The 72089-nt window shown below is 37.9% G+C and overlaps 1 protein-coding gene, 2 long non-coding RNA genes and 1 other non-coding gene across 9 annotated transcripts; 1 reads left to right on the top strand and 3 right to left on the bottom strand.

The window, feature by feature from the left end:
- Positions 1-35585: 35585 nt before the first annotated feature.
- Positions 35586-36205, top strand: LOC110911776 (the record flags this gene model as incomplete). The annotated part of the gene is made up of 2 exons (XR_002577352.2): positions 35586-35820; positions 35906-36205. It is a non-coding gene; the product is annotated as a kelch repeat-containing protein At3g27220 (transcript).
- A 5026-nt stretch (positions 36206-41231) lies between these two features.
- LOC110909731 lies at positions 41232-44801 on the bottom strand. 6 transcript variants are annotated; one of them, XR_004866242.1, is made up of 5 exons: positions 44355-44801; positions 44006-44171; positions 43782-43867; positions 41826-43699; positions 41232-41605 (listed from the first exon to the last, which is right to left on the bottom strand). It is a non-coding gene; the product is annotated as an uncharacterized LOC110909731 (long non-coding RNA). The 6 variants fall into 6 exon arrangements; XR_004866244.1 differs by having other exon boundaries at positions 44076-44171; XR_002575572.2 differs by lacking the exon at positions 44006-44171 and having other exon boundaries at positions 41826-42116; positions 42304-43699.
- Positions 44802-46482: 1681 nt separating this feature from the next.
- On the bottom strand, positions 46483-54915 carry LOC110909730. The gene is made up of 2 exons (XR_002575571.2): positions 54679-54915; positions 46483-46746 (listed from the first exon to the last, which is right to left on the bottom strand). It is a non-coding gene; the product is annotated as an uncharacterized LOC110909730 (long non-coding RNA).
- A 6609-nt stretch (positions 54916-61524) lies between these two features.
- LOC110913799 (proline-rich protein 36-like) lies at positions 61525-63057 on the bottom strand. Its single transcript, XM_022158618.1, has 2 exons — positions 62365-63057; positions 61525-62205 (listed from the first exon to the last, which is right to left on the bottom strand). The coding sequence occupies exons 1-2, from the start codon at positions 63055-63057 to the stop codon at positions 61525-61527; spliced, it is 1374 nt and encodes a 457-aa protein (XP_022014310.1).
- Between the last annotated feature and the right edge of the window lie 9032 nt (positions 63058-72089).

Below are 72089 nucleotides of genomic sequence, written 5' to 3'. Positions count from 1 at the left end.
TTGGTACGTGCGTGACTACACATATTTTTACAATGAAATTACACACGAATTGGTTTTAAATTTATAAAAGTGATTATTAGTTTTACATCAAAACACACACGAAAGGGCAAGTGTACCCCGTCATATATGTAGTAAAGTATCGGTAAGAACCAAGTATCGATCCATGGAAATGGACGGAGAAATAATACTAGACCTTTGCCACTAAATTGCCGGTAAAAACATAAATGGTATTGGTTTTAATTAAACTAAAGTAAGCATAAATAAAAACTTATAAAACATAGTAGATTATATATAAATAGCCTTGCTTAATACACACCCACAACATGTTAACTAAGTCAGTTTTGGCACTAGAAGCATTCGGTCAATTTTCCATTTCGAGACAATTAGTATCCCTTTCGGGAATCCTAACATGACAACCATTCGGAAAGTTAAAACGATAAACACACTTTAACCACCTAAAATTGTTCTTTAACGTGCAATTGATAAATGTCTATGAAAATCTCCTAAAAATAAGTTAGTCATCCGTTAGGAGTTTTCTAACCTCACTTAATCAAGGAAAGCAACACCGATAAACACAATGCAACCACCGAGACAAGCATAAACTAGATTAAATCACAACCGAGTTCATTTTACAAATCTTGCACATAAATTCACCAAGATAGCAATTTTGGCCGAAACTACTAACTAAGCTAACAAATCATGGCAAGAATTCATAACAACACCATCTAACCCGTTAGAGTCCTTCCGTGAAGGCAAGCTTTCTTGATTAACAATAATTACATTTTATTAAACCACTAACCCGTTAGAGTATCATGGTGCCCACATTTTAACCAAGTTAAACTAGTTAACCAAATTAAAAGTTTACTAATACATGATTAAATAAGCTTCATTTTGCAACCATCTTACCTAACCGAGCACCAATCATCCAACACAATTACTTATAATCAAGAAATCAATATCAATAACAAGGTTGCAAACTAATCATCAAAGATAATCATAGAAAACACTTCCAAATTTCATTACAAACATAGATTAACATACTAATGGTTATAATCAAGCAATGGATTGTTGTGTTTTTGCCCAAAGGCTACAATAATACATAAATATTAATCTAAATGCTTGAAACATTAACAAAATTCTGGAAAGGGTAGAAATCCAAACCATAAACAAGCACAAGATTAAGAATCCGGATAGTAAACGAGCAAAATCGGGCAATGTGGCTTGAATCCGAGTGAAAGCAGAAGCCTTCGGAGCCTCAAAATCGCCTGCAGAGCTCTCCAAAATTCCAGAGTTACGGATAGAATGGTTCTGTTCTGTTTATATGCTTTTTCGGTGTCGCACGGCCGTTCTCCCGATCGCACGACCGTGCACTTTAAGCATTATTGGTGGTGGTCCACCATACCGCATGACGTCACAGATCGTTGACTGGTCTTCGCAAATGCACGGGCGTTCTTGATCTGGCACGGGTGTTCCTTACCGAGGTCTAAGTTGCACGCTTGGTTCCTTGGTCGTTCATCACCGAGACTCTGTTGGTTCATCGGATACGCACGGTCGTTCTTCATATGGAACGACCGTTCTTCACCGAGCCGCCTTGTTTTCCTAGAACGCCCAGTCGCACTGACCGTTCATCACCGAGTTGATCAACTTTGTCGGAGATGCACGACCGTGCATCAGGTGGAACGGTCGTTCCACAGGCCCAGTTCAGAATCCTTAACAGAATGTCCGCAGCTTTGTCGTTTTGTCCAGAAAGTCCTTGTTTTCGCTATTATCTTGTCTGGTATGCTGTTTTAGGCCTGTAAACAAAAATGTAGATAATTAAGTATCCGAATGACGGTTTTACGGCCGAAAACGCATAAAATAGGGGTAAAACGAGAGACTAAAATATGTGTAAATTAGCGAATATCAAGTTACCATGGCTGATCCAATTGGGGAGAATAGTCATTCGAAGGAAGACGAATACGATAACGCCCAGGTTCATTTGACGGGCGCAGAATTGAAAGCTCTTGTCGACAATGCTGTTAAGGCAGCCCTGGATCGACAATACGAGGAGTATACTGAATCCCGGAGCAGAACCATATCCAAACCACACTCAAAGCCGAAAACCCACTCGAAATCTCACAGTAAACCACCGTCTAAGCCCAAAAAGGACGATGATAATCACTCATCCAATGAAAACAGTGTCCGTCCGGAAAGAGTGTATACAGATGCATCTCGCGCCAGAGGCTGCACCTACAAGTATTTCGTATCATGCAAACCCCGAGACTTCACTGGGGAGAAAGGCACGGTTGATTGCATGACGTGGCTAGACGAGATGGACACCGTGGTGGACATCAGTGGTTGCGCAGAGAAAGATGTGGTAAAGTTTGTTTCACAATCATTCAAGGGTGAGGCCCTGGCTTGGTGGAGGTCGTTGGTTCAGGCCTCGGGAAAGGCTGTTCTATACAGCATGACATGGGAGGAATTCATTTCTCTCATCAAGGAGAATTACTGCCCTCAACATGAGGTTGAAAAGATAGAATCCGATTTTCTATCATTGGTTATGACGAACCTTGACTGTCAAGCTTACCTTACGAGCTTCAACACGATGTCCCGGTTGGTTCCGTATCTGGTAACCCCGGAGCCAAAGAGGATAGCTCGTTTTATCGGTGGTTTAGCCCCCGAGATAAAGGCAAGCGTAAAGGCCTCTCGGCCAGCGACCTTTAGATCTGTAGCTGACATTTCTTTGTCCCTCACTCTGGATGCGGTCCGACAAAGATCGCTGAGGAACAAAGAGGCTGAGAAGAGAAAGCGTGAAGATGATACTTCACGAAGGTCGGGCAAGAAACACCGTGGAAATGGTGACAACAAGAGAGGGTCTGAGTCAAGGAAGGATGGGCAACAATCGGGTGAGAAGCCCAAGTGCAAGAATTGCAAGAGACATCACTTTGGAAAGTGTAGACTCGAATCAAACTCGCAGACTCAGTCGAAGTCGTATGCTTGCGGGTTATGCAAGTCCAAGGACCACAAGACCGTGGATTGCAAAAAGATAAAGGATGCAACCTGCTACGGCCTCAACGAGAAAGGGCACATTAAAAGCAACTGCCCTAAGTATGCCAAGAAGCCTGAAGAAGCCAAGAAGACCAATGCAAGAGTCTTCAGGATGGAGGCAAAAGAAGCAGTGCTAGATGATAACGTGATCACAGGTACTTTTCTCGTAAATGATATCTTTGCAAGAGTACTTTTTGATTCGGGCGCTGATAAGTCTTTCGTAGATCATAAATTTTGCAAATTGCTGAATATGCCTGTCAAAACCTTAAATGTGAATTACGAGGTAGAGCTAGCAGATGGCACCATAGAAACCGTCTCCACTGTGTTAGATGGATGTGTGATATCCATTAAGAACCACTCTTTTCCTCTATCTCTACTTCCCTTTAAATTGGCCGGTTTTGACCTAGTATTGGGTATGGACTGGTTATCTCACAACCAGGCCCAAATCGTCTGCAACAGAAAGCAAGTGGTGATAAGAACTTCGTCTGGTGAATCGCTTACCATTCGGGGAGATACCCAGTACGGATTGCCTGAGCAAGTGACTATGCTCAAGGCTTCAAAATGTCTAAAGAAGGGTTGTGTCATCTACATGGCACAAGTGATTATTGATGAGCCTAAATCGAAGATAGAAGACATTCCCGTCATTTCGGAATATCCAGAAGTTTTCCCCGAAGATCGGCCTGGTTTGCCACCAGATAGGCAAGTGGAATTCAGGATCGATATCATCCCTGGAACAGCACCTGTTTCCAGAGCACCTTATAGGCTAGCACCAACCGAAATGAAGGAGTTAAGGACCCAGCTGGATGAACTGCTAGCTAAAGGTTTCATCAAACCTAGTTCGTCTCCCTGGGGAGCACCTGTCCTGTTTGTCAAGAAAAAGGACGGATCGATGCGTCTGTGCATCGATTATCGCGAGCTTAATAAAGTCATGATAAAGAATAGATATCCCTTGCCGAGGATCGACGATTTGTTCGATCAGTTACAAGGGGCAAGTTATTTCTCGAAGATTGACTTGAGTTCAGGATACCATCAACTGAAAGTCAGAGACGAAGACGTACATAAAACCGCATTTAGGACTCGTTACGGTCATTACGAGTTCCTAGTGATGTCTTTTGGGCTCACTAATGCGCCGGCTGCGTTCATGGATCTCATGAATCGCGTTTGCAAGCCATACTTAGATAAATTCATCATCGTTTTCATCGACGACATTCTTATCTACTCGAAGAATCGAGCTGACCATGAGAAACACCTTCGTTGTATTCTCAAACTCCTACATCACGAGAAACCCTATGACAAATTCTCTAAGTGCGAATTCTGGCTTCGAGAAGTCCAATTCTTAGGACATGTTGTCAGCAAGCGTGGTATTCAAGTGGATCCCGCTAAAGTAGAAGCTGTCATGAATTGGCAAGAGCCAAAGACGCCTACAGAGATTCGTAGTTTCATGGGGTTAGCAGGATATTACAGGCGTTTCATTGAAAATTTTTCAAGGATTGTTGCGCCCTTGACTTCCTTGACCAAGAAGAAAGTAAAATTCGTTTGGGGCCCTAAGCAGCAAGAGTCCTTTGATATTCTGAAGCAAAAGTTGAGCAACACTCCTGTACTGACATTGCCTGAAGGTACCGAGGAGTTCGTAGTTTACTGCGACGCATCACATACTGGCATGGGATGTGTGCTCATGCAGAAAGGCAATGTTATTGCCTATGCTTCGAGGCAGTTAAAGGTGCACGAGAAGAATTACACCACCCATGACTTGGAGCTGGGTGCCGTTGTGTTCGCACTAAAACTGTGGAGGCATTACCTGTATGGTATCAAGTTTGTGATCTATTCTGATCATAAGAGCCTTCAACATCTGTTTAATCAGAAAGAACTAAACATGAGGCAACGCCGTTGGATGGAGACTTTAAATGATTATGATTGTGAAATCAGATATCATCCCGGCAAGGCGAATGTAGTCGCTGATGCCCTGAGTAGAAAGGAAAGGGTGAAACCCATCCGAATCAATGCCAAGAGCATTGAAGTGAAGAATAATTTGATTGAAAGGTTGTTAGCTGCACAGAGAGAAGCTGTGTTGGAAGCTAACTATCCTAAAGAGAAGCTGGGAGTAACTGAGGAGCAGTTAACTCTTAGCAAGGACGGAATTTTACGATTAAATGGACGAATATGGGTTCCAATTTATGGAGGACTACGAGATGTTATCCTCCAGGAAGCCCATAGTTCCAAATATTCTGTTCACCCGGGAGCTGATAAGATGTATCAGGATCTAAAGGCAAATTATTGGTGGATAGGCTTGAAAAAGTCTGTAGCCGCTTATGTAGCAAAATGCTTAACTTGTGCGTAAGTCAAAACTGAGCATCAAAAGCCATCAGGCTTGCTACAACAGCCTGAACTTCCCGAATGGAAGTGGGAATGTGTAACTATGGATTTTATTACCAAGTTACCCAAGACGAGGAAAGGAAATGACACAATATGGGTTATAGTCGATAGACTGACTAAGTCAGCTCACTTCTTACCCATCAAGGAGACTTATAGCTCCGACATGTTAGCCCAGTTATACGTTGATAAGATTGTAGCCTTACATGGCATACCTGTGTCTATTATCTCCGACAGAGATACTAGATACACGTCTCATTTCTGGAAAAGCTTCCAGCAATCTTTGGGCACACGTTTGAATTTTAGTACGGCTTACCATCCTCAGATAGACGGTCAGAGTGAGCGTACTATTCAGACGTTGGAAGATATGCTACGTGCATGTGCTATCGATTTGGGTGGTAGTTGGGATAAGAACCTACCATTAATCGAATTCTCCTACAACAATAGCTACCATACCAGCATAAAGGCTGCGCCTTTCGAGGCATTATACGGTAGAAAGTGTAGATCGCCTGTTTGTTGGGCGGAAGTTGGAGATGTCCAATTATCAGGACCAGAGATAGTCTTCGAGACGGCGGACAAGATTGTCCAGATTCGAGACCGTCTCAAAGCTGCCCGAGATAGGCAGAAAAGTTACACGGATCCAAAGCGTAAGGATTTTCACTTCGAAGTAGGTGAAAAAGTGTTGCTTAAAGTATCACCCTGGAAGGGGGTGATGCGTTTCGGTAAGAAAGGCAAACTAAGCCCGAGATACATAGGACCTTTCGAGGTTATCGAACGTGTCGAGTCAGTTGCCTATAAGTTAAACTTACCAGAGGAGCTCAATGGAATTCACAATGTGTTCCACATCTGCAATCTGAAAAAGTGCTTCGCTGACGAATCACTGGTAATACCACATACAGATGTGCATATAGATGAGAGCTTGAAATTTGTGGAGAAACCTTTGTCGATTGAAGATCGACAGGTAAAGAAGCTTCGAAGGAAGCATGTACCTATAGTAAAGGTCAAGTGGGATGCCCGTAGAGGTCCCGAATTCACGTGGGAGGTTGAAGCCACGATGAAAGAAAAATACCCTTATTTATTTCAGTAAATCTCGGGTCGAGATTTATTTTAAGGGGGTGAGGATGTAACACCTCGAAATTTTGTGTCCAATAATGTGTTAACACGTGTCATGAGTTTACACGTGGCATTAAATATTAAATAAAGGACTAAAGTTGACAAACCTTGAAAGTATGTAAATTCGAGGGTTATAAATGTCAACGAAGGGTAAATATACTTTATAGTAACCCTAAATGATGCTCGTACCTTCAAACGAATAAATCATGGATCGTACGGAGCGAAACGCGGGAGAAAGTGAGAATACAAGCTACAGGGGTTAATCGTGTCAACATGTTTAATTTATACCTCTGAGTGACCCTTTGACAAACCTGAGGCTTTGTAACAGTAAAATACACTCACTAGAATATACGATATAAATTTCGCGAAGTTCCGTTTTAAAACGAGAAAGTTATGATCAAATTCGTATGCGAGGGGTTAAAAGCGTCAAAAATAAAAGTTAAGGCTTTTCAGATAGTAATTAAACTAAGCAAGGACTTAACAATGCGGGTAAAAGTCACGAGGCCCTTAATCGTAAATAATCGAGGGCCAAATCGCAAAGTTACCCCTTCGAAACCAAAAGGTCAGGTTAATGATTACAAAAGATTTGAAAATCTTGGAATTTAACCCTCAGGCGGGCCGCGTGGACGAAATAAGCAAGCCAATGCGGGCCGCGCGCCAGTTGAAGATACGTTTTCTGACATTAGGATTCATGCGGCCCGCGTCCGAGTTGCTGAATCCTAATGCGGGCCGCGTACGAGTCCCAGATGCAGAATACTTGGACAGACTTGCTGTTTGAGCTTGTGAACGATCATTGAGGCAATTAATGAAGCATGGGCGCCCTCTACATGACCCCTAGCACCCAGGGCCACCTGCTGATCATCCATGATCCATTGTAGGGTGAGTTGTAATGATCCTAAGCCAAATTTTTCACTATAAAAGGCAAGGCATTGTGCACAAATGAAACACACCTCAAATCTGCATTCTAGTCCATCTCTGGAGCTCTAAACCATTCTTCTATCATCCCTAATCGTGCACCAAGCTTCTGTAAGTGTGTCTACCCTTTTGTGGCTTAGTTTATGCATAGTTTAGCTTAAAAGTCAATCCGTCGTAATTAACGATTGACTTTGCGATAAATCACAAATGTTCCAGTGGTTTGTCGAATCAAAGATAGTTATATGTTGGTAATCATGTGGGCTTTAAACCTCTAAAAGGGCACCCTCTGATTCCCACTCTAACTAGTCCAAATGTCGAGTCAAACGTGCTTAGAAAAAGTCAACAGAAATGCTATTTTGCGATTTCTTGCATAATCGGTAATATAGATGATATGTAACCTGTTTAAACACTTATAAAACATGATAATAAGTATATTAACTAGTCTAAGCTTGTTTGATCCGACCATTTACTGTTTTGACCCGGTTCGGAACCGAAAGTCGCAAAAGCTTTGACTTTTGCTTTGACTTCAGTTCTGACCCGATAAAGATTGTTTTAGATATGCCTTAGGACTCTCTTAGGACCAGGTTACATGATGGTATAACCCTCTGTGACCGGTTTGTTGTTTGTCCGAGTCTTTTACACATTTCCGTTAAATGCTTAAAAGTTGACCGTAACGCCCTTTTTGATTTAAAACGAGAATTTCGGACATGTGAAAGAATCATAACCTTAGTTACTGATTGCTAAGCATGTCCCTAAAATTTCACGTCAATCCGGGGTCCAGAATAGGAGTTATGCTAAATAGCGCAAATTACGGAAACTTTAGTAATTTAATAGCGCAATTAGCATAACGCCTATCTAAACCCAGATTTCGACACCAAACCTTTTACTCACTGATGTAAAATAATATTTTGGGATTTTTAAAGATTTTTAATTATTTTTAACCTGCTCATAACCTGCGGTTATGGCAACGGTTCGGTAAATACCGAATATACCCTTTTCGGCCATAACTTGAGTTCTACAAGGTCTTTTGACCCGATCCAGTTGCAACTGATTTTAAATAATAAATAAAGTATTTTAGACGTTATAAACTATTCGGGAAACTCAGATTTCCTGTAGAACTCAGAAACCTCTTTTATAATCTTTAAAAAGACCGAAATACCCCTACGGGGCATAATATGAACTTAAACTCATTACGGGCATTATGGAAGGTATCCTACTGATACCACAAGCTCTTTAAGGCATATTGACTTAGGAAAACAGTGTAGGACTCTTACGGTTACCCGTTGCGCCTTTTGCGCGCACGGTTCGGCTTATGTAACTAGTTTACATAAAATAGCCGAAACGGGTCAAACCATATTATTTTGACCCCAAAATACAGAGTGTGATTATTATACCCCTATAAAACAAGTCTTCAAACTTGTTGGGTCAAAATCACATTCCATTCCCGGTTTTCGCCTTTCACGCGATTAAACCGTATCTATCCTTTGAAACTGACCGGTCTAAGCTACGGCTAGATTAAAGACCCGTTAGGATTCTAATAGGTTATTTTAAAACCTTTGTTCCAGAATAGGAGACCAGTTAAAGCTATCTGCAATTTATTTCGAATAAAGATTTATACTTGCAAAGGTAAATACTTTTAACTTATTTTCCGTTATACGGGCTTGGGTTACGGTATTTAAAATACCGCTTGGTCGGGCAATTGACCCCAACTCATTAGTAGTTGGGTATTATCAATGTGACCCGTTTAAAAACTTGTTTTGTTGGCTTTACGCCTTTGGGAGCTTAATGACCATGTCCCGGATATCCTTGGCATCATTTTACGAAATGGCCACTACCTCGACATCCGGGTGTAGGCGTACACCCGGCATTGTGTCTATATTAATTAAAGGTATAACCGTTGGTTTTCCCGCCACGACTTTATGCTTTGTGGCGTGTCTATTAACCTTTAACCCGGCACGACCCGGGCGACCGAACGCATAGCAAACATGTAATTCTTTACAAGATTTAATTATAAATTATCCCAAGTTATAAAGAGTTTGTGCCTTGTGCATTTAAACCAATTTTATTAAACATTTTACAAAAGTGTCAGTTGAATGTATTTACCAGTGTAAACTGACGTATTTTCCCAAAAAGACTAAATGCAGATACTATGCGTAATTGGCTGGGATTTCTCCTTAGCATCATTAGAAGTCTCGCAAGCTTAAGATGCATGAAGTCTGTTGAACAATACTTTATTATTATTATTGATCCCCTGTGGATTTTATTTCAACAATGGTGATACTTTGATATTACATTTAACGTTGAAATATATTTATCTTTATGCTTCCGCTGTGCATTCATTATTGTGTGGTTTGACTATATTGTTGCTAACTACGTCACGATAATCCCCCACCGGGCCCACTGGTGAGACATGTGGAAATCGGGGTGTGACAATTTAGGGTTTACCCCTAAAAACACGTTTATAATGGAAACTTGGGTTTTATCCCAATATATTTATTATTATAAAATGTGGTGTTTTACTCTGATAAAATATTTCCTAACTACGGTCCTGATGAAATTTCCGCTGCCAAATAATGATAAACACCGATACCACCATCTCTGAGTAGGCCGCGACCGCCCGCCTCCCGAGGTAGGGGTCGGGGGTTGCGACATGTATACTGTAATTTTATATACTTATTACTTACTAACAGAAAATTTCAAAATGATATGGGAATAAATAATAAAATACTAAGTGATGTAGCATAACATGTAGACTAGGGGTGTTCATCGGGTTAGTTATTCGGTTATCATAACATGTAGACTAGGGATGTTCATCGGGTTAGTTATTCGGTTATCGGGTTATTAGGTTATTCGGGTTTTTCAGTGGTGAAAGTATTATCCAATAACTAACCCAATTACCTATATAAGGTTCGGGTTTAGCCGTTTCTTGGGTTCGTGTTAATCGGTTAAGCTAGTTCCACGGGTCGGGTCACTTTGGTTCGGGTTCGGTTTTCGGTTATCGGTTAAAAAGAACACCCCTACCTGCAAGATGAAAATAAAATATTATTCTTTGTGACAAAAACTATACGAACTCAGTTAAAAAACCACTCACCTGAAAAACATTTTACCAAATGCTTCTCCATTGAATCACTTCCTACCACTAGCCCAACTAAACATATTACCCATCAGTCCACCACCATCTGAAATCTTGGCCAAAACCCACCACATTCACCATTGCTCCTTCCCCCTTCAAAATCCGGCCACCGCTACACCCACAACCATTCGAAACCCTAGACAAAACCCACCACATCGAGCATCGCAACAACCTTTAATTGAAAAAAGAGTCTGCTATCATCATCATCATCATCATCATCATCATACTTAGTAAATCCCACCAATAGCAAAGCAAAGATAGGGTCTGAGGAGGGTAAAATGTAGATAACCTTACCTCTACCCCATAGGAATAGAGAGGCTGCTTCCAGTGAGACCCCCAGCTCGATAGTAGTTTTGCATCAAGCCTTGGACATAAGGCGCACAACACTCAACAATCGGGACAAAGACCGATTAGTGCATGTACCCTTTTGTCTTTCAGCTATCAACGCCACCACAAGATGCATGATTAACCATCCTCATCTTTTAACGTTATTTTCACGAAATTAGTAAAATAACGTTAAAATTAGTGCACTTTCACTTTTGCCCCCCGATGGCCCACACATATATACATTATATGCGCATACCCTAAGCGGGGCGTAAAATCACATTACCCAGCCAAGTATCTAGAACTATAATTGTCAGTAACTTATGATTCAAATGTCAACAAAATCACATTACCCAACCAAGTATCTAGAACTCTAGAATACTTATCTTTATTGACTTCGTTGACCCATTCTTTAAGTAGCAATTCCTTAGATTGACTTATAATCACCTCAGTGGATCCCCTAGAATAAATTCCACCCATCAACAGGCGTGCTCCTCCCACCCATTTCTTTAAACTACCATTTCCACACAAAATAAAAAAAAAAACTCGTTACTCAGACTTTGATTAAAAAAATTAAAACGTTGGAATGCAATGAATTCTTCAATTTTTCAGTTTATAACCTGAAAAGCCATGACACATCCCTTGATGCCCATACATGCTAGGAAATCCCATAAGAGGCATTCTCTGCTAATCGTATTCCATGGAGCTTGTTATAGTTAAAACATGTGAGGGGGATACATGAACAAACTTCAAGAAAAAAAACACAAAGAGCAAATGTGATTAGGAATTATAACCTTATGAGTGCTGCAAAGAATCTAGAAAAACCCAACCTCCACAACTCTTACCTGACAAGATTTATCAAGAGAATATTAATTTTATAAATTTACATGACATAACCTTTGAGTATTTAAGTAAGAAAAATGAATTTTAATAATCAATTCCATACAAGAATGCCAATGTATGATGTCATGACGGAACCCTAGGTTCACCAGACCAGGAGTGTGTTTTTCTGGGAACAACACCAACACCACCCGTTGTCCCACATCTTCACCAACAGAGGCTTCCCTGATTCCCGTACGGGAGACGACCTGAGACAGTGGCCGGATAACGCCATGGCTGCATCAATGGTAGAAACTATCAATTTCCACCACAAGCCCTCCGGATTTTACCCCGCCAATAGTTGATGATAACGCAATGATTCAACAGACGTGATTCTTCAGGAGTATGAGAAGGAAGAAAAAGGAAAAACGCAATTGAAAGTGGAGGTGGAAGTGAGTTTATATGATAATTTTAGGGGCAATGGTTGAGGGAGTGTACCCACGTTCTTGAACTCCTAATAATTAGGTAATTGGCAAACTGCTTGTCTGAAAAATAAACTGTCAAATTTTGGCAAGTTATTACGGTCCAGATTGATTCTCACAAATAACTGCCATGATTGGACGGCTCTAATCAACGCAAAATCAGTTATTTTTGTCAAAATTGGCAGTTTCTTCGTGAGAACAATTTATTAATAATGTGATGTTGGGTGCTAGTGTGCTACAACAATCAATGTATAAGGAATGCAGTGTCGTTCCTACGTTTTCGAAGGCCCTAATCGAACTACTAAGTGGTGGCCCTTTTGCAAAATTATTATTTTCAACATATTTAGTAACAAAACCCTCCTCCTCTATCCGGGCTTGGGACCGGCAATTATAAACTAAAAAGTTTATAATTGGCGTAGATATTTTTTTTGAAAGTCATATGTTTTCTATATTATAGTATATGTTTAAATAAAATCTACTTTTCTAGCTTTAACCGAGGCAAATTGTTTGATGAAATTATCCTTAAAGGCCTAAATAACAAACTGAAATCAACAAATTAGCCACCAACAAACCGTACATATTAATTTCACATAACAAACAGCATACCGTTTAAAAACAATCCTTTACAACAATCAACACACAACGAATAAATTTAATCAACAAAAACAAGAATATCCTGATTGTGAAGTAAAAGTACCGGTTGTGACCTTAACAGATCCAGACCCGCACTCAGCGAACTAAAACTATCAAATTAAATTGCTTCATATATTCAGATCTAGCAAATAAACTCACAACAAAGTAGAGAAATTTGAAAAATCAGATGCACGAAGAGAAAGAGAAAGAGAGAGATACCTGATGAAGTCGCCTCGTAGAAACCCTAGATTTGATTCGTGAGCAGTGTGAAAATCGCAAAACTGAGCAGAGTGAAAATCGCAAAACTGAGCCATCGGTTGTTAAATGTTACCTTGCGATGCAGATTGCAGAATCTTAATGCCATGATTATTGTTGTTACTTTGATTGCTCATTGCTCAGTTCCATATCGTAAACTCAAACGTCTCTCAGAGACGCTTTGGCTTCTGCACCGCTGCACGCCTGCACGTGCTTTCAATGTTCAATGGGTTATTAGGTTTACGTTCACAAATGAGAGATTTGGGCGCTTGGGCCTAGGGTCATAAGCCTATTGGGCCGGCTTAGAAGGAATGTAATGATTATGTTTGATAAACTGACTTGATCAAATCGGGATACTGTTTGAAAATGTATAAATCAACTCCGCTAGGTTTGTTAGTAATAGTTGGTCAAGTTGAAACCTTTTGCTTGGCAACTTGGCTCTCTTTTTTTATTAGATTCAATTCATAAAGTGAAAAGACGAGGGTTTATAGGGATGACAATCAAATCTGAATTCAAACCTGACTCATTTGGAACGGGTTTGGAGTCTGTTAATTGGGTTTGGGACGGGTTTTTAATTTTTCGTGGGTTTGAGATTTTGTGATATACTCGTTTACCTGATCCGATTACCCAATAAAGTGTACCCGTTTACTCGATTCTATACCAGACATAATTTCTTTTATATTTTTAATATGTATGTATATGTATGTATGTGTAGGGATTGGGTAAAATGAGAACCACCCCTAGATGAGAAAACCATAAGAATCATTCTCAACCCTTGATCACCCTTTGTTGTGTGGCTGAGATTAAGCCAAATAAAACACATGCATAATTAGGTTTTCACATTTAAAAATTGTTTTTTATTACTAGAATGGCTAAATTGTCTTTTTATGTTCATCGGTGGTTGTTCACTCTACATGTTGGCAGACCCTGTTAGGATCTGAGTTTGTCCTGATTGGGTTTGTTTAACAAGTGATTAATGAAAGTAGATAAAACAGAGATGAATTGCAGCAGAAATGAAAGTAAACTTTATCACACAATCAAAGAGAGATAGTTTTCATTATACACGATTTCATTAGTCAAAAGATTGTATGAATTACAAAGATTCAACTATGCATGCATGTACACTAAACTCCCCCTCAGCCTGAGCTCACTAGTTTGTTCGTACAAGATGATAGGTGCAAAAGAGCTAATAGAACAGTACATGTACTGTTCTATTTATAGTACAAATCTAACCACTGAGCATCTAAGCTGACGTCACCTAGACAGTGACATCTAACAGACTAACAACCTCTAAACACTGATGCTAAACAAGTACTGTTACATTGAATACACTGATAGGAAAAACATTGATACTCCTATCCGCTGTTGATGCCCAAGCATTGATGTTGCAGATCAGTGCTTTCTTCATAGGTTAATCAGGCCTTTGAATCAGCAGTGCTTAGTCTTCATCAGGTCTTTGACAATCAGTAGTAGTTAGGTCTTCTCAGTCTTTGTAACCAGCAGTACTTAGATGAATAGTTGTTGAGAAGATCAGTCTTTAGAATAATCAGCTGATAGAAGCACTGCCATTGGAGGGAACTTCAAACATGCATTGCTTATTGTGGATCAACTATTTGAGAACAAGTTTTGGCTTTGAGTGTCATCTATTCTTCAAGGTTTAATCACATGGGCCAACAATCCCCCCTAGAACAGATGATACTAAAACACTTCTTTATTCTTGATCTTTATTCTCTCGTTAGCTTTTCCCTGATTTGCCCTTTGAATTGTAGTTCAAAGTTCAGGGAATCTACATCATCTTCATCCCTATGAAGTTGAAGTTCTAAAAGATCTTGGAGGTCAGCTGCACCCAAACCTAGTGCATCCTCCCTTGATATGTGTTTAACTCTACCATTGGACTTGAGCAAAGTCAATACGTGGGTCTTTTTATCACACTCCCACTTTAGTATTTTTGAGTCCAATGGGTTTTTTGGGAGAAGTTTTATTTGTGATGAGTTTGGTGTAGGATCGGTTTTGACTCCCGAACGATTGCGAAACGACACGTACGACGTGCGGAATCCGTGCACGTGTATGGACCGAACACAAGAACTAATATAATGATGATTCTATTGATCGTATGACAAGATACAAGCACCGTGAATCACTTTCTTGCTACTTTCTCTCTCTAAGATCCAAAGTTCTCCCAAAAGTAATAAGATGCAAAAGTTCTAAAAATGAAACCTAACATGTCTATTTATAGGGCTCTCTTAAGGAGGATTTCCTTATTTACAAAAATGCCATTGCCTTATATTTAACAATATAAAACCTTGTTTCATTCAGTTTTCTTGCTACAGACTCCCCCTTGGATATTGCCGCAGTCAATCTCGTAGCATCTTGTCTTCTCTCTCTCTGAGTCTTTATGAAACTTTGACATCTTCATCAAACACAGACTCCCTCTTCAAACGTATCTTGATTCTGCATTCTGAATCAGCTCACCCTTTCGGTTGACTCTTTTCTTCGGGCTCCCCCTTTCGTAAAGCTTTCGTGCTTTTAGGATCGACACCTGGTTTTCCGGTTACAAGCTCCCCTTTGCGATGAGCTCGCTTCAGACTCCCCTTAGCCTTAGCTATCAGGATCGTAATCTGGCTTAACATCTGCAATATCTCAAACATTTATAAGAAATTTGACAATTTAAGTTTGAAAACCTAGCTCTAAACATAATTTGGAGCATTTCAAATATGTGACAGTGAAAGCTTCTAGGTTTTTCCAGGAATGATGACCTGACTCTTAAAATATTTTTGGATCAAGAATCTGGCTCTATTACACAAATGAAACAATATGAATTTATCCAGGATTACTCGACTCCACTTCTCCTATCAAATGACTTTATAGATTTGACAATTTAAGTATCCAAAATTTTATCAAGTAATCATCCAAGTCCAACTTAATGACCTTGGAGATTTCACCAGCTGTTTTTTATTTTCATTTACAGATTTCAAGTTTCAAATTAATGAATTTGTTTATTTTCAGAAACACGTTCAGCATACTCAGACTTTCAAACTCAACTCTCAGACATCGGTTGTCCAATATCAACCTGAGTTAGATTCTTTTCTAAACTTTTTACAACTTTGTTTTTGTAAAACTCAAAGTTTATCAAAGCCAATTTTCATAATATAAATAAGCAACATTTTGTTGCATTATGTTGTCGTATCATATATATGGGGAGTCTTTCAAAAAAAAAATTGATTTTTCATTTTTCATCCAAAAGTTTTTATCTTTTCATTTTAACCTCTTTGAATTTTTTATTTTTAACCCAAAGACTTTCATGTTTTGCAATTTAACCCTAATACTTTTTTTATTTTCATCTTCGGTCTCCTATACTTTTTATCTTTCGCAAGTTTTCGTTTTATGTTTCTTTCAAAATTTTGCGAGTCAACGCACTGCAACGTGTGTGTGGTTCAATGTTTTTGTCTGTTTTTCCCATTTAAAAGGCCCGTCGCAGCGCGTCTATTATTCTCCGTTTCGTTTCCAATGTGTGGGTTCTAAATCGACTTAATTTTTTCTTTCTACGTTTTACGTTTCAATCTAATTTTTTCGCATTAACACACCGCAACCGATGTGCGTGATTCAACGATTTTACTCTGTTTTTCGTTCAATGTTATTTTTTCTTTTTTTTTACTTAGTTTATTTTACGAGCTCTTCTGTTATTGGTGGTGTGGCATTGGGGCTACTTGGCACGATTTTACAAACGTGTTTAACCTATTAAAATATTTACTAAACATAATTTGTTTCAAGTTTACCCCTATACTGCCTATACTAAAAAACTATTTTTTACGTTCATATTTTTATCCACGTGTTGGTATGAATTCGATTTGCTCTATTCGACGTAAACTTTTTTTTTCTGGAAATGAGTCAGATCAAATATAATTCGTTTTTGTTTAAAAAACATTTTTTACGTGCATATTGTTATGTACATAATATTTGGACTAATTCATTCGATTTTTGCGATGTATTCGCGCCGGTGTAATTGCTAGTTGATTTTATTTTGTTCCGTCTAAAAGAAGGTGAAAGAAGAAAACAACAGGCTTTGTAAAACATTATTTCATAATTGTTTGTTTAATGGTTTCCAAATTATTTTGAATCATTTTACCTTAGTACTTATGTGTATATTTTAACTCTTTTTTCTTATTAAACTAACAAATAAATAAATAATTTTAAAAAACGAAAACTAGTCACATTACAATTCCTTATTATGTTTCTAGTTTAATTTATTCAGTTTTTACTCTTTTTAACGACGTTTTCTAATTTAAACTAGTCTTAAGCTCCTGCGTAATGGGGCAGGGGTGCAAAACTATACCACGGGGGGGGGGGGGGGGGGGGGGGGGGGGCTAAACAAACGATGACCAAAATCAAAAAAAAAGTGTAAAACAAGACACGAATTTCTAACAACAAGTGACTCACGTGAACTAACATGTAGACGACATTATTAAAGTCTAAGAGTTGTATGATAACTTTATCAAAAAAAAGTGTAAAACAAAACACGAATTTCAAACACCAAGTGACTCACGTGAACTAACATGTAGACGACATTATTAAAGTCTAAGAGTTGTATGATAACTTTATTAAAGTTTATAATAGAAAAGTAAAGTGCTTAAAGAAAAATAGTAAAAAAATGAAATGAATAAACTATAGAGGTGAAAATAAAAGTTTACAATAAAAGACGAAGTAGACGAAAAGACAAAATCGTTACGATTCATTAGAATGTTATGGAGACGTTGACATCATACCAACATCTTTATTAAATTCTAAGAGTTGTATGATAACCTTATTAAAGTTTAGAATAGAAAAGCAAAGTGTTTAAAGAAAAATAGTAAAAAATTAAATGAATAAACTATAGAGTTGAAAATAAAAGTTTACAATAAAAGACGAAATAGACGAAAAGACGAAATTGTTACTATTCATTAGAATGTTATTAATTAATATTATATATATATATATATATATATATATATATGGGAACGCTAAAATGAGAACCACCCCGAGTTGTAAGAACCATGAGAACCGCGACCCGCGGGTGGCCGTTGACCACGAAATTTTTTTTACACCTAGATCCGTATATTTTAAGACCGGGTGTAAATTTTGGGTTCAAACGGCGCGCCCGAGGGGGTAGTTTTTTACGCCCAAAGTTTGGGTTTTTTTAATTTTTTTAATTTTTCTTTTTTTTTTTAACCAAACTTTGGGCGTAAAAAACTACCCCCTCGGGTGCGCCGTTTGAACCCAAAATTTACACCCGGTCTTAAAATATACGGATCTAGGTGTAAAAAAAATTTCGTGGTCAACGGCCACCCGCGGGTCGCGGTTCTCGTGGTTCTTACAACTCGTGGTGGTTCTCATTCTAGCGGTCCCCTATATATGTATATATATATATATACATATATATATATATATACATATATATATATATATATATATATATAAGGGAAGGCTAGACAGAAAATCTTTAAGTTTTTAGAAAACTCTGGAAACTCAAATCTCCCCCCATTTTTACCCAACCTCCCGACATTTTTTTTTTGAAAAAAATAACACATGTAATATACATGTTTTAAAGTGTTTTGGGCAAAAAAAAAAAACAAAAAAGCGCCGAAGGGATGTTTAAAAAAAAAAAAAAAAAATTTCAGCAATGTCCGGTTGCCTAACATGTGTTAGGCACAAAAGACAGAAACTTGCTGATTTTTTTTTAATCATTCCTTCGGTGCTTTTTTGATTTTTTTGGCCCAAAACTCTTAAAAACATGTATATTACATGTGTTATTTTTTTCAAAAAAAAATGTCGGGAGGTTGGGTTTTCTATATAGCCCTCCCCTATATATATATATATATATATATATATATATATATATATATATATATATATATATATATATATATATATATATATATATATATATATATATATATATATATATATATAGGATTAGGAGTGAACAACTTCTTGAGAGTGAACTGAGTGAACTAATCTTGGCCCTTGATCATTTTTTAGATTAAAAGGGTAAGATTGACATTAGTCAAGTACTTTTAATTAAAATTTCTTAATTTTCTCCTCTCTTAACTCTCTCTCTCTCTCTCTCTCTCCCCCTCTCTCATTTTTAATTATTTCTCTATTATTTTAATTATAAGAGATTGAATGGCTAATGTTTTTTTAAATAAACTGTTATGTTCCTTTTAAAATTAAATATTAAACCTAATTAAATTATGATTTTTAACATATGTGTATACAGGTTAGTATATACAAGACTTATACAATTGTGTATTATTACATCTTGTTTTCACGGGTTAGTATAAACCAGATTTATACACTTGTGTATTATTCAAGTACATATGTGTATACGGGTCGGTATATACCAGACGTATACACATGTGTATTATTCAAGTACATAGTGTATACATGTCGATATATATTTATACACTTGTGTATTACTACATATTGTTTCCACTATACATCTTTTCATCAAACATTGATCTAATACATATACATATAGAATGTAATTAAATATTTTTAATTGTGTTATAGCTGGAACAATATTTGATAATGTTTGTAGTTTTTTTAATTATGAAATATTAAGTTAGGTAATATATCAGAGAGAAAAAAATATAGAGAAGTAATTAAATATTCTTTTAATTGGAAAGAGAAATCAGGAGAGAGAAAAAATTAATTAATTAAATGAAGATAGAAATATACAATTATACCCTTGTGTCTATTAAAATATGTCACACCCCCAAAATCCACCTGCGGAGTATCACCGCTTGGGAGCGTGACTGACCAGGGTCAAGCCATCAATCATATTGAACATAGCATAACATAAATAAAGTAGTTCGTAAAACCTCATTCAATACAATTGATGTTTCAAAACAAACATAGTATCAGTAGCGGAAGCATAAGTGAATAACCCAAGTAAACCATAAGTTCAATTATTCGAAATGTTTAAACATAGCGTTCATAATCCACTGCCCACAACGTCCCGCTCCTCCAGTGCAAGCTCCATAAGTACCTAAGGTCCTGCAAGGCATGCAGCAGATAATCAACAAACTAGTTGAGCGAGTTCACAGTTTAAAGTTCAATATCGTATTGTGTGAGTAATGGTTTAATCGTTACGTTCCATATGATTAGTTCCATCGCGGCCTCCCAGGCAGGTGTGCGAAGATTGGGTTCGTATAGTTCGCGACCATAGTCTTTACCGACCAGGGTGTGGGCGAAGGCGGTTAATCAATTCGCGACCATAGTCTTTACCGACCAGGGTGTGTGCGAAGGCAGTTGAGTAGTTCGTTCGCGACCATAGTCTTTACCGACCAGGGTGTGTGCGAAGGCAGTTCGTAAGCATCAACAGTTTAATCGTTCGTTATAATATCAAAGTATGCACAAGTAATCATCCAACCCATTCCCACCCTGGGAACCCATGCCTTGGCTGTGTGAACTCACCTTGGTTTGCTCGGTATGCTAGGTTATGCACTCACAAGAATTTAATCACGTCCTATTGTATGCATGTATAACAAATCAGTTCATGTTCACAATGATTCGCATGCAATTTAATGTTCACATAACAGTCAGTTTGCATATCCGAACAACACGTATTACTTCACATTAAATCATTCAAAGTATGCTTATAACCACATATCCTTCGGTATATAAGTTATCACAGTTGTCTTTCGGATCAATTGCTATGTTTCGAACCATATGTCATCTTTCGACCAACCTATCTTTCGGTTACAACTATGTTTCGACTAACTATTATCTTTCGGCATACACTACTATGGTTCGGTAAAGTCATCCTTCGGTCAACAGCCATGATTCGAAGGACAAGCATCCTTCGGTCACAGCTATGGTTCGAGCAGCAGATATCTTTCGGTTACAATCAGTTACGTGTTTCCTAAATTTTCTGAATTTGTTACATTGTTTCCAAACATAACCATTATCAATCAACACAATTTCAGTATTCAATTACCTCAGAATCAAATCAACGGGGAGTTTCATATTAAGTCTCATGAACCCTAACTTAACCACATGAACAATAATATCACCACCGAACCGGCCCTAAATCATTATCATGCGATTCTATTAAAACAACATCAAAGCCTCAAGTATAGACAACCAATCATACTAGCAGAACCGTTCGGATGCATCACATACGTAATCGATTAAACAGGTTAACATCATACAAACAATCCGGTTAACATACGCATCCGATTATCAACTAAATCTGATCAACATACCTATTCAATTAGCATACGTATTCGGTTAATATACAAACAACATATTGCAAAACAATCGATAAATCATGAAGTTATGCATACTCGAAGCATCATCTATTAGCATAATAATCATCGCATACTAACCGGAAATCTGGATTACGGAATGGAAATCCTTCGAACAGAGGATAGGTTTGCTATGCCGTCACACACACACGCAAGGGAACTAGGGTTTTTCAGAAAATAACCGTCTGTTTACATGCATTCACGTATATAAACATATTACAGGAATGGGCCAAGCCCATCAGAATGGCTGGGCCGAAACATGTCGAAAGATATGTTTCGTGTTCGAAGGATGAAGTCTTTGGCCGAATGATATGTTTCGGGAACCTTTAATTCGAAGGTTGATCCTTCGGATTGAAAGTCATCTTTCGTGGTCCTTCGAGTCTTTCGAACTGTGTGCCATTTTCGAGTGATCTAGACTAAGTGTTCTTCATAATAGTTATAATATTATTTTCCATTTCAGCAAGTAATCACATATACGCAAAATGACAGTACGCTTCATTAAAACACAACGTGTACAATTACAAGTTCACAATCCAAACAACTAAACAGTCAAAGTCAACGCGCATTTAATGCGAAAGTGAAAGTCAGAAACTCGAGTTGTCACATTATCCCCAACTTAAAAGAAATTTCGTCCCGAAATTTGGTACGCACTCACTGAGGAAGCTAGGTAAGTTACATCGTTCACTGGTTTTTCCTGGGGTGTCACATCATCCCCCCGTTGATTTGGAATTTCGTCCCGAAATTCAGTAGTAGTAGCTTCAGCCTCAGAAGTGGATGCATTGGTTTCGAATAACTGGGGATACTTTTCTTTCATCCGATCTTCGCGTTCCCAGGTATACTCTGGACCACGCTGGGAGTTCCAACGAACTCGAACAAGAGGGATTCTCTTGTGTTTGAGGACCTTAACATCCCGGTCCGTGATTTCAACTGGTTCCTCGACGAACTGCAACCGCTCGTCGATAGTCAGTTCCTTAAAGGAACTATGAGGGTCTTATCTGACAGACACTTCTTCAGATTCGACACGTGAAATACATAGTGAACTGCACCGAGTTCAGTTGGTAGGTTCAGTCTGTAGGCTACTGGGCCTATTCCTTCAGTGATTTCAAATGGTCCAACATACCGTGGATTGAGTTTGCCTCGTTTACTAAATCGAACCACACCCTTTCAGGGTGAGACTTTCAATAAAACCCGGTCCCCGACCTGAAATTCCAAGGCTTGCTACGCTTGCCCGCGTAGGCTTTCTGACGGTCGCGTGCTGCCGTCATGCGTTGTCGTATCTGTGCAATCTTTTCTATGGCGTCCACTACAATCTCTGGACCCGTAATTTGACTATCCCCCACCTCCGCCCAACAGAGAGGTGACCGGCATTTACGTCCGTACAATGCCTCAAATGGAGCGGCTTGAATGCTGGTATGGTAACTGTTATTGTACGAGAACTCCACCAAAGGGAGATGCTTTTCCCAGCCGTTGCCGAAATCAATAACACATGCCCGAAGCATGTCTTCTAGAGTTTGGATAGTTCGCTCAGACTGCCCATCCGTCTGAGGATGATATGCTGTGCTCATGTCTAAACGTGAGCCAAACGCTTTGTGCATCGCATGCCGTAGTTCTGACGTGAATCGTGCATCCCGATCCGAAATAATAGAAATGGGCACCCCGTGCCTCGAAACAACTTCCTTGAGGTAGATATCTGCGAGAGTGGAGAACTTATCCGTTTCCTTAATAGCCAGGAAGTGTGCAGACTTGGTGAGTCGATTCACGATCACCCATATTGTGTCGTTCCCACGCTGAGATCTCGGTAGGCCTGTAACAAAGTCCATGGAAATTTCTTCCCATTTCCACTGTGGTATCGTAGGCTGTTGAAGTAGGCCAGCTGGTTTCTGATATTCGACCTTGACTCTCGCACAGGTCAAGCATTTTCCAACGTACGTAGCAATGTGGGCCTTCATACTAGGCCACCAATATGTAGTGCTGATGTCGTGGTACATTTTATCCGACCCTGGATGTACCGAGTAGCGAGACTTGTGTGCTTCGTCCATTACGAGTTCGCGTAAACCGCCATAGAGAGGGACCCAAATCCGGCCCGTGACATAGTAGGCGCCGTCCGCCTTTTGTTCCATTTGTTGTCGTGAGCCGCGTAAGGCTTCAGCCTTGACGTTTTCGGGCTTCAGGGCTTCTGTCTGAGCAGCTCGTATCTGAGCAGGAAGGCTAGGCTGAATCGTAAGCTGTAGCGCTCGCACGCGCCGTGGTAAAGTGTCCTTTCGACTAAGGGCATCCGCCACAACATTGGCTTTGCCTGGATGATACTTGATAGCGCACTCGTAATCGTTAAGTAACTCAACCCATCGTCGTTGACGCATATTCAGACCCTTCTGCTTAAGGATATGCTCGAGACTCCTGTGATCGGTGTAAATCGTGCACCTGGTACCGTACAGGTAGTGTCGCCATATCTTAAGCGCGAAAACAACAGCTCCCAGCTCTAAATCGTGCGTCGTGTAGTTGCGCTCGTGAACCTTGAGTTGACGAGAGGTGTAAGCGATAACCTTGTCGCGCTGCATTAACACACATCCCAGTCCCCGAATGGATGCATCACAATAAACCACGAAGTCGTCTGTGCCCTCCGGCAATGAGAGGATAGGTGCATTGCAAAGTCTATCCTTTAGGTGCTGAAAAGCAGTCTCCTGGGGCTCTCCCCAGCGATAGGTAACACCCTTCTGTGTCAGTAGCGTAAGTGGTTGCGCGATCTTTGAAAAGTCTCTAATAAACCGTCTGTAGTAACCTGCCAGACCCAAGAATTGACGTATTTCTGTCGGTGTACGCGGTGCAGGCCAGTTCCTGATCGAATCTACCTTGGATGGATCAACATGAATCCCATCCCTGTTCACCACATGGCCTAAGATGTGGACTTCATGAAGCCAGAAGTCGCATTTTGAAAACTTGGCGTACAATTGTTCCTTTCGAAGAAGTTCCAAGATAAGACGTAAGTGCTGCTCGTGTTCCTCCTGACTCTTGGAGTAGATCAGAATGGCGTCGATGAAGGCAATGACGAACTTGTCTAGATAGGGTTTACACACCCTGTTCATGAGATCCATGAAGACTGCAGGTGCGTTTGTAAGCCCGAATGGCATGACCAGAAACTCGTAGTGACCATAACGAGTTCTGAAAGCAGTTTTGGAGACGTCCTCATCCCGGACTCTCAGCTGATGATACCCTGACCTCAAATCGATCTTGGAATAGTAACACGACCCTTGCAACTGGTCGAATAAGTCATCTATGCGTGGAAGAGGATAACGGTTCTTCACCGTCACCTTGTTGAGTTCACGGTAGTCGATACACATCCTGAACGTACCGTCTTTCTTCTTCACAAATAACACTGGAGCTCCCCAAGGCGAAGAGCTTGGACGAATAAAGCCCTTTTCCAAGAGCTCTTGCAGCTGCTTCGACAGTTCTTCCAGTTCGGTTGGAGCTAAACGATACGGTGCGCGGGCTATTGGTGCTGCTCCTGGAGCTAATTCAATCTGAAACTCAACTTGACGATGAGGAGGTAAACCAGGTAAATCTTCAGGAAACACCTGAGGGAAGTCACGTACAACTGGGATATCCTCCAGCTTCTTTTCCTTTGCTGATGCATCAGTAACGAGAGCCAGAATGGCAGTATGCCCCTTTCGTAAACATTTCTGCGCCTTCAAGTAAGAGATGATGCCAACCACAGCACCACTTTTGTCACCTTGTACTTCGAGAGGTTCTTGACCCGAATGAGGAATGCGAACAATCTTTTCTTTGCATAGGATTTCTGCTGGCTGTTGCTGCCGGCGATTCCGATTTGCAGGTCGTGGACTCCTGAATCCTTAGCTTCTGCTGTGCTCTGGTGATCACTATTCTTGCGCTGCTGTTGTGCTTGAGACCGAACGGTAGCTGAACCCTTGCTGGAATACCCATCCCATTTCCGCTTGTTGTCACTAGGAGTAGCGGGAGTAGCAGAAGTGGTAGCGGTAGTAATAGCGCTGATACAACTAGGCAGCCTGTTCTGTTCCACTGCCTGATCCGTGAGGCGATGAGCAAGACACTGAATGTCTTGGATTTTGTCGAGGTTAGCCGATGTAGCTTGGCTCTGAATCTCTGAGGCTAGACCCTTGAGGTACAATTCGATACGCTTGCTTGGAGGGTCCACCATGGTTGGACACAAGATGGCCAGTTCGTTCTATCGTTTCGTATGAGCTTCGATTTCTGACCCCGTCATTTTCAAATGGTAAGGCTCCACTTCCAACTTGTGGATGTCATCACGCGTGTAGTATTCCCTTTTAATGTGTTCTTTGAATTCGTTCCAGGGGGTGGCGTTAGCAGCTGCCAACCCTAGTATCTGTACTTGCGCGTTCCACCTGGTTAGCGCGATTCCTACCAAAGTACCAGTGGCGTACTTGACCCCTGCGAACCTCAGGGCGTTCACACATGAAGTTCTTGAATGTGCCACTGAATGTGCTTGAGCGACAGTCCATGATGTTCTGGAATGTGTGCGTTCTGACCCGTTGCGCGAGAAAGATAGATCAAGGTTAAGCGCGAAAGTTGGGTCACGAGAGTAGGATCTAACATCCTAGAATAGGTCTGGGATAGCAGGTTATACCTCCTGCTTGTGCGGCTGCAAGTGCCGCAGCAACTTGTTCGTTAATGAGAGCCGTCAACTGGGCTTGAGTCATGTCAACACGTCCAGACATGATCGAACAGTAAAGGTAGCATAAGTAAGAATGGTTCACGAATAGTGCGATGACAGAAGAGTGTAAGCACGTATGTGTTCTCAAGCAATAACAAGTTGTGAGCAAAGTAATGTAAGCATACTACGAGCAAAGTTCTATGCAGTTCTAGCATGTAGGCAATAAACATAAACCTTATTACCTAGGAAGTTGAGTCTTGCACGTGGAGCGAAGCGTCGTTGTGGATCGTTGAGAGCACTGTTCTGGTTATAGTCTGGTTTTAATAAAACGTTTTCCCATATTAAAACCAAGTTCTCTATAACCAATGGCTCTGATACCAATCTGTCACACCCCCAAAATCCACCTGCGGAGTATCACCGCTTGGGAGCGTGACTGACCAGGGTCAAGCCATCAATCATATTGAACATAGCATAACATAAATAAAGTAGTTCGTAAAACCTCATTCAATACAATTGATGTTTCAAAACAAACATAGTATCAGTAGCGGAAGCATAAGTGAATAACCCAAGTAAACCATAAGTTCAATTATTCGAAATGTTTAAACATAGCGTTCATAATCCACTGCCCACAACGTCCCGCTCCTCCAGTGCAAGCTCCATAAGTACCTAAGGTCCTGCAAGGCATGCAGCAGATAATCAACAAACTAGTTGAGCGAGTTCACAGTTTAAAGTTCAATATCGTATTGTGTGAGTAATGGTTTAATCGTTACGTTCCATATGATTAGTTCCATCGCGGCCTCCCAGGCAGGTGTGCGAAGATTGGGTTCGTATAGTTCGCGACCATAGTCTTTACCGACCAGGGTGTGGGCGAAGGCGGTTAATCAATTCGCGACCATAGTCTTTACCGACCAGGGTGTGTGCGAAGGCAGTTGAGTAGTTCGTTCGCGACCATAGTCTTTACCGACCAGGGTGTGTGCGAAGGCAGTTCGTAAGCATCAACAGTTTAATCGTTCGTTATAATATCAAAGTATGCACAAGTAATCATCCAACCCATTCCCACCCTGGGAACCCATGCCTTGGCTGTGTGAACTCACCTTGGTTTGCTCGGTATGCTAGGTTATGCACTCACAAGAATTTAATCACGTCCTATTGTATGCATGTATAACAAATCAGTTCATGTTCACAATGATTCGCATGCAATTTAATGTTCACATAACAGTCAGTTTGCATATCCGAACAACACGTATTACTTCACATTAAATCATTCAAAGTATGCTTATAACCACATATCTTTCGGTATATAAGTTATCACAGTTGTCTTTCGGATCAATTGCTATGTTTCGAACCATATGTCATCTTTCGACCAACCTATCTTTCGGTTACAACTATGTTTCGACTAACTATTATCTTTCGGCATACACTACTATGGTTCGGTAAAGTCATCCTTCGGTCAACAGCCATGATTCGAAGGACAAGCATCCTTCGGTCACAGCTATGGTTCGAGCAGCAGATATCTTTCGGTTACAATCAGTTACGTGTTTCCTAAATTTTCTGAATTTGTTACATTGTTTCCAAACATAACCATTATCAATCAACACAATTTCAGTATTCAATTACCTCAGAATCAAATCAACGGGGAGTTTCATATTAAGTCTCATGAACCCTAACTTAACCACATGAACAATAATATCACCACCGAACCGGCCCTAAATCATTATCATGCGATTCTATTAAAACAACATCAAAGCCTCAAGTATAGACAACCAATCATACTAGCAGAACCGTTCGGATGCATCACATACGTAATCGATTAAACAGGTTAACATCATACAAACAATCCGGTTAACATACGCATCCGATTATCAACTAAATCTGATCAACATACCTATTCAATTAGCATACGTATTCGGTTAATATACAAACAACATATTGCAAAACAATCGATAAATCATGAAGTTATGCATACTCGAAGCATCATCTATTAGCATAATAATCATCGCATACTAACCGGAAATCTGGATTACGGAATGGAAATCCTTCGAACAGAGGATAGGTTTGCTATGCCGTCACACACACACGCAAGGGAACTAGGGTTTTTCAGAAAATAACCGTCTGTTTACATGCATTCACGTATATAAACATATTACAGGAATGGGCCAAGCCCATCAGAATGGCTGGGCCGAAACATGTCGAAAGATATGTTTCGTGTTCGAAGGATGAAGTCTTTGGCCGAATGATATGTTTCGGGAACCTTTAATTCGAAGGTTGATCCTTCGGATTGAAAGTCATCTTTCGTGGTCCTTCGAGTCTTTCGAACTGTGTGCCATTTTCGAGTGATCTAGACTAAGTGTTCTTCATAATAGTTATAATATTATTTTCCATTTCAGCAAGTAATCACATATACGCAAAATGACAGTACGCTTCATTAAAACACAACGTGTACAATTACAAGTTCACAATCCAAACAACTAAACAGTCAAAGTCAACGCGCATTTAATGCGAAAGTGAAAGTCAGAAACTCGAGTTGTCACAAAATACTTGTAAGTTACAAAAGATAATTACAATTTTGCCACTAAAGAAAAAATCTAGATCTACAAAATCAATGGTCAGGATAAGTTCATTTTGTTCACAAATAAATTATTGTTCATTCATGAACCCTACCCTATATATATATATATATATATATATATATATATATATATATATATATATATATATATATATATATATATAACTCTTAGATTTATTTTAAGACTTATTTTTCTCTTATTTACTTTTTATTTTTGTTCTTTTTCAATTACCTCTTCTTTATGTTAGTAATTTTGAGTTTTAGTTTAGGCATAGGTTTATAAAGTAGATCGTCAACATACATTTTTAAATTTTCTCTTTGATTCGGTCATAACCTTGCGACATGCTTTTTCTTCTACGCTTCCATGTATTTTCTCCGACAATTTAATGCGGCACAAAGATACAGTTTAATGTAAAAATCTTTTAATGTTTTTCGATCGATGTAAACACGTGTTGATATCCTCTTAGATATATGTTTTTCGGTTGCTATACCGAATATTCGTATCATACCGATATCGACCGAAATCATGATACGTAGCACGAGTAATCTTACTTGTATATACTAACAAAAACCAACCACATGAAAGTAATCTTACTTGATATCCTCTTAGATATATGTTTTTCGGTTGCTATACCGAGTATTCGTATCATACCGATATCAAATAATCTTACTTGATATCCTCTTAGATATATGTTTTTTCGGTTGTTATTATTTACATGTGGTATAGCCTTGTGTACAAACTATTATATTATGTAATGCCTTCATATTTAAAACATTTAAAAAATATAAATTAGTAACATTTTTTGCTCTACATTGTTGTAAACTATGTGTTGGGAGTTTTTCAAAAAAGTTTTTGTATTTTTCATTTTTAACCCAAAGTTTTTATCTTTTGCATTTAACCCGTTTGACTTTTTTATTTTTAACCAAAAGCTTTTTAACTTTTACAATTTAACCCCAACACTTTTTATTTTTAACTTTCGCCCCCTACTTTTCATGTTTCGCAAGTTTTTCGTTTTACGTTTCGTTCTAAATTTTGCGAGTCAACACGCCGCAACGTGAGTGTGAGATTCAACCGTTTTTCTTCTGTTTTTTCCCGTTTGACAGACCAGTCACAACGCTTCTATTTTTCTTCGTTTAACAAGTTCGTTGCAATGCGCGGGTCCTAGATCGACTTAGTTATTATTTTTCAATGTTTAACGTTTATGGCTAATTTCTTCGCATTAACACCTCGCAACGGGCGTGCGTGGTTCAACGATTTTACGTCCGTTTTTCGTTCAATGTTATTTTTTTACTTTTTTTTATTTTATCTTTACGAGCTCTTCTAAAGTTGGTGGTCGTTGTCAGTGGTGTGGCATTAGTGCTACTTGTCACGATTTTAAGAACGTATTTAACCTATTAAGTTATTACTAATAATTTGTTTCGAGTTTGCCACTATACCCCTTTACTTAAGAAAAACTAATTTTTTACGTGCATATTTTTGTGTACATGTCAGTATAAATTCGATTTGCTCTACAATGTAAACTTTTCCTGGAAATGATTTAGGTTAAATGTAATACGTTTTCATTTAACAAAAAACCATTTTTTTCGTGCACATTTTTATGTACATTTCGGTATAAATTCGAGTTGGTGTATGTTCTGACATAAACTTTTTAGGGGAACGAGTTAGATCAAATATAATATATTTTCGTGATTATTTTATGAATGTTTTGTAAATTTTGTTTCAATTGGAGTGGAGTCAAATTGTGCTTTGTTTTTTCCCCTTTTAAAAACTCTAATTAATCTCTTTTGAGTATACGTGTCAACTTTTCCGTTATACATGTTACATTTTTTATGACTAGGGTCACATGTAATATGTTATGATTGTACGGTATAAATTTGATTTACTTTATGTTTTAAATTATTGATCCAATCACGTTGTTTATATAGGTTACATTGAGTTGAATCGATTACTTTTAAACGTGTGTTTTTATATGGTTATCGCATCACACAACGTTTGGACTAATTCATTTGATGTTTGCGATGTACCCGCGCCGCAACGCTCGCATGTGTTGTTACTAGTTATTTTAATTTTGTAACAAAAAGGTGATAAAATATATTAAAGAAATATGTGGATGACCACGAGTTTAACCACTTTCTGAAGCTTGATCAGTATTATCATTCCTCCACTAACTTGAAGTCAATCACCTTCTTTATCCTTTTCATTTTTCATGTTTTTTATTTGGTTTTAGTTAACAATACTTTGACGTAATGAAATCAAACATTTATAGGTTTTTTTTTTTTTTTTTTAATTTGGACCGTGAGACTTTGGTTAGTGGTGATTGTGGGAAGCCACTTTGGTTGGCTAGCCGAAGTATGGGCCAAAAATATTACTACAATTGGGTTGATAAACATCAACTAAAATACATCATACATCAAAGGACTTTGTATGTTATTTTCTTATTTTTTGTCTCATATCGTAGAGTTTAATACTTAATACTTTACCTTGTATCGATGAGATAAACGTGACAGAATGTACAAAAACAAATTGATCCGAGGTCAATGTGGTTATAATAATTTGTTTATTGACTTATTGTAAATATCATACAATATGGTTTTTGTAATTAATAATAAATCTGTGATTAGTGGATGTGGCTGCAGGAACTTAAGTAGTCAAGATCTTCCATTATCAAAGTAAATTGTTTATTTAATAAAGAGTGATAAAAGTTGTTTCATGCATATATCAGAAGTCATCCTTTTAGAACTATATAGTGGTAGGTATGATAAGCATTTTTTTTTACTTTAATTAGCCAAACCTATAGAAACTAGGATTCATGCAAAGTTGGATGAGGTGCAAGTTTTAAAGTTTATCCTCTTTGATCATGATTGAAAGAATATTACCTGTCTTTTTGGTTCCTAAGTTTTCCAAATTGTCTTATTATAATGTACTTTACATGACACAACACACTATACACCCACAACATTAAAATACAAATCAATTTAATTCTATGCACATTATTTCATATTTTATATGTTAAACTATTAAGCATAATAATGATAACTAAAGTTGTATAGATCATCTTGGCCCATAGGTTGTCCTAATCCGCTAAAAGGTTAATGTTTACGTTTCTAGATGAGCATTCAATACATAGTCAGCTTTTAGTAGATATTCGTGAGAATACTATACTTGTACATATGTCCCCAAAGGACATGGTGTGGTGGTTAGGTGCATCCCCTCTATCCAAGGGTGGAGGGTTCAATTCCTACAGGTGTAGGTATAGGACTATATTTAGGAGTAGGTTAGTTTGCCGTAAAAAAAAAAAAAATACTTGCACGTTTTACCTTAACAACAATACACAAGGTGGTTATGTAACCACTTGCCCAATCTCTTCTATCTAAAGAACTATGTACAAGTGTATTATGCGGTTCTCACAGTTTATTAAGAATTGATTTTGTACCAAATACACCTCTATTTTTCTATTTGTATATTTCATTGTATATTATTTTAGCACACACACAGATATATAAGCCTTTAATATCATATCATATTTTCATAATTTGATTATCTTGTTGAAAAGTAAAGATTTGAACCCTTCCACAAACGTACATATATCTGATGAAGCTTATCCCACATATATATTAATAAAACAATAGCCATCACTATATAGCATAAGGCACGTGTGTTTATACATATAACTGCTTGGGTTGGGGAGGGTATAAATAGACATCAAAGGGATGCATCTTAAAACAGAGCAAGAGTCATAAGTGTAGTAATGGGAAAAAGTTGTAATATTCATGGGTGTTTTTGTGTTTCTAGGTGTCAAGTATGCTTTGGGTGATGTTGGCACTGCCACGTCATATGACCCTCCTTACACACGTAAGTATTTTTAACATAAGTTTTATTAATGTTGTTATTATGTTCATTATGTATGTTTCAAGCAGCTGACTAGCTTTGTATGTGAATGTAGCTACAAGGTGCAATGGAAACCAAGCAGATCAATTTCCATCAGGAAACTTGTTTATATCGGTCAGCGAAGGATTGTGGGATAATGGGGCTGCGTGTGGTAGGCGTTACAGATTAAAATGTCTGAGTGGAAGTAGAAAACCGTGCAGAGATGGCACAATTGATGTTCGAGTGGTTGATTATTGTTCTTAAAGTCCGTGTCCCTCGACTATTGTCTTATCAATGATGCTTTCTCCGCAATCTCCAAATCTCAAGGGGGAAAAGTTAATGTCGAATACGTTCAGTAAGTATATACAACTGCAACTTTTTTTCTTGCTATATTACTTCATCACTAGCTTAACCATTTTTTAATTTTCATTTTGTTTCAGGATATGATATGACACCAAGACCCATAATGTTTTATATCTTTTTTAAATAAATTAAGCAAGTTTGTAGCTTTGATGACTTAGTCATTCTTTCTTTCAACAACTTATGTGGTTAAGCCTCTTTAGCTATTTTTCTTTCGTGTACTAAAAAGATGAACGTGCATATAATTGTATCACGTGAGAGATAAATCAAGCTTACAAGTCAGATATCCCCTAGAGCTAACTATCGTTCCCACATTGGCCTATAATCGGATCAAGTTTATTAGTATTTGTCACAAAGGGGTCAATGCGGACCCAGGAAAGAAAGAAAACTGAAACAAGCAAAATCGATAATATGATAACAATGGTGTTGGTTCGGCTTTGGCAAAAGCTTCAACATTGATTTTTAATATCAAAGTGAAAAAATAACAAGTTGAAGCTTCAAATGAAGCAAGATTAACCCTTTACCCTCTAAATAACTGGTTTACATCGACGTACTGTAAAGTTTAAGACTACGCCAAAACAACTATTAACGAGATCAAATTCTCACTTATGCATTCATTTAATAATGCACGGAAAATAAAAACTTGACTCTCAAATACATCCAGTCATCTGATATTTATATTGCACAAATGCAGCAAAGAACAAGTAAAAGATTATTCAACACACATAAACACATATTACCTTTCAACATAAACAAAAGCATTTTCAATTACATCCTTCATAATTCATCCAAACTTCAACATAACAAAAACAGAAAAATAGAAACAGAACATAACATAGACTTCTGCAAAAACAACCACCCCCTCGTTTTAATTTAAATATCATCGTTCATTGTAAATTAAATTGTTTAATCGGATACTTTACAATTTACAATTACAACTATGTTTCCTAAAAGAGTAAATTGCCAAAATGGTCCTTGAAGTTTGCTCACTTTTGTCACTTTAGTTCAAAACTCAAATCTTTTGAATCTAGGTCCCCGTGGTTTTAATTTTGTTGCCATTTTCATCCAAAATTAAAATCTGGTCAAATTTTCCGGTTAATATCCAGCTTTTCTGTCTTTAATCTCTCTTTTAATGAAGGGCAAAATGGTCAGATTTTTTAATTTTTTATAATAAAATATTAAATGAACATTTTGTACTCCATTAAAGGGAGGAAAAAGACAGAAAAACTGGATGTTAACTGAAAAATCTTACCAGATTTTGATTTTGGATAAAAATGACAACAAAATTGAAACCACATGGATCCAGATTCAAAATATTTGAGTTTTGGACTAAAATAACAAAATTGACCAAACCTCAGGGACCGTTTTCACAGTTTACTCTTCCTAAAATCTATTAATTACCCAATAGCAAAGTATTTATTTTACACTAATTTAATTAGTAGTGTTATTTGTTTCACAAAAGTTTGGCCACAAAAGTTTTCCCTATATTTTGCTATTTATAATTTATACATTTCAATGTTCAAAACCAGGTCACCGTCATAACAAAGCATTATGTATTATCATGCATGATTTGCTTATTTTTCCTATAAACATCGGCTGTCTACCGGTGATCGGAGACCATCGGCGACCGCTTTTTTCTACCGGTAACCCGCCACCACACCATTCCAATGTTCGCACACACCATATGCATATGGGTTTCATCTGGTTTCCGAGATCCTCTGATCATATAAAATATGATGAAAAAGAATCACATTTCTTATAAATCAAGAATCCTCTTGTTGTTCGCTGGTGTTTTTGTTGGTGCCGCATTGAGTTTCAATTATTTTTGGGCTTCATCTTCCGCTGCATTTACCTCTATCCATTATAATTGGGTTCGCCAAAAAAATGATCTTGTAATTATCCCCTTTTCATTTTTTAATTTTGACTTTTGAGGTCAATGGTAGTTGTACCTGATTCGAAATTATATAATATTGTTAGGAAGTTAACTATTAAAAACTTGTGTTTAATATAGATTACATGCTGGCAAACACATATTAATTTACATTTTCCCTTTTGGCTACCTACATTTGTACAATTTTGACATGGGGTCTAACTGAAATTGACCCAAAAAAGTCAAAATTTGCATTTTCTTCATGTGATCAGCTAAACTCAAAATTGAATTTTGGGTTATGGGTTTGTGTTGTTTGTAGTAAATGCTGTTGATCTGAGTGTGGTAGAGCATTGAACTATTGAAGTATGAATCTTTGACTTTTTTTATTTTTAATTTGTTTAAATGCTGCATTTTAGATTTCAAGTTTTAAAGATGCAAAAGATAAATTCCTGAGAGGTTACTATCAGGAACCTTTGCCGATTTACCTGCACGCAAAACCGAATGGGAAGAGATGGCACCTGCGCCTGTGCCACGTCTTGACGGTGCTTCGATACAAATCAATGAACTCTTTTATGTGTTTTCGGGATATAGAAACCTTGACCATTTAAGTATCAATCTTTGTTTCATGGGAAACTGCATAACATAATCTTTATACTTCGGTCATTTTGATTGTGTTTTAAATGATATATATTTTATGATAGGTACATTCCCATGTTGACGTTTACAATTTCACAAACAACAAATGGGAAGAAAGCTTTGCCACACCAAAACAGATGGCTAATTCCCATTTAGGAATGGCAACCGACGGGAGATATATATACGTTGTTTCAGGCCAACAGGGCCCTCAATGTCGAACTCCTCCTGTAGCCGAAACATTTGTGAAAGATTTCTTATTGCAGCAGATTATAAACTGAACTGTTGACAAATGTTCAAAACTTCAGGTTGTTTATAGTGATGTTTACATGCTTGATGACAAGATGAAGTGGCATACATTGCCACCTATGCCAAAACCCGTTTCACATATAGAAACATCATGGGTAGTTCTTAACAATTCCATTGTGATCGCGGGGGGGAACAACCGAGAAAAATCCTGTGACAAAGCGAATGATATTAGTTGGAGAGTTGTTCCGGTTTGATCTTGACTCACAGGTATAGTCATCATCGCATCTTTTTTGTTGTTTTTATGCTTTGCTTTATACATAGATTAGCGCGTTAATAATTAAAATCTACACAGAAATGGCACGTGATTGGAAAACTTCCTTATCGTGTGAAAACTACGCAAGCAGCATACTGGAAGGGATGGTTTTATATAACGTCGGGACAGCGAGACAAAGGACCAGATAATCCACAACCGAGGAAAGTTGTGGCGGACTTATGGCGAACCAAATTGAGCTTGTAAAAAGTTTGTTCTCATTTCCCAAAAAAAAAAACGTCTATTCTTTTTGCTCGTTTCATTTGCGGCAAAAAAGTATACAGTCTAGAGTAATTTTGTTCCGGTTTTGATAGTTAATGCATTTAGTCATACCATGATAAATATAGTTTCAAGTTGTATCAGCGTTTTTGGTCATAAAATCACCACTCAACACATAATTGGCTAATGGATGTACATTTTGTCAAAAGCGCACCGGGGGCGCGCCTAGTGGTAGCTTAGGCGCAAACCTGGGCTTTTTTTTTTTTTTGGTAAAAACGGTGCTCAGGCGAGCGTCCGCAACCAGGCGCAGCGAGAGAAAAACGTGGGCTTAATTCTGTCAGGCGCTCCTTTCTTTTTTTATGCTATTTTTAAAGCTTTTTACAGCTTTTTCACAGCTCTAAACCATTGTTTCAACTGACTTGAAAAGTCAACCTTTTAACCATTGGATAAAGATGTGTCTCCTTGTCCTTTTTAATCTAATCAGCCACCACCAGACCATACTAATCTTTTTTAAAAACTAAAACACCAAAATTAAATGGCTTTTATATGTGGAATTGTGTTAATTTTCAAAGCATAATATATCCTTTAGTTTTTTTTCCTCTATAGGCGTCTTTCTTAAAAAAGCCTCGCTTTTTTTGCGTCTTGCCCCTAGGCTCCACGCCTCGCCTGCGCCTTGCGTCTTTGACAACATAGGGATGTAGAACTTTAAGGTTTATCCCTTACAAAATAACAAGTGACAGTAGTTTTAGTTGCATATACTAGCAGTTTTACTGCTTTGACCCAATGAAGCCATGATAATTCAGTATTGTCCAAAAAATAACAGCATCATCGACATATAAACCAATATTATAAGCTTACTAAGGAATAACAGCATTATGCCGCTTTGACCCACTTTTTTGGCATTTTCGGTATCGGTACCGGTTCGGTACGGTACCGGTAAAATACCAAATTTTACCTTCAAATACCGGTCCCGTACCATACCGTCCTGAATATTTCGGAACCAGTACCCAGTTTTGACGAATTTCGGTACCGATACCACTGGAGCAGATCTGATGGGTTGCTACAATAGGGAGACATGATTATCTTGGTCGATACGTTCAACATAATAGAGTACGGTTACTTCTCAATTAAACAACAATTTCGTTCTTGATTTCTTGGTCTAATCCGATTAAACATTTGTGTGTACCGACAAACAATTTGATCAAATAGTGTATCGGGATTCTAAGAGAAAACCAAGCTTATTTTCTGAAATCTCATCTCGTGTTCGTCAGCAAATCGGGTAATCATACAAGATATGCTTCCAGTTTCATATTCCAGTTTATATTCCAAGCTTATATTCCAGTTTCATCGCATTTTTCATACGAAAACTACCTTTTTTACCATCTTTCAAGTATACGAATAAAACATAAACACATTCAAACACCATATTTGAATCCACACTTAAATAAATATGTATTTTAAACATAAAATAACATCCTTATTTTCTCATATTTCCTCTATTAATGTAGAAATGAAAATTGTAAATGGTTTTAACATATCATTCATCCCATAGCTACTCAATTGAGTATTTCTTAAGTTCCATGTGATTTATGTTGCATTTATAGCGATATATGATGCATTATAACTTGGAGTTTGATCATATGTAATAAATAAAAAATAATACATGAAGTTTGATCTTATGTAACTCTTTTACCATTACTAAATCATTTTCATGTAAGCAAAACCAAAATTTCTTCCTTTAAGTGAGTTTGACTCGACTCATGCTTGAGAAATATTCATTTGTGAGATCCAACCTGTGCCAATCTATTGAGATATTTAAACCATTTAATTAATAAGATTCACATATATTACATTAAAATTTAAATCTTAGAAATAGACACCATTCAAAATTAGCCATGTGGAAAGTTTCATTCCTTTTTTATGTGTCATTTTGATTTTTTAACGCAAAATTTGGATCACTGACAGACTAGTGAAGTATCATCGTATCACCAGCAAAATCATCCGATCATATCCATCTCCGTTAGACTATAATGCCTATAAACCAATTCAGAATGTTATAATACAAATTAATCAATGCTCTTGGTGGAGAATTATAGTAGACCCTAAGCATATAAGAAAGCAATATAACACCTAGAACTTTAAATAACACAAAAAAGCACATCATAACCACCTAACTAATAACCTTATTTAACCTTGTTTATTGTTTGACAATGTCCCAACTTCAAAAAGAATTTGTGACCATGATGGCAAATATATAAATTTCATTTCGGCATATTAAATAATAATTTATAAAAATCTACACTACTTATATGTTAATAAGTTCTCTATTTTTTTTTAAAAAAACTTGACATTATTATTTGTTTGGTGCCGAATAGTAATAATGTCAATGTCAAGCCTGATTATTGGGGGCACGGGTGTATCTGTCTATTGTCTTTTGTAATTAAAATTTACAATTATTCACCATGCCAGAATTCGGATCTTAAACTTAGCCTGACTTGAAAAACAAAATATTAATCTAACAAATTCAACTATTCAAGTAATGCAAATTCTAACATATTGTTTATTATTTTCAATTTCAATACAGGTAGACGAGTTTGAGAAATCAAACATGCATCATCTACGTACTATAGCAATATCATATATGTCTTATACTCACAAAACTTTTTATATTCGATCTCATACTCAACTACTCAAGTACACGTTCGGGATTCATATTCTTGTCATTTATCCAAAAAAAAAAAGAACAATAAAAAAGAGGTAACTTTGTAGAATAGTAACAAAATTTTAAAAATGTTCTAATTAGGTCACTCAAGTTTTAAAAGTGTTCCAATCAGGTCACTCACCATTCATTTTTCTTTAAAATTAAGAGTTTTTTTATTTATTTCATAGGTAACCGTGGTGATGTAGATTTTTGTTTTCTTTTTCCCCTTTTAACTGATGCTAACGTTGAGTGATAACTTGGATTGTACCTTTTTTAAATTTTTTTTAATGTAATTAAAGTTTTTTTATATTTAATAAATATAATTTCATATATTAAAATAATCCGACCCTAGTATCTTATGCTTCATTTATTTCTTGACAAATGAAAAAAATGACATAACTCGATTTAAATGTTAAGTTATCCAATGGCATAAAAACGATACGAGTGTCTTAATTAAAACTTTTTAAAGTTGATAGGAAATAAAAGTGTGGTTTTAAATTAACTTAAATTAAATGATAAGAAAAATAAAATAATAATAAAAGTAGGAGATCTCACTCCATGATCGTTGAATGAGATTCTAACTTTAAGCTTTTAATAAAAAGCTCATACTTAATAAAAAGTCTTGTTTGGTTGAAGGAGCTTGAAGCTTTTATGTTAGGAGCTTGAAGCTTTTGGTTGAACGCTACTACTAGTAGCGTTTAGAAGGAGCTACAAGCTTTTAGGGAAAACCCCAATCCCAACAAATCCATTTCTAAATTTAATTATCATTATTATTTATTATTCATTATTATTGCTGCTTCAGATCTCTCCTTCTTCTCTACTACCATTAGATAGGGTTTTATTATCCTCTTTCTCTCTCTCTCTCTCTCTGTGTACACTTCCTTTAATATAGTTACTCAGATTTTTACCAGTGTCTCTTGCTCAATCCAATCAATCATCGATGCGCTTATGCATCGTCACTTGATTTGATTTGAATTCGAGTAATCGAGTCTCTCCTACTGCTCTCTATGCTTCTGCCATTGCCGATTTCTCAATTTGACTCTAGTATTTATATAAATTATTAACAAAGTAGCTTGTATCAGCAGGTATGAAGTCTTCCATATAATCCATGTTGAGTAAATTCCCTTTTGTGTGAATGCAGGATCCAATCTATAAATTTATGAAATTGATAGTTATTTGTTTACGTAGTGAGCTAATTACATGCAAGGTTAATCTTCACAATTGCCGTTGGAGATTTAGATCAATAAGGTGTCTCAAGGCTTCATAAATATGTATTAAAACTAGGTTATTCCCCAGGTAGATACCCGGGTAGAAAAATTTAAATTACAATCAAAAGCAACAATAATATATGGGTTCAATAGTCATTAACACACCCTTAAATCTTTTTATGAATATGTGTGTTGAGAAATGATATGTTTTTTATTTTTTGATAAAAAAAATACATTTAAACATGAACCTTGAAATAAAAGAAAAGTTCCGTTACTTATGTAGATATTAAATTACATTAAACTGAAAAATGTAGCTCCCAATCATGAATTTCTCAACTGATTCGTGTACATAGAAAAATTATTCTAAGGTTCTTAATACACGATATTTTTCTAAGCAAAATAAAGATACCTTAGATTCTTGTACAACCAAGAAAAACAATGAGAAATTTTGTTTTTTTAATTTTGGTAATGATAAGCAAAAAATAACAGTAACACAATGAGCTACCTCTAGGTGTTTGTCCAACGTAATGACGTATGTTGACGTATGCTCGAAAAAGCGGACCCGAAGAATATCATTCACCTACAATTATAATATATTATATACTATATTCGGAGTTCAGATCTGTAGCTCGCAAACATTATTGTTGAAAGTCCATAATTTTTGGCTTTCCTAGTGAACCTTTTCATAGACTTAATAATGGAAAAGGAAAGGGAGGTCTTACTCAGTCAACTTCTTTAGGATCATACCACTTATTTAAGTCACTATTTTCTTCGTTTGATTCATAGACTTAATAATGGAAAAGGATAAACGAATGACCAACTTCTTTGATCTTGTAACTAAAATGAGTCTGTGACTGATGATGCTGACTTAAGAGGTAAAGAGCCAACATAAGCTCGTATTCTTCGTTTCCTCGATTTCACACTAAATTTCTCCTAAAAAGCCGAACAAAATCGTATATCACTAATTACAACTGAATGGTACACATGTTCTCTTACATATAACAATTACATCTATGAGAATAGCAACATTAGTGTTTTTTTATACATTCATAAACATTTATAAGTTACTTCTCTGGCTGCAAATCTGGATGCCTTCATAATCCTTGACCTAAATCACTAAAATTCTATTGTTAAAAAGTATAGCATGACTAAAGTATGCTTATAAAGAGCATAGGTCATGTATCATGTTTATGATTAGAGAAAAAAAAAAACAAAGATTTAAATAACATAGGCTATTTGCACTTCCAAAGAGAATCTTGCTCCATGGTTCTAAACTAAAAATAGTTTATAATTACATACTCTAACTAAAAATAGTTTATAATTACATACTCTGCATATGAAAGATACATCTAGTAAAATAAATTCAACTCACATGCAGTTTGCTCTTAGAAGGATATACCCATCATGTCTATTAACAAATTAAAGTGAAACATATAACTAAAAGTATAAGGTGAGTTGGGAATAGTGCTTTGGAACTACAATAAAGTTAACTACAATATAACTCACATGCAGTTTGCTCTTAGAAGGATATACCCACCAGCCATCACCGCTCACTACCACCACCACTTCCTCTCCCATTTTCGCAAGAACCCGCAATCTGCCCCTTGATTCCATCTACAGTTTCAATTTCAAAGGTTAAGATTCCATTGGTGATGATTTCGGTACAAAGAAATATACATATTACATTTAAGGAAAAAAAAAACTAAAATTCCTATACAAAGAAATATATAGACTATTACAGTGATAATATAGTTTGTAGTCTATGCATTATTTTTCTATATTTTTTTTAAAAGATTACATAAAAAGTGTATAGAATTCGACGGAACACACTAACCTTTTCATCGATCCATATTATTGAGCTTAGTTAATCATTAAGGATATCAACAGTAGGTCCCAGTGGGTCGTGTGCGTTTCCAAGACCCCGCATGCCACCCATCCTCCACCCCTTCAACTTCTTTTTTTACCCATGCTCTCTCTTTCTCTCTCATCATAACAACCAAAACTCCCCTCCCCACCCATGCTGCTCTTGCTCTATGGCACTTTCTTGACGGTGGGACGCGACTTTAATGGAGATGTAGCATTCCACTGTCCTGAGCAATTCTCCCATTCAACCCTAAATCAATCCCTGGCATTGAAACACACTTAAGTAGAACTATGAAAAGCATAGGGTAAAAGATGCTTCACACCTTTTGGATCGTTGGTGCTTATACGATTCAACGCTTTATTGTATGATCATATTTAATTAAAAAAATAATGTAATTAGAAAACTGAACAACAAAGTGATGGCAGTAAACTCCACTGTCTTGACTCACCCTCTAACTTTACATGTTTTACGCCAACCCAATCTGACCAGTTACCCAACCTTCGTGACCCACCTACTTTAGATAAATACACAACTTAGATGGTCCTGAGCAAAGAAATAAAATGAAATAATGAGCTCCTTGCACAAGAATGTACCAGCTATAGAGAGGGGCTCTTTGCATCAAAATTGGCTCCCTGAAATGCATCATCAAGATGACAGCAAAATATATATATTTATTTATGATGATGCAGTCCTAAAAGAAGGGAAAATTGAATGAAATAATATAATAATTTCCATGCCTTTTGTTAAAAATTGACAGCTATGCAAGACATCCAAATTAAATTAGCTGAAAAACCTTTTCACTTGCTCCAACACAATGAAGTATTGATGAAAAATAAGCTACCAACCTCCATGTTGCATATATCAGCCATTCGCACTACAATACATATTTAGTGAGCTGCTCAGTAGATGCATGACCAACCTTTATGAGTTATGTATATATTTTTCTAAAATTATGCTAATATTTGTAAGAAAAAGAAGATTACAGTTTCAAAGTATAATAGTTTAATATAACTTATGCTATTACTTACAAAGGGTACAAAACTGATATCACCAATAAGAACTGAAGATAGCCAAATTGCAACAATTGCTCTCCACAATAGACTATGACGGTGGACTTGTTCTCAAATACATCCCATTGAAATAACAATAAAATGGGAAACGAATAATTGTAAGATAAAAAAAGATATGAAATAGAAAATGTTTTAATGCTTTAGTATGATATGCACCTTTTCCTTTTAGATCATTGAACAACTTAAACGCATCTGGGGCGGATGATGCATCTTTTGAGACCTTTATTAGAAATAGATTTGACCTTTTTCACTCTATTATCAATTATATAATGGAAAGATAAATGGATATAAATTATCTACAGAACTAAGGTTTCATAAAGTGGTGAGTCCATGTAACTTATACCAAACTGAGATATGAATATTGGTCCTACATGCATAACATTTTCTAATGAGTGCAGTGTCATAAATAAGAAAAGTATGCAAGCATCAAGCATGATGTTTATAAAAACTGCAAATCTGAGGAAGTTAATCTCGAGAAAAATGTCTTCATGCATACCTGTAATCGACTTCATCAAACCTGTTATCAAAATGAAGAAACTGAAAATGACAGGGCTATTATTATAAGCCACATTTCAATCGAACATCACATTATTATCATCAGTAAGGTCAGGAAAACAAACTTATCAACATCCACTACTTGTATCAGTGGCTAAGAATGTCACACATTTGTTATTTAACTGACTTATATTTAAGTAAGATACCTGATGAAATCAGCACCTGATGAAATCAGCAGCAGTTGCCACTGCACCCATCATCATTAAGAGCCATGTATTACTGCAAAATGCAATATTTATCAATCAATAAATAAATAAAAACAACTATTTATTGGTTTCAAGAATTAAAATTATTTGTCTACCTCAACAAAAAGCTTCTTGTCCTTCCCTGAAAGTGAAGCAACCTCCAAAGAACTCAAAAGATATAGCAGTATCTGAAACTTCAGTCCTGTACCTCAAAGCACATGTATATTTGTTCATCTAAGTGAAAATTTACACTTTGAAATTATAAGATCAAACAAAAGCAACATAAAATATGATAAACATAATCTAGATGAATTCAAATTCAGCAAGTTCGTAACTGTACCAACATCATAAATCATGGAATTAACCCTATAACATTCACATAAACAGTTTATGTGTGCGCAAGAACCAACCACAAAAGTAAAACTTTTCAAGTCTTCAATCACCATCAACGGCTTCGAAGATCACAAATGAACACACCAAACCCAAAATTCAACACACAAAATCCTCTGAAAAAAAGAAATTAATAACTTTAACCCTCAATTACAAAGAAAATCAAGATAAATTAATCAACCAATTAAATCATAAATCAGAAAGAAAATCTAAACATCATTAACAGAAACGGGAAAAACGATCAAAGATGGAACAAATTAACAATCAAAATTACAAATACCAAAATGATTAATACATACCGATCAATTGTAGACTTTGAATCATAGAACAACGAAGAAGAATGAGGATCACGGTGGCTAATAGTTAGGGTTTGAGTTGAATCATAAGGAAGAAGAATGAGGAACACGGTGGCTGATACCTAGGGCTTCGTATTTCATTTTGGTGGACTTACCCATCTATTTGACGAAGAAAACGATAGATTAAGAATTGAAATGAATATCAATTGTTGAAGAAGCAATATGATCTGATGAAACGGCTTAGTAGAGATTAGGGTTTGTATCCAGGATTGGAGATGAGTAAACCAAAAGGAAAAATTTAGGGTTTTAGAAAAGAAGCGTTATGCGAATATGAATATCCATTTGCTAGAAGAAGTGGAGATGTGATCCTAACTGATGCAGATTAATTTCAAGGGAGAGATACGCAGAAATGACTGAAGAGTGTTGGTGACAAAGAGAAGAGAAGCGGTAGTGAATGAGATGCAGATCTAGATTTAGGGTTTTAGAACATTTAAATACTCGGGTCATAAAATGGATCCCTTGTCTGCCCATATGAAGGAAAAAAGGACCCGAATTTTTCCCGCCAAAAAACAAAAATTTAGAGGCCTCCTAGCTTGACACATCAGAAAAATTTAACACATTTATTATATATAATAGATATGCTTACATACAACACAAGAAACATACACGTCTATATATGAATTCTCAAACATACACTAGGGTTAGGATGGGTTAGGATGTAATAGAAACTTTATTTGGATAGAAAGCCTAGGAAATAATCTTGATCATCTATTTATTTAATCGAGCGTTAAGATTAAATAAGTGAAATTGAAGGAAGAAATGGGAGGCGCGTGGGTTTGTTAGGGGCATTCTAGTCAATCCAGACAATAATTTCTCTCTTCTCCAATTCCCCCTCATTTTTTAAACGTTAATAACTCTTTCATACGACGTTATTTTTTTTTATAAAAATTGCACAAAAAAAACGAGCATTTTTTTATCTTTAAAACTAGGGATGGCAATGGGTCGGGTTCGGGTCGGGTATTGGTAATCCCATACCCATACCCGATTATAAAATCGCGTCCCATACCCGACCCAATACCCGTCGGGTATTTGTCGGGTAATTACCCGTCGGGTATCGAGTATACCCATTAGTTTGTTAAAAGATATTCGTTGGGATTTCTAAATACATTTTTTTACTATCGTAATTATTATATTATATTATATTATTTATACAACAATTATTATAAATTAAAAATGTACATTATATACATATAAGTTTTATCATACATTAATAATAACTTTATAATACTTATACACTTACATGTATATAGTTCACAACATACAAAATATAAATGCTATTATCAAATGCATATACTAAAGAAAATTTATTTTATTCACATTATGAACATACTAAAATAAATCACTAATAGACAAGGGTTAATGGAAAATAAAAATATATATTAAAAAAATCGGGTATGTGATCGGGTATATAGTTCGGGTAAACAGGTATGTGGTTTCGGGTAATCGAGTCGGGTATCACCTAATCCCATACCCAACCCATACCCATGAAACTTTTTAAAACTAATCCCATACCCGGCCCAATACCGGTCGGGTATCGGGTACACCCGTCCCATTTGTGTCGGGTTTCGGGTATACCCGTCGGGCTCGGGTATTTTTGCCATCCCTATTTAAAACGAGTATACTATTGCTATATTTTTGAAAAAAAAAATTGAAAACCCAGTTGCGTAAAACGCAATGGAAAAGACCCAGTTGCGTAAAACGCAATGGAAAAAACCCAGTTGCGTAAAACGCAATGGAAAAAAACCTAAAAATGACAGTTTTCTAAATCACAATGCACCAAAAACACAAAGAAATGTCTTATTTGTAAAACGCAATGGCCAGAAAACACAAAGAAATGTCTTATTTCTAAAACGCAATAGCCTAAAAACATAAAAAAATGTACTTTCTAAAACGCAATGGACTGAAAACACATAAAAATGTGTTTTACCTAAAACGCAATGCACCAAAAACACAAACAAATGTCTTATTTCTAAAACGCAATGGCCAGAAATGTCACACCCTGGCTTTGTGGAAGCGTGGGTTTATTTGGTGTGACTTCTTAATACCATAGCTTAATCATAACATAGCTATATGAAAGTAAAACCATGCAGAATCATCCATTAAAGTCTTAACAACAAAAGTAACAACATTGTCTCAAAGTGTTGACACATGCAACGGAAATTACAACCTACCAAATGAAAACATTGTTCTTAAGACACAACCACAAACTTTAAAATAAACACCGTTTAAGACTTGCGACTCGTCCAGGAAAAAGTCGCAATCCCTAAACGTGGATGATCCCGTAACTTTAGCGCAGCGCGAAAACGAAGCATACCGTGCCAGAATCCTTCATTCCCTGAAATACATGTAAGTTGGAAAAATCAACAAAAATTGTTGAACGAGTTCATGTGTAGTGAGTAAGTAAAAACCTTTGTATGTATAAAAACCCTAGTATGTAGCAAATAAGGAAATAAAGAGATCATCAATGGTTTGCAAGGCCATTGATATGTGTGATGTGCAGTAGGAAGACTCAAACCTAGCATATTTTGCGTTGGGCACAAAGTCACCCCGAGGTCCGTTTTGCTGGGCCTGGGGCTGGGCTCGCTACACCCAGATAGATGTACCGCTACTGTCCCTCGGTCCTACTCTGAGGATTAATGGCCTTCAGTTCACGCCTACCCACTCACATGATCTAAGTAGTAACCCTCCTTACGCTAACCATACCATGTAAAAAGTACTCGTAATCATAGTAACATGTATTTCACCCCCGCAGTTTAGAAAACTGAAAACAGTTAAGAGAAAAGGGGGACATGAACTCACCGAAGTGCGTCTCTACAAAGTATCTCCCAGACGATCTGCTGTGCAACGACCTACACGTACTAACTTCTATTAGACGGACGGCCGTGCCTTAGTTTAAGGTTTAATGTCTTTAGGAAATAGTTAGACAACTATTTCGTAATTACATTTCGTAATTATTTGGTAAATATATTCCTTCCCAAGGATGGGGGTTTTAATACATGTGCGTTCGTATAACTTCGAAATATATTATTAAGTCTCACTTGTAATATATTCTAATTCTTTCTCCAAAATATAAATATTTTTTCCAAAAATATTATATTTTATTACATATAATTTTCCCAAAATAATTTCCTTATCAAAATACACACTTATGAGTATTTTCTAAAAATAAGTAAGTTACAGTTACAGTTCGTGTGGTAATAATAATACCGGTGTAACTTAAATAATTATTGTGAAGGCGTTCGTATTATTTTGGAGTCGTTGATATTCGGTAATATTATTTTTACCCTAAAAATAATATTTACGTAGTTCACAAAATAATCATAAAAATCTCACAAGTGTTGTTATGAAAAAATATATACTAAATATATATTTTAGCAAGTTTTATTTTGTGAAAATCCCACCTCCGACACTTGAAAGTTTCGTAATAAAAATCATGGTGAAGTTTATTTGGGAAAATAAGTTAAAAATGTGTTTATAACACTTGTTACCAAAAATATTTCCAAGTGTTATATTTTGTAAAACTTTCGCCAGAATTTCCTCTGTAACTGAAGGTGGCCACGCTTACAAGTGTATCATTTTCTTTTAAAATTCAAATCAACAATGTTCCCAACATTAATCAACAAAGTTTCATCATCAAAATAGTCAAAATAGATATAAATCGCAAAACACATGAACTTGTGGTTTGTGTAAGTCATGTAGTAACTTTCCCCATATTTTTAGTAGACCTTTTTATAAATAAACTCGGTTTCTTGGGGATCTTGTTTTTAAAGAAGATACATCTTTACAACTTCTTGTCAAAATTTACAAAAATAATTCTTGTTTAAAACTTTTGGTTACACAAATGTCCACACACTTGTGTGTTCACAAAAATCACTTTTGTTTAGGGAAAGATCCGACTTTCAAAGAATATGATTTCATTTGACCCTTGGTTCTTCGAAAATACCACTTGTATATCTTTAGATCCAATAGTTTAGAACTCTATTTCATAAGAAAAATTGTTTTTACACAAGTTCATGTTTATGTTTGGAAGGGTTCGTCATCTAATAACTTTACGACTTAACATAAGGCTAGTTCATGTTTCGTGAACATGGTCTAGCGAGGTTTGATGATGATCCATTCTCATACTAGCAATCAACAACAATAAATAATCATAATAAAACTAGTTTTATAAGTTTTACACTAATATTCATCTATTATCCACCTTGTTCATCTTCTTTAGTAGACTTTTAATGTTGATCTTACATGTTCATGAATTTCAACCGACAAAGTTCATATTAACCACCTTAGAATAGATCAAGAAGGTGTTTAGAGCCACTTACTACTAGCTCGAGGCTAGGGAAGAAACTAGTCGAAAAACGGGTGGTTAAAAGCGCCGTAGAGAGGTCCTTGGCAATCCGCAAGCACCGGGCTTCCTCGTATGCGATCCTTCACACTTGAGTGCACTTGGAATGGTAAGATTGAAATTGAAAAATGGTGGTGAGTGGGGCTTGGTGTTCGGCCGAGATATCTAGAGAGAGAGAGGGAGAGTTGATTTCTTTTGTTCAAGTGTGGTGAATGAATGTGAAGGTCTATTAGTTCCTTATATAAACTATTTTGTCTTAATTGTCCCATGGATATTGTGTTTACTAGATATTGAGCAATGGAATTATAATAATCAAGCAAGGACATCTTGTGTCACCTATAGGGTGACCGATCGGTTACATGGGGGGGGGGGGGTTGGTTCAATTCTAACTAGATATTTAGGATATAGTTATGTTAGAATTAGGAGGTTAAACCGATTACTAGAGTGTTACGTTGTGTAACGGGTGTTAGGGTATTTGGGGACCCTAACTGGCTCAGAAAAAGAAAAACAATGTTAGTGACAATATTTTTATGTCCCGGGTAAAGTCCGGTTGTTCGTTTGGATATCGATCCGTTAAAGTGCTTAACAAGCATTTAAAGTGTCGTTATTATTATTTTTAGTGGCACAAAGAATTCCCGACACTTTGGAAAGCATCTAGTATTATTTTCCCATGTTTTTGCACTTTACTAGTTTGCTAAAAAAAGCTGAATTTTATATTAACGTGCAGGATTTGTGTTTAAATCATGTTTTAGGCACATCCGGTCACTGTAACTTATAACTAGTGACACAGTTCTACAACCCTCATTTCCCTACACTCTCTACTAGTGTAGTAAACTATCCTTGGCTCATACAGGCCTTAGAGGCAGTGTCTGCCTGATGCTGGCTATGTCAGCATGTTTACTGGGTTATCCGTTTATTGTGCTACTGTGCTTTTGTGCATCATGTTTGTCACTAAAGTTCTGTATGTAAATAATGGAGTGACAGTTAATGAAGTATGATGCAAGTATGTGTATTTATCAGAATTCAAGTAGTAGTTTATTCACAACTGTAAGCAAGCACAGTAATTAAGCAGTAATTAAATATTAAGTCGTACGGATACCTGATTTGGTGAGGGTTGTCACATTCTCCCCCCGTTAGAAAAATTTCGTCCCGAAATTTTAAGTTCTGCTTCTAGTTGCAGGGTTTTTGGGAAATAAGTGGGGGTACTTTTCTTTCATTCGGTCCTCAGGCTCCCAGGTGTATTCAGGACCATGTCTTGCGTTCCAACGAACTTTGACGAGCTTGACACTGCTTCGGCGGGTTTTGTTCACTTTCCAATCCGTAACCTCAACCGGTTCTTCGACAAAATGGAGCGTGTCGTCAATATGGATCTCGTCTGTGGGAATAACAATAGTATCTTGCGTTGGACTTTTCTTCAGATTTGATACATGAAATGTATCGTGAACGCCATTCAGTTCGGCAGGTAAGTCCAGCTTGTACGCTACTAACCCAATTCTTTTTAGAATCTTGAATGGACCAATATATCACGTGTTCAACTTTCCACGCTTCCCGAAGCGTGCCACACCCTTCCAGGGTGATACCTTTAACAATACCATATCACCTACCTCGAACTCTAGAGGTTTCCTTCTTCGGTCCGCATAACATTTCTGACGATCGCGAGCCGCCTTGATGCGATCCCGGATCTGTGCAATCTTATCTGTGGTTTCCTGGACCACATCAGGACCAACCAATTGTCTGTCACCGGCATCAGACCAACAAAGCGGTGATCTGCACTTGCGGCCATATAGAGCTTCAAATGGCGCGGCACCAATACTGGTGTGGTAGCTGTTGTTATATGAAAATTCGACCAATGGTAAATGCTTATCCCAGCTACCGCCCAAATCCATAACACATGCTCTCAGCATATCTTCCAAAGTCTGTATCATCCGTTCGCTTTGACCATCGGTCTGTGGGTGAAACGCAGTGCTCAGGTTCAATTGCGAGCCAAAAGCTTCTTGGAAGGATTGCCAAATCCTTGACAAAAACCTTCCGTCTCTATCAGAGATGATCGACAGAGGCACTCCATGGCGTGTAACGATTTCTCTCATGTAAATTTCAGCCAATTTGCTCGTGTTATCTTTCCCTCTGATAGGTAAGAAGTATGCAGATTTCGTTAATCGGTCCACTATTACCCAAATAGTGTTGTGACCTCGTGGCGTTCTTGGCAACTTCGTTATAAAATCCATTGAGATTTGTTCCCATTTCCACTTGGGAATCTCAGGTTGTTGCAGAAGTCCTGAAGGCTTCTGGTATTCCGCTTTCACCTTAGCACACGTTAAACACTTGCTCACGTAAACAGCAACGTCTCCTTTCATCCTAGGCCACCAATAGTAATCTTTAAGGTCCTGGTATATCTTATCCGCTCCTGGATGGATAGAGTACCGCGATTTGTGAGCTTCATCAAAAATAACTTTTCTCAAACCACCAAACAGAGGAACCCAAATCCTTTTCTCAAAACATAACGTTTCTTCCTCGTTTGGTATTAACTGCTTCTCCATCCCACGGAGATATTCTTCTTCGATGTTTCTTTCCTTAAGAGCTTCTTTCTGCGCGGCGCGAATGCGCAAGGAAAGATCGGTTTGGATAATCATTTCTAAAGCCCTAACCCTTATGGGCTTGATCCTCTCTTTTCGACTTAGGGCGTCGGCGACCACATTCGCCTTCCCTGGATGATACTTAATCTCACAGTCGTAATCGTTCAGCAACTCGACCCATCGTCTTTGTCTCATATTCAACTCCTTCTGGTCGAATATGTGTTGTAGGCTCTTATGATCTGTAAAAATTGTACATTTCGTACCGTATAGGTAGTGTCTCCAGATCTTTAAAGCAAATATCACTGCGCCAAGTTCCAAATCATGTGTGGTATAATTCTTTTCATGTACCTTCAGCTGGCGTGATGCGTAAGCAATAACTTTCTGGCGTTGCATCAACACGCAACCCAATCCTTGACGCGAGGCGTCACAGTATACCACAAAATCGTCAGTACCTTCCGGTAGTGCTAAGATTGGCGCATTACAAAGCTTATCTTTCAATAGTTGGAACGCTTCTTCCTGTTTGATTCCCCAATCAAACTTCTTATCTTTTTGTGTGAGGAGCGTCAATGGTTGAGCGATCTTCGAAAAAACCTCAATGAACCTTCGATAGTAGCCAGCTAAACCCAAGAATTGTCGAATCTCGGTTGGCATCTTTGGGGTTTCCCAATTCTTGATTGCTTCGATCTTGGTGGGGTCCACATGAATCCCATCTCCATTTACCATATGTCCAAGGAATTGGACTTCACGTAGCCAAAACTCGCACTTAGAGAATTTGGCATACAACCGTTCCCTTTTCAGCAGTTCCAGAATAGCTCTTAGATGTTGTTCGTGCTCAGCCTTTGTCTTTGAATAAATCAAAATATCATCGATAAACACAATCATGAACTTGTCGAGATACGGCTTGCAAACTCTATTCATCAGGTCCATGAAAACTGCAGGTGCGTTTGTTAACCCAAACGGCATAACTAGGAACTCGTAGTGTCCATAGCGAGTTCTGAAGGCTGTCTTCGGGATACTCTCCTCTTGTATCCTTAGCTAATGGTATCCAGATCGAAGATCGATCTTAGAGTAAAAGCTTGAACCTTGGAGCTGATCGAATAAGCCATCGATTCTTGGCAGAGGGTATCTATTCTTGATCGTCAGCTTATTTAGCTCCCGTTAGTCGATGCACATTCGAAAACTACCGTCCTTCTTCTTGACAAACAGGACCGGAGCTCCCCATGGTGAGAAGCTTGGTCTGATGAATCCCTTGTCTAACAACTCTTGAAGTTGTGTCGACAATTCCTGCATCTCTAACGGTGCAAGTCTATAAGGTGCCCTAGCTACAGGTGCGGCGCCTGGACTAAGTCAATGTGAAATTCTACTTGCCTTTAGGGTGGCAATCCTGGCAAGTCCTCTGGGAAGACTTCTGGATATTCCCTCACGATAGGGATGTCTTCGATTTTCGGCTCAGCAGCTTTCTTATCCACGATGTGTGCCAGGAAGGCAGCACATCCCTTTTGTAAATACTTTCGCGCTTTCAGGCAGCTGATAATTCTTAAGGGCGTATCCCGCTTTTCTCCATGAACCAAAATTGTTTCACCATCCTCGGTTGGGATACGAACGACCTTTTCATGACAAACAATTTCTGCCTTGTTGCTAGATAACCAATCCATTCCTACTACCACGTCGAAGCTTCCCAACTGGACTGGTAGTAGATCCAAAGCAAACTCACGTTCTCCCAACTCGATTGCACAACCTCTGACCACTTCATTAGCTTCTACTAACTTTCCATTAGCCAATTCGATTGAGTAGGGAATATCTAATTTACTAGCGGCTAGACCAAGCATATTCTTAAACTCTAACGATACGAAGCTATAATCGGCACCAGTATTAAATAAAATGGATGCAAAGCGTTGGTTTACAGGGAACGTACCAGTAACAACATTGGGATCCTGGCGCGCTTCCCCTGCTTCGATATTAAACACTCTTCCACGGGCTTGGTTCAATTCTTGGCAGTTCCTCTTATAGTGCCCAATGTCACCACAGTTAAAACAACCTGGTCTTTGCCCGTTTCTACCTCCATTCCCAGCTTGATTGTTGTTCTGATTCTGATTCACATTACCAGTCTGATTCACATGGTTGCCTCGATTCCCATTTCCTCCATTGTTCCACTGTGGGCGATTCCCAATACCAACACGATTATTGTTTCTATTCCTGATGTGCAAATGCGGTCTATAAAAACTACTAACCTAAACCTAGACACCCTAGTTTTAAATTTATAAACTAAGACTCTCTAAATGCTAGACCACTGACAGGCAAGTGTACCTATCGTACGTAGTAAAGCCTAATGAAGTCCGAGTATCGAACCCACGAGACACTAGCGACGCTAACTAGACTCTGACTCAACTAATTACTTAACCGGTTTTAATTTGTATTTTTGGGTTTGAAGTTTTAACTAGTTAAACTAATAATCTAAATGAACTAAGGGTTTAACCTACTGAGATGGTGAACTGGCTGAAAACAGGTAATGATGAGAAAGAACTACCTGGGCTTCGAATCTTACTTATGAAGTTGGAATTGACTTGGCTACGGAAACTATGTTGGAACCAGGATCTAAAGATATTTTAACCTCAATTAACCTAATAAACCCCTGATTTCTCGGCCAGGCCTACAAGGAAACCTAAAGGTCTATAAACTCACTGGATGGTTGGATTGACTCTCGTCCTCTCCAACTATACTAAAGTACTCGCTAGATTGACTTAGATTTCTCACTTTCCAATCACAATACACCCTGAAGTGCAAGGAGTAACCTGTAAATTCAATCTATGACTCAGATAAGCAAAGAATAAAAGGAAGTATAAGAAAACCCGATTTCTCAGCGTTTGAACTCAACCCCTAATACCAAAGACAAACCTGACTACCTACCAGATCTATCTGCCATAGAATAAGAAGAATACTTATTACCTCTAAACTCTCAATTAATGTTTCTATGGAATTCAGGCCTAAAACCATAAAGAAAACTACAAGCACAAAGCAAGTAATTCTAATGAGCACCCAAACATGAAAGACATTCACTAAGTTGCTCATGAAACATTAAAAGATTATAAATTAGCAAAAAGTACGCACACACATCATAGAATCATAAACAAGTCTTTTAATAAAATATAAATCCAACAATAATATTCACAACCAAGCCAAAATCCAAAGTCAAATAGTCATCATCTCAAACCTAGGTAGCATGAAAGAACTAGCCAAGGATCATAGTCACTAAAAAGGAACAAGTCTCAAACGATAAACAAAACATAGTATCAAGTTTAAAAAAAAACACAAAGTTATTAAAACTAAACACTAATGAATTGCAAACCCGGACATGAATCTTGATTACGGCTTGAACCCTTAACCAATTCTTTTTTCTTTCTCCTCTTGTCGCCTAAAAACAGTCGTCAATCTCCTGTCTTTTCTTCGTGCGTCACCCCCTCAACTGATGTATTTCGATCAATAAATAGCCACCTCTCCTTTTAGTCGTCCACCACTAGTATTAGGGTTGGCCCACTAAAAACATGTTCTCATAAATTGGCGCAGCGGCCCTTGTGCGATCTATATTATTTGTATGGCTTTGAAAGACATACGGATCCTTTCCACATGTTAACAGCCATAAAAAACCAATATGTGGTCAACATATAAATTGCTCGGTCAACTGCAGTTTGTTTTGTAATGGCATGCTTTTGAATTAATACACTTTCAATGTATTGCAAGTTTTAGTCCCTTGAGTTCACTAAGCTATTTTTAAATAGCTTTTCTTTTATTGCAGTTCAACCCTCCAACTTCCAGCTTTATTTATTCAAAACTCTCGATTCCTTGAACTTTCATGACATATTTTCCACTTCAAGTTTATTGATCGCTTAGGCTCATATTTAATCTTTTTTTTCATACCGGGACATGTAATAATAATAAATAATAAAATATATGTCTAAATATTATAAAAATGACTCTAAACTATTAAAATAATATACAAAATACACAAGGAAAATAAGATGTGTTTGCAATACATCAAACATCCCCACAGTTGAACCTTTTTCGTCCCTGAAAAAGACTTATGCTAACGGAATCAGAATCAGAAATATTCGGGTCAAAAGTCTAGATTACTTTTTAAAATTGAAACTCATGTTAACCGCGATTGCAAGTATATGTGTCCACTTAAACCCAAATCCGGTTCTAAGCCCTTATCATGTAAGTTTAGTTCAAGCGTAGTCAATCTACCTAGGGTCTCACGCTAAGAATCGCAAGTACACCTAATCCCCCTCAAGCTTATAGGACAAAAGGAACAACCACTGGGTTATTTCCTAACCGTTTTATACCAAGATCAAGAGAATTTAAAATCAAATCTTTGCTCATTTTTTTTTCTTTTTCATTTTTTTTCTTTCTTTTGAGCTTAGACGTTGCTTTCCCTAACCCAGAGGCATTCCGGCTGTAGAGTCGCTATCCCCAGCTCGGATTACTTAGGCTTCGGTACTTTTTCTTTCTTTGCAAGTTCGATTTCACACATCCTAGAGGTGATCCGGTTGTAGAGTCACTATCCCCAACCAAGATTACATAGGCCTGCGCTACTTTCATTCAGTTTCTAGCTCATTTTTTTTATTTTTTTATTATTTTTTTTTTGCTTTTCTTTCAACGAGATATGATAAGAAACTCTAACGATCTTAGCTTATAACGGCATCCCTTATGCTATTATTGGCGGCTTTAATTTCCCTACTTTTCCTAGATGAGAATCCACTAGCAAACTAACAATTAGGTATATTAATATCAAAGGAACCTAGAAACCGGATCAGGCCTACTCACATATCCCAAATTAGACACAAGCTTAATTTTTTTTTTCTCATATTATTATTATTTGAAACCCGAACATATCTGATTTTTCTATCATTTTCCGTTTTTATTTTGCAAACATCTTAATCAAGAGACATTTTCAATTTTTTTCAATTTTTTTTTAACTTTTAAAATTTTTTAATTTTTTTGTATTTTTCAAATTTTATGACTCAAACGACTCACTAACTAGACACTAAACGATAGTTCCCATCCCCACACTTAAACTCTACATTGCCCTCAATGTAGGATGGAAACCGACTCAAAAAAACTAAAAATAAATAAGAAATAAAAGACTATGGCAAATTGGAAAGGACTTAGCTGGTTAAATAATGCGTAAGCTCCAAACACTCTCGTCCAATCCAGCTCGATCGTATAGCATTTCATTCGCGATCGGCTTTGACTCTGACTAGTACACTTGGTAAATTCCTTGAAATTTGCTAAGCAGCTCCAAAAACACCCGAATAGAGATTGAGTACGGGTGGTACATATCCAAACCTGCATATACAAAAACAGGCAAAAACCAAAGCAGTACCGAATCTAAACAAAAACTGACTCAAAAACTACAACTCTATACAAACTCTACAAAACCTCCTCACATTTGAACTCAATCAGGAGGCTTCTCCTTTATCCAACCCCGGTCTAACCCGTTTAGTTTTAATTGTTCATCGTTATTTATTAAGAAACTAACGATGAAACTAGAAAATATTTTAAGACATTCAAACCGGTCAACCCACCAAAATTTAAATTTACCTGGACCAAATCTGATACAATGAATGTAACGAGGAAGATGGTTGTCTCTGCACTTCAGTTTCCCCTTATGCTTCTGTTTGCACCATCTTTGCACCCTCACGATATGTTGATCCAAGCATTTTATTCGTGCCTTTTCCCGTGTTCTTGTTGGTGTGGGTGGCAATCCAACATCTAAAACCTTTAGGGGCCAGCTATCCAATTCTTCAGCCACTTTCTCTTCTTCTATGTTTGGTATTTGTTTGATCTCCATGGTTGGCTTCTTTTCAAGTAATGTCTCTAGATATGCTAGATCACCAACCGGGTCAAATTCTCCCTCTTCAAGAGTTGGTAAACCAACCAACTCATCACCAAACTCATCCTCCCAAGATGGTATATGCATCCCTCTCTCATTTTCCATCCTGTCAAGTGGCTCATCCATGTCTTCTCTTTCATCATCATTCCAGAAGTCGTCATTAGTGGGTTCGGGACCGTAATACCATGGCATGGAATACCAATTAGGTGTCACGTCCTGTTGAACCGGAGGTGGGACTGAATCGTCCGTTGTCGTCTCCAGTCCTATATCAGACAACTCTAGATTATTGGGAAGCTCCTCTCCAACCACTTTTATCTCTACTACTACTTCTTCTTCTTCTCCATAGCTTTCAAAGCCAATATCATTATCATAGTAATCATCCCATGTAGACCATATTGTACTTTGATTTTTCTTTTGATTCACGTAAACAGGACAATCTTCATACCAGTGCGGTCCACCACAGTCCTGACACCTTGGATATACATGTTGATTCATTCCTTCCCTCAACATCTGACCTAGTGTCTCAAACATTCGCTCAAGAATGGCAAGCATTCTGGGAAACCTTGGATCTCCTTGGTCCTGTGCTGTTGATGTTATCTGAGCGAACACTTGACATGATTCCACGAACTCCCTAACATAGGGAAGGTACTCGCTATGATAACCTGCCATGAAGAGAGTAGCAAAAACAGCACAAAGTAGATAGAAGAAAGAAAAAAAAAACTATCTAATAAAAAATATTTACAAAAATAAAGACTCGACACACTACTACTAGACACAAACTCGAGGTAATAAGTATTCTTCTTATTCCCTGGCAACGGCGCCAAAAATTTGATGTGCAAATGCGGTCTATAAAAACTACTAACCTAAACCTAGACACCCTAGTTTTAAATTTATAAACTAAGACTCTCTAAATGCTAGACCACTGACAGGCAAGTGTACCTATCGTACGTAATAAAGCCTAATGAAGTCCGAGTATCGAACCCACGAGACACTAGCGACGCTAACTAGACTCTGACTCAACTAATTACTTAACCGGTTTTAATTTGTATTTTTGGGTTTGAAGTTTTAACTAATTAAACTAATAATCTAAATGAACTAAGGGTTTAACCTACTGAGATGGTGAACTGGCTGAAAACAGGTAATGATGAGAAAGAACTACCTAGGCTTCGAATCTTACTTATGAAGTTGGAATTGACTTAGCTATGGAAACTATGTTGGAACCAGGATCTAAAAATATTTTAACCTCAATTAACCTAATAAACCCCTGATTTCTCGGCCAGGCCTACAAGGAAACCTAAAGGTCTATAAACTCACTGGATGGTTGGATTGACTCTCGTCCTCTCCAACTATACTAAAGTACTCGCTAGATTGACTTAGATTTCTCACTTTCCAATCACAATACACCCTGAAGTGCAAGGAGTAACCTGTAAATTCAATCTATGACTCAGATAAGCAAAGAATAAAAGGAAGTATAAGAAAACCCGATTTCTCAGCGTTTGAACTCAACCCCTAATACCAAAGACAAACCTGACTACCTACCAGATCTCTCTGCCATAGAATAAGAAGAATACTTATTACCTCTAAACTCTCAATTAATGTTTCTATGGAATTCAGGCCTAAAACCATAAAGAAAACTACAAGCACAAAGCAAGTAATTCTAATGAGCACCCAAACATGAAAGACATTCACTAAGTTGCTCATGAAACATTAAAAGATTATAAATTAGCAAAAAGTACGCACAGACATCATAGAATCATAAACAAGTCTTTTAACTAAAATATAAATCCAACAATAATATTCACAACCAAGCCAAAATCCAAAGTCAAATAGTCATCATCTAAAACCTAGGTAGCATGAAAGAACTAGCCAAGGATCATAGTCACTAAAAAGGAACAAGTCTCAAACGATAAACAAAACATAGTATCAAGTTTTTTAAAAAAAACACAAAGTTATTAAAACTAAACACTAATGAATTGTAAACCCGGACATGAATCTTGATTACGGCTTGAACCCTTAACCAATTCTTTTTTCTTTCTCCTCTTGTCGCCTAAAAACAGCCGTCAATCTCCTGTCTTTTCTTCGTGCGTCACCCCCTCAACTGATGTATTTCGATCAATAAATAGCCACCTCTCCTTTTAGTCGTCCACCACTAGTATTAGGGTTGGCCCACTAAAAACATGTTCTCATATATTGGCACAGCGGCCCTTGTGCGATCTATATTATTTGTATGGCTTTGAAAGACATACGGATCCTTTCCACATGTTAACAGCCCATAAAAAACCAATATGTGGTCAACATATAAATTGCTCGGTCAACTGCAGTTTGTTTTGTAATGGCATGCTTTTGAATTAATACACTTTCAATGTATTGCAAGTTTTAGTCCCTTGAGTTCACTAAGCTATTTTTAAATAGCTTTTCTTTTATTGCAGTTCAACCCTCCAACTTCCAGCTTTATTTATTCAAAACTCTCGATTCCTTGAACTTTCATGACATATTTTCCACTTCAAGTTTATTGATCGCTTAGGCTCATATTTAATCTTTTTTTTCATACCGGGACCTGTAATAATAATAAATAATAAAATATATGTCTAAATATTATAAAAATGACTCTAAACTATTAAAATAATATACAAAATACACAAGGAAAATAAGATGTGTTTGCAACACATCAATTCCCAAATCCTCCTTGGCCTCCCCGGCCAACAGTGGCCCAACATGAATTCTTCGAGTGGCCAGCCTTCCCACATGCTTCACATACTTTTGACCCACACCGGCCAGAATGGTGACGTTGGCAGGTGTTGCACTTGGGATGTGTACCCATATATCCCTTTCCTTTCCTTCCACCACCGGCTGTAGCTTGAGCCGGCGTGCTTGACTCTCCTTTTCTGCCATCACTGCTTGTGCCTTGTTTGAAATTCGAGAACTTTCGTTTGTTACCCTCGGATGACTCGACGTGAGTCTCCTTCTTCTTTGGCTCATCATCAGAAAACTTGTTTAGGCGGATAGCCTCCTCTGTGAGAGCTACGCTCAGATCGATCGCCTCAGTGATTGTTGCCGGCTTTGAAGAAGTCACCATACTTACGATTTGAGGAGCTAAACCCTAAATGAAGCGCTCAATCCGCTTGAATTCTGGTGTGACCATATAAGGTACCACATGTGACAGATCGTGAAACCTTTGAACATACTCTGCGATTTTCGGACCTTCCATCTTCAAATGCCAAAACTCAGTTTCCAACCTTTGAATTTCAGCGCGAGAGCAATACTTTCTTCACATGAGCTCTTTCAGCTCAGTCCATGTCATTGCGTAGGCAGCGGCTTCACCAAGGGTTTGGACTTGTAAATTCCACCATGACAGGGCTCCGTCCAAGAGTAGCCCCGAAATGTAGGTAACTTGCTGGTCTGGAGCGCATTTGCTCATGCGGAGAACTGACTCTGTCTTCTCGGCCCATCGAACAAAAGCAACAGCACCTCCGGTGCCATCAAAGTTGACAGGCTTGCAGTCTAAGAACTGCTTGTAGGTGCACCCTGCACATACGTTACAATATATGAATGGCATTAGCAAACTTGCTAGAGATATCCAATTGTATCATGGTATGTCTTAATAACTTAGTATTACCATGAGGCGGATTGTTGTTGCCGGTATTGCCAGAATTACTTCTGCTAGTTCCTCCTTGAGAGGCGGCGTATTGCGCAATGGCGGCAGCGATGACCTGCTGAAGTTCTGCCTCGTTGGTAGGCATGCGTGCTTGGCGTCTCGGTGACATCTTCTAAAAGATGGTTCACGTTGGTCAGGTCATAGTAAAGTGTACGTATATAACGATAGTAGTAGTACATAACATCTCATGTTAAAAAAACCAATCACATAACATCCCATGTTATAAATAAATCAATCACACAACATCCCATGTTATAGAACATAAATAATCAATCAAGCATCACATATGATGAGAATACTGCGATTGCAATAAATCGAGACCACAAAGTAAAGTTTACAAGTACATAACTGTAACATACAACATCAACGACTAAGGGCTACATCACCCCAGTCCAAAATATCAAATCAATGTCAACAATATCCCATACACATAACAACAAAAGTCATGATCAATATGCAGTCTCCAAAAAGCTGTGCAATCTGTGCAATCGCCGTCTTCTCAACAAAAGTCCACCCGTGCTGTACAAAATAGCCCTACGCTGATGGCGGTGGAGGGGGGGAAAATGAGAATAGAACAAACGGCGCATGTAAAGCCAATCCTCCTCCATGGCTCGGTGAGAACGCAAAAGATACGCTAGCTGCTGCTCCTGAGTCTAGAAACGAGCAGCAGAATCAGGAGATAACGGTCGAGGGGGATGCGATATCGCAGGGTGAGGAGGGCACTGGCTTGATGGTCGCTGAGCTCTCTCAAGCTCCTGCACGCGACGAGTAAGTGCCTCATGCTGGATCATAAATAACATGAGAATGTCCTCTACAGAATAACCCATGTGAAAAGGATGATAAGGATCGGATGGTGGCATGATGGGTGGTGATATCCAAAGAAAAGGCTCACTAGCTGGAGTCAAAGGTGGCACAGTAAACGGTGCAACAGGGGGAACAGCAGTATGATGAGAGACCCGTGGTACAAACTGGTCTCCTCCAGACAGAAAAGGTGCATGGCCGAAAGGCTGACGAGAAGAGCCCTCTCCAGGACGTGGTGGAGGGATCTCCTGGAGAAATGTGATGGGCAGGTCTGTGCGGTGAGCATCAGCAGTGTATGTGTGAAACAGGGGTGCATCAAAAGGAGCTGAAGCTGGTGCTGAAACAGGTGTAACTGGTACCACAAAAGGTGGAAAATCATCATCGTCCTCTGTCCACCCATTCCGGGTGTGCGCATACTGAGGGTCGACATGAGTCGCAAAGAGTGCATGGTCGGGCTCTAGAGGCACCGGGTCAGGAAAAGGAGCAACAACATCAGGCTCAGCGGGTATATCAACAATGTGAGGGGCAATGACCTGAGCATCAACAACATGCTCATCCTCCAATAGTGGAGCAACAATAGGATGATCATCGATAGGTACATCAGCAATCAAAGGATCAACAATGGGTACATCAGCATGAATAGGGTCATGCTCGAACACGGGGTCTGGAGCAACTACTGGCTCGGGGGCCACAGCAGGCTCCGGGTCGTCAAACTCCATCTCGAAATCTGCGGGGTCAGCAAACGCAGGGTCAACAGGATCAACTAGGTCCTCCATGGGCTGATCTAGGTGTATAAACTCAATGTCCTGGTCTGGATCGAACCCAGGTGGGAAGACGAGGTCGGAATCCTCATCAATGTCGTGATCAATAGCAAAACTCGGGGCAGGGGCAGGTGCAGCAGATGACGCCCTATCGGGGTCTGAATCATGTGAGTAGTGCTGCGCGCCCTGCGCGTGTGATGGTGCCGATGCCACAGACTCGAAAGAGTCCGGGATAGGTGAATGGGCAGGTGACTCCTCAGCAGGAGCATCTGCGAGAAGCAAGAGATCGTCGGCAGCTATAAGGGTCTCGCCCTCAACGTCATCCTCTAGTGGCTCCTCGTCAAACAAATCGACGTTGTCGTCAACGACTACGTCTAGAGGCATACCAATAACAGGGTACATGGCAAGGGGTATGGGAGCAGGGATCTCCACAAGCGGCAAATCCCCAGTGATGGGGCCATCAGCGGGCTCAATCACGGCATTGGGTAGTGCAAACGGCTGGAAATCGTCGTCGTCTGTACTGGTGTCCGAAGTGTACACCTCTCGCTCTGATGACTCCCGGTCGTCTGATACAATGTGTATACGGTCAGTAGTGTCCGACCCTTCTATACCGGATGAATCCATGGTGTCTGTAACACAAACACAAATATGCACAAATAATCAATCATATAGTCAGATAAACACATTAGTCACCAATAAGCAATCAAATAGTTCTCCTAGTCCCACTAGCCTCCCAGCCTCCCAGACTGACTCCCTAGTCCCACTAGATTAACTTCCCAGCCTCCCAGACTGACTCCCTAGTCCCACTAGACAATTCTCCCAGCCTCCCAGACTGACTCCCTAGTCCCACTAGACAACTCTCCCAGCCTCCCAGACTGACTCCCTAGTCCCACTAGACAACTACCTCGGCCTCCCAAACCGAGCCTCAGCCTCCCAGACTGAGCCATAACTAATAAATAAAATGTGCTCAACTTTTATTTGTAAAAACGTTTTGGATCTGGACTTAAGTGGTATGCAGTGTAAAAATGTTTTCATGAGAGCCCTAGTGATCAAAGTCTAGACTCGAGAAGGAATCCTAGTTCGCTATGATCAGAGCTCTGATACCAAGCTGTCACACCCTGGCTTTGCGGAAGCGTGGGTTTATTTGGTGTGACTTCTTAATACCATAGCTTAATCATAACATAGCTATATGAAAGTAAAACCATGCAGAATCATCCATTAAAGTCTTAACAACAAAAGTAACAACATTGTCTCAAAGTGTTGACACATGCAACGGAAATTACAACCTACCAAATGAAAACATTGTTCTTAAGACACAACCATAAACTTTAAAATAAACACCGTTTAAGACTTGCGACTCGTCCAGGAAAAAGTCGCAATCCCTAAACGTGGATGATCCCGTAACTTTAGCGCAGCGCGAAAACGAAGCATACCGTGTCAGAATCCTTAATTCCCTGAAATACATGTAAGTTGGAAAAATCAACAAAAATTGTTGAGCGAGTTCATGTGTAGTGAGTAAGTAAAAACCTTTGTATGTATAAAAACCCTGGTATATAGCAAATAAGGAAATAAAGAGATCACCAATGGTTTGCAAGGCCATTGATATGTGTGATGTGCAGTAGGAAGACTCAAACCTAGCATATTTTGCGTTGGGCACAAAGTCACCCCGAGGTCCGTTTTGCTGGGCCTGGGGCTGGGCTCGCTACACCCAGATAGATCTACCGCTACTGTCCCTCGGTCCTACTCTGAGGATTAATGGCCTTCAGTTCACGCCTACCCACTCACATGATCTAAGTAGTAACCCTCCTTACGCTAACCATACCATGTAAAAAGTACTCGTAATCATAGTAACATGTATTTCACCCCCGCAGTTTAGAAAACTGAAAACAGTTAAGAGAAAAGGGGGACATGAACTCACCGAAGTGCGTCTCTACAAAGTATCTCCCAGACGATCTGCTGTGCAACGACCTAGACGTACTAACTTCTATTAGACGGACGGCCGTGCCTTAGTTTAAGGTTTAATGTCTTTAGGAAATAGTTAGACAACTATTTCGTAATTACATTTCGTAATTATTTGGTAAATATATTCCTTCCCAAGGATGGGGGTTTTAATACATGTGCGTTCGTATAACTTCGAAATATATTATTATGTCTCACTTATAATATATTCTAATTCTTTCTCCAAAATATAAATATTTTTTCCAAAAATATTATATTTTATTACATATAATTTTCCCAAAATAATTTCCTTGTCAAAATACACACTTATGAGTATTTTCTAAAAATACGTAAGTTACAGTTACAGTTCGTGTGGTAATAATAATACCGGTGTAACTTAAATAATTATTGTGAAGGCGTTCGTATTATTTTGGAGTCGTTGATATTCAGTAATATTATTTTTACCCTAAAAATAATATTTACGTAGTTCACAAAATAATCATAAAAATCTCACAAGTGTTGTTATGAAAAAATATATACTAAATATATATTTTAGCAAGTTTTATTTTGTGAAATTCCCATCTCCGACACTTGGAAGTTTCGTAATAAAAATCATGGCGAAGTTTATTTGGGAAAATAAGTTAAAAATGTGTTTATAACACTTGTTACCAAAAATATTTCCAAGTGTTATATTTTGTAAAAGTTTCGCCAGAGTTTCCTCTGTAACTGGAGGTGGCCACGCTTATAAGCGTATCATTTTCTTTTAAAATTCAAATCAACAATGTTCCCAACATTAATCAACAAAGTTTCATCATCAAAATAGTTAAAATAGATATAAATCGCAAAACACATGAACTTGTGATTTGTGTAAGTCATGTAGTAACTTTCCCCATATTTTTAGTAGACCTTTTTATAAATAAACCCGGTTTCTTGGGGATCTTGTTTTTAAAGAAGATACATCTTTACAACTTCTTGTCAAAATTTACAAAATAATTCTTGTTTAAAACTTTTGGTTACACAAATGTCCACACACTTGTGTGTTCACAAAAATCACTTTTGTTTAGGGAAAGATCCGGCTTTCAAAGAATATGATTTCATTTGACCCTTGGTTCTTCGAAAATACCACTTGTAGATCTTTAGATCCAATAGTTTAGAACTCTACTTCATAAGAAAAATTGTTTTTACACAAGTTCATGTTTATGTTTGGAAGGGTTCGTCATCTAATAACTTTACGACTTAACATAAGGCTAGTTCATGTTTCGTGAACATGGTCTAGCGGGGTTTGATGATGATCCATTCTCATACTAGCAATCAACAACAATAAATAATCATAATAAAACTAGTTTTATAAGTTTTACACTAATATTCATCTATTATCCACCTTGTTCATCTTCTTTAGTAGACTTTTAATGTTGATCTTACATGTTCATGAATTTCAACCGACAAAGTTCATATTAACCACTTTAGAATAGATCAAGAAGGTGTTTAGAGCCACTTACTACTAGCTCGAGGCTAGGGAAGAAACTAGTCGAAAAACGGGTGGTTAAAAGCACCGTAGAAAGGTCCTTGGCAATCCGCAAGCACCGGGCTTCCTCGTATGCGATCTTTCACACTTGAGTGCACTTGGAATGGTAAGATTGAAATTGAAAAATGGTGGTGAGTGGGGCTTGGTGTTCGGCCGAGATATCTAGAGAGAGAGGGAGAGTTGATTTCTTTTGTTCAAGTGTGGTGAATGAATGTGAAGGTCTATTAGTTCCTTATATAAACCATTTTGTCTTAATTGTCCCATGGATATTGTGTTTACTAGATATTGAGCAATGGAATTATAATAATCAAGCAAGGACATCTTGTGTCACCTATAGGGTGACCGATCGGTTACATGGGGGGGGGGGGGGGGTGGGTTGGTTCAATTCTAACTAGATATTTAGGATATAGTTATGTTAGAATTAGGAGGTTAAACCGATTACTAGAGTGTTAAGTTGTGTAACGGGTGTTAGGGTATTTGGGGACCCTAACTGGCTCAGAAAAAGAAAAACAATGTTAGTGACAATATTTTTATGTCCCGGGTAAAGTCCGGTTGTTCGTTTGGATATCGATCCGTTAAAGTGCTTAACAAGCATTTAAAGTGTCGTTATTATTATTATTTTTAGTGACACAAAGAATTCCCGACACTTTGGAAAGCGTCTAGTATTATTTTCCCATGTTTTTGCACTTTACTAGTTTGCTAAAAAAGCTGAATTTTATATTAACGTGTAGGATTTGTGTTTAAATCATGTTTTAGGCACATCCGGTCACTGTAACTTATACCTAGTGACACAGTTCTACAACCCTCATTTCCCTACAATCTCTACTAGTGTAGTAAACTATCCTTGGCTCATACAGGCCTTAGAGGCAGTGTCTGCCTGATGCTGGCTATGTCAGCATGTTTACTGGGTTATCCGTTTATTGTGCTACTGTGCTTTTGTGCATCATGTTTGTCACTAAAGTTCTGTATGTAAATAATGGAGTGACAGTTAATGAAGTATGATGCAAGTATGTGTATTTATCAGAATTCAAGTAGTAGTTTATTCACAAATGTAAGCAAGCACAGTAATTAAGCAGTAATTAAATATTAATTAAGTCGTACGGATACCTGATTTGGTGAGGGTTGTCACAAGAAAACACTTAAAATGTCTGTTTTCTAAAACGCAATGAACCGAAAACACATAAAAATTTGTTTTACCTAAAACGCAGTGCATAAAAAACACAAAGAAATGTCTTATTTATAAAACGTAATGGCCAGAAAACACTTAAAAATGTCTCATTTCTAAAACGCAATTGCCTAAAAAAACAAAAGGAAGTGTTCTCTCTAAAACGCAATGGACTAAAAACAACTAAAAATGTGTTTTACCTAAAACGCAATGACTAAAAACACTTCAAAAATGTGTTTTTCTAAAACGCAATGACTAAAAACACTTCAAAAATGTGTTTTTTCTAAAACGCAATGGCCAGAAAACACAAAAAAATGTCTTAGTTCTAAAACGCAATGGCATGAAAACACCAAAGAAAGTATTTTCTCTAAAACGCATTGAACCAGGACAATAGTTGTCTGTGAATTGTTTGAACCAGGAATGCAGTTCTAAAACGCAATGGCATAAAATTGTCTACGAATGCAGTTTTCCAGAGGCAAATTTACAGAAAATTAGTTTTCTCATGCATTTTTATTAAAGCAAGGGGCTACCGCCCCTTGGACCCTGCTACCAGGGGCGCTGCCCCCGGATCCCCGCCAAGATCGTAAAACGCAATGACTAAATCAAAAACCCAGATCGTAAAAATGAAATTAAAGAATTTCTTACATGGATCGAAGCCGATTTCTTCAACGATTGGCGAAATTTTAATGATAGAAACACTTATCAGCGATTGAATCAAACGGATCGAATGATTATCTTCAAAATCACGGGAAAAACGAGATTTTGAATGAAATTAAACTGGGTTTTCTTCAAAAAAAAAGCTAAAGAACACGTTGATCGGGTGTTTGAATCATTGATTGATGACGAAAATCGCACTATAATGTAGTGATTATTGAGATAGTAAGTGAAGAAAAGGTTGAAGATGGTGGGTTTTGAAGTTACTGGGGAGAAGAAGGAAGAAGAAATGATACGATTGACTAAAATACCCCTTCTATTTATTTTAAATTTTGCCACATGTCATAATCATATTGCTTCCTATCCTTCCTAGCCAAAATAAACTTCCTATTTGATCCTCACCCACATACACTAATCTCAAAGAGGAACACACATATAGATCATTATGAATTAATCCAATCAGAGATATTAAATTACAAAAAAAAAAAACCCTTCACCCCAAGCATCTGGACTTAATCAACAACAGTTCTACTAGCCTTTGAAAGGAACTATGCGAGTAAAATGCACGAATAGTCCCTGTGGTTTGGTAAAATTTCACCTTTAGTCCCCAACTTTTTGAAATTACACTCCTGCTCCCTGTGGTTTGCTCGGTTGTTACTTGGATAGTCCCTAAAGTGGATGACCGTTAGTTTGTAGCGTTAAATGAAGTTGAAATGACAAAATTACCCTTTTATATTTAAACAATATAAATTAACTAAAGATTATATATATATTTATGCGCCCACTTATTATACAAACAATATAACAAACAACCCTCATCTGTCAAATTTTAGATCCCCTCTTTCTCTTACTGCTTTATTTCTCTCTAGCCACAAATTGACAACGATGGCGATAGAGGATGATGGTCGTGGAAGGACAATGGCGGTGGGAAGGTGTAGTAAACGGTGGTTAGAGTTTCCAATGGAGGTTTCTGGTGGGTTGTAACTTGTAACAGGATATGGTGGAGGTGCGGCGACGAAGGTGGAGGTGTGGTGTAGTGGTGGAATCGGGTTGTGGTGCGACGGTGGTAGCAGTTGGGGGTTAAAGGAAAAGTGAACGGTGATGACAGGTGCCGGCAATCACCGGCATAGGTGGTGACAGGTGCCGATAGTCACCGGCGTCGGTACCTCTTTGGTGGTACAGCTTGGGCCGGGATAAAGATCTTCGGTGCACTGTTATGTTTTTTGCGACTTGGGTTTTGGTTGAGGAAGTCGAGTCGCCGGCGACTCTGTTTTTTGTCAGGAAAACGATCTGGTTGGGGCAATTTATGATTTAATCTTAGAAAATTTGGCTGTGGTATAGATATAACGGTGGGATCTGATTGTACCTTTATGTCCATTTTGAACAAGACTGTGAAGCGAAGAAGATGGATATCAGGTTTCTTTTTTCAATTTGTACGGTTATAATTTATTAGTGGCCGGAATCTTGCCGCCGATTTAGGGAAGATGACTAGAGGTTGGGGTTTTAATTTGTTTTTTATTTATTTGTGGGTCCAACTAATTCTTTAGTATTTTCTTTTAATCTACAGTTTAAGAGTAAGGATATATTAGTCTTTTTACTCTTAATTAACCTTAAAAACTAACATCCATCCATATCTGGGAGCATCCGTGTAACATATTTGTAAACCACAAGGAGCAGGAATGTAATTTCAAAAAGTTGGAGACTAAAGGTGAAATTTCACCAAACCACAGGGACTATTCGTGCATTTTACTCGAACTATGCAAACGTCTCTTCGACTTTCAATAAGAGTCTACAAAATTACAAGTAATAAGCATATTAAAATTCCCATAAAACATTATCATCAGGGATAGTACTAATATACGAAAGACCGAGTTACCCAACCGGAATATTATCATCTATCATAAAATGCTATGGAGTGGTTAGAGGTGTATAAATCGGTTTTTTTTTTAAAACCGGTTACGGTTATTAACCGGACCGGTTTTTTTCGTTCAAAACAAAAACCGGTTTTTTTAATAACCGGTTTCGGTTACTAACCGGTTTTTCAAGTCCAAAACACTAACCGGTGTAACCGGTTGGGACCGGTTATTAACCGGTTTTTTTGAAAAAAACCGGTTTTTTACCGGTTTTAACCGGTTTTTTTAAACCGGTTTCGGTTAGTAACCGGTTTTTGGGATCAATAATAGTAACCGGTCACCAACCGGCGGTTCGGTTATAAAACCGAAATCTGATATCCCAATCCTTAGGGTGAGCGGGGCACCTTCGGTGACCCCATTCGGTGACCCAAGTCACCTTAGGGGAACACCGCCGCCATCACTTAGGTGAGGCAATTAGGGGAGCAAGATCGGTGAGAACTATGGTGGGCCAGCCTCATTTTCAACCAATCAAAACATTTCTTTTTTTTTTTAATAAAAAAACAAGGGGAGTTAAGAGGGGAGTGGCACCATCAAATTGAGGGTGTTAGGGGAGTTTAAGAGGGGAGTTGACGTGGCACACGAGGATTGGTTGGGCGTAAGAGAGGGGACTCCCCTCTTAGGGGAGTGCCCCTTACACCCCTAATGAGGTGAGGGGAAACTTTTTGTAACCCAATCATACGTTGCCATGTCATTTTCCCTCTATAACTTCCCTCTTGTTTAAAAACGTACGGGGTGCACCCCTCTTAGGGGAATTGTTTTTTTATTAAAAAAAAAAAAGTTTTCATTGGTTGAAAAAAAAGGGTGGCCCACCTTCTCTCTCCTTCCTAAATCGGTGCCTCTTCCCCGAAATTGGTCCCCGAAATTGCTCCCCTCTTGGATGGCGGCACCATACCCGCTCGGCAACTTTGGTCCCCAAAGGGAGTCACCGAGGGTGCCCCGCTCAGCCTTATAAAACGCTACATGGATAAGGTAAGCAGAATCTGTCTTGTCTCTTTTTTATTGTCTGTCTTTTGACTTTTGAAGTCAAACTGTTACATTCTTGAAGTCTTAATGAATCTTGATCGCTTCAGGAACTACAACTTGACGGATTCGTGACACATGAGGTTGACTTTGAAGACATTAACAAGGCTTTTGATTTGCTTCTTGAAGGGAAGAGCTTGCGATGGTCGTCTTAACTCTTAAGCGTGGTTATATAAGACACTTGTGTTAAGTTCCTGATTGTAACATTTGCAGTAATAAAACTATTAGTGACATGTTTGAACAATGTTTAAATTTCATTAAGCTAAAGTTACTTCTCTGCTCATCTAATTAATCTAGAAAATTCGTTGTCATTACGCAAGTCGGAAGGGTACTTTAGACCACATTTTAAGTTAACTTTTAGTATCAATCTTCCTTAAAATATATGTAAGGGTAAATTACACTTTTCGTCCTTTATGTTTGTATCGGATTGCAATGGATAGCCTTTAACTTCAATAATTACAGTCACAATCCTTTATTTGGAAAACTCAGTACATCTTTCGTCCTTTAGCACTAACAAGGTTAAAATTTTTAGTTAAATCTATTCACTTAAGGACAGTTTAGTCTTTTTACAAATTTAATTATATTAAAATTTAGACCATGGGGTATGGTGGGGCGGGGGTTGGGGCTTGGGTTGGGCATTGGTTGACATGTAGAACGGGGTGGCAGACATGGGAAACCCACAAGAACACACGGTATGGTGGGCGTAGGTTTGGTGGGCGTAGGTTTGGTGGGCGTAGGTTTGGTGGGCTTGTGGGCTGACCCGCTAGGCATACCCAATAACACAAAGTTAATTTTTTTTTAATAATTTTAAATAAAGAAAATTACAAAAAAAGAAGATTACAAAAAAAAAAAATTCCTAACTTTTATATTTGTTTTTTATCTCTTCTCTCAACGCCAAGACTATTTCTAACTCGTCACCCTGTAGGTGATCAATCGGCTGGGATAGAATTTTCAAATCATCCCGTCTTTGTTTCAGGGCATCTCTAGCGGCATCTCTAGCTTCTTTGCTCCTTCGTATTTCGGCCCTTTGTTGTTGGAATACGTTGAATGTATCCAACTTGCATGAAATGTCATCCAACTGGTCGCTGTATATTCCCCTACGCGAGCCAGAACTCCCAGCTAAAGGCGACGCCGTTTGTTTTTGAGCACGCCTTCTTGAGGCATTTCTTCCATGCTCAGGCCGGTTTGGGCTTTGCGAATCATCCAAAAGGTCCTCAAACTCTTGATCTCGTGCATCAGATTGGGCTTGGGATGAGGCCCTTGACCTTTTGGAAGACGAGTTAGTTTCGCTACCAGTGGGGATAGTCGACCACTTTGGATGAAATTTACAAATCTCCCAACAATGCATGAAACGGAAGTCGGTCTTCATATTTGATTTGTATCCGACCAGTGCATTTGTCAAAATGTCGGCTTCGGTTTCACCACTTTTAGGGTTTTGCTT

Source organism: Helianthus annuus, chromosome 9 (assembly GCF_002127325.2).
Source record: "Helianthus annuus cultivar XRQ/B chromosome 9, HanXRQr2.0-SUNRISE, whole genome shotgun sequence".
Taxonomy (NCBI): Eukaryota; Viridiplantae; Streptophyta; class Magnoliopsida; order Asterales; family Asteraceae; genus Helianthus; species Helianthus annuus.
This window is presented reverse-complemented; position numbering and strand designations above follow the sequence as displayed.

Bases quoted from the DNA above. Each gene is read 5' to 3' on its own strand.
- LOC110913799 (XM_022158618.1), bottom strand. From the start codon at position 63,057: ATGGATTCATCCGGTATAGAAGGGTCGGACACTACTGACCGTATACAC. The intron at 62,206-62,364 runs GTGGCCCCCGAG...GTTGATGCTCAG, and splicing joins TTGACGACCCGGAGCCTGCT to GTCATTGCCCCTCACATTGT.